General features: G+C 29.6%; 3 protein-coding genes across 12 annotated transcripts; 2 read left to right on the top strand and 1 right to left on the bottom strand.

Annotated features, from left to right (window-relative positions):
• The first annotated feature begins 11,150 nt into the window (after window positions 1–11,150).
• Window positions 11,151–15,051, top strand: LOC103501903 (ethylene-responsive transcription factor RAP2-7). 2 transcript variants are annotated; one of them, XM_008465657.3, is made up of 10 exons: window positions 11,151–12,259; window positions 12,494–12,519; window positions 12,685–12,715; window positions 12,809–12,896; window positions 13,032–13,177; window positions 13,408–13,452; window positions 13,565–13,665; window positions 13,738–13,865; window positions 14,033–14,146; window positions 14,641–15,051. In XM_008465657.3, exons 1-10 carry the CDS (start codon window positions 11,736–11,738, stop codon window positions 14,929–14,931), a joined length of 1,494 nt encoding a protein of 497 aa, XP_008463879.2. In that variant the 5' UTR covers window positions 11,151–11,735; the 3' UTR covers window positions 14,932–15,051. The 2 variants fall into 2 exon arrangements, with proteins under 2 accessions (XP_008463879.2, XP_008463880.2); XM_008465658.3 differs by lacking the exon at window positions 13,408–13,452.
• A 12,051-nt stretch (window positions 15,052–27,102) lies between these two features.
• LOC103501902 (uncharacterized) lies at window positions 27,103–37,429 on the bottom strand. Of its 8 annotated transcripts, none has more exons than XM_008465651.3 (14): window positions 37,262–37,429; window positions 36,223–36,321; window positions 35,332–35,459; window positions 34,174–34,327; window positions 33,960–34,069; window positions 33,573–33,656; window positions 33,418–33,466; window positions 33,212–33,303; window positions 31,392–31,527; window positions 30,869–30,948; window positions 29,108–30,786; window positions 28,527–28,652; window positions 27,691–28,440; window positions 27,103–27,349 (listed from the first exon to the last, which is right to left on the bottom strand). In XM_008465651.3, the coding sequence occupies exons 2-13, from the start codon at window positions 36,313–36,315 to the stop codon at window positions 27,875–27,877; spliced, it is 3,297 nt and encodes a 1,098-aa protein (XP_008463873.2). In that variant the 5' UTR covers window positions 36,316–36,321; window positions 37,262–37,429; the 3' UTR covers window positions 27,103–27,349; window positions 27,691–27,874. The 8 variants fall into 8 exon arrangements, with proteins under 8 accessions (XP_008463873.2, XP_008463877.2, XP_050935087.1 ...); XM_008465655.3 differs by having other exon boundaries at window positions 28,527–28,637; XM_051079130.1 differs by having other exon boundaries at window positions 28,527–28,637; window positions 31,392–31,521.
• A 10,354-nt stretch (window positions 37,430–47,783) lies between these two features.
• LOC103501901 (L-ascorbate peroxidase, cytosolic-like) lies at window positions 47,784–51,467 on the top strand. 2 transcript variants are annotated; one of them, XM_051091560.1, is made up of 10 exons: window positions 47,784–47,875; window positions 47,964–48,084; window positions 48,176–48,350; window positions 48,489–48,554; window positions 49,231–49,279; window positions 49,733–49,815; window positions 49,941–50,020; window positions 50,139–50,241; window positions 50,968–51,026; window positions 51,129–51,467. In XM_051091560.1, the coding sequence occupies exons 2-10, from the start codon at window positions 47,966–47,968 to the stop codon at window positions 51,142–51,144; spliced, it is 750 nt and encodes a 249-aa protein (XP_050947517.1). In that variant the 5' UTR covers window positions 47,784–47,875; window positions 47,964–47,965; the 3' UTR covers window positions 51,145–51,467. The 2 variants fall into 2 exon arrangements, with proteins under 2 accessions (XP_050947517.1, XP_050947516.1); XM_051091559.1 differs by having other exon boundaries at window positions 47,954–48,084.
• The last annotated feature ends 210 nt before the right edge of the window (window positions 51,468–51,677 follow it).

The following is a 51,677-nucleotide window of genomic DNA, read 5'->3' as shown; positions in this document are numbered from 1 at the left end:
TCAAACTATTATTTTAGATGCCAAAATTAAATATATATATATATATATAAAGGAAAACACACATAACCTTTCCCTTGATGATAATGATATATTTTTTATTTGAAAAAGAGAATTGAGCACTTGCAAAATAAAGAAAAATAGTTCGTAGATGTCAAAATTAAATATGAAGAATTGTAGAAATGAAAAAAATTAAACTAAAATTTCCAAGTTCAAGATCTCAAAATCTCAAATTAAGCGGCTTAATATAGAATTATAATAGTGTATTTATATAGAAAACGAGACAAAGTTTACCATTTTTGTTCTTAGAGAGGTTGTTTGAATCTCAAATTTTGTTGTATGGACATGGATAATAAATGTTTGGTATTCAAATAATTGAGATAATTAATATTTGTGTTTGTAAGTTAAATGAACTTGTTTGATTTACCAATTTGTCTATATAAACTACAACTAAATAATTATTTAATAAAATGAAAGAAAATAAGTAATGTAGAAATTATTTAATCGAATAGTTGATTGAAATTTAAATAAATGAATGTTTATAATTAAATATTGTTTAAATTATTTTATTTAACAACAAATAAAAATTAATTAAAATATTAATAATTATTATTAAAATCTTATTTAAAACAGTTAAGATAAAATATCAAAATGAAATTTATTAAGACTTAATAGTACATTTATATTTAATAAATAATTAAAATTAATAATAATAATTAATTGATATTAATCTATTAATTAATTAGGTTTCATTTTATTTTTAAGGTATAAAAATCTTATTATTTGGAGAGGGTAATAAAAAACTCAAGTCATCTGAATTTTGATATTCTATAGATATCGATATATCCTAAATTTCAAAATGTGAAAGTCTATAAAACAAATGAGGTTATTTAATATCTATATGAAATTATAGAGCAATATTTGTGAAAGAAACGAGCTCTTAGAGTTAGAGTAAAGATGAGATGAATATTTTCGTAACATAATAAGTTAGGATTATAATTGATTCGACCAATGACTAGTTGACACTTTGACTTATTTGAGCCAGGTCTACTTTATCTTATTTTATCTTTTAAGTAGGTTTTCCTAATTTTGACTTATTTTGTCAAGTCTAAATTTATCCATAACAATTTTAAATATAAAAAAATGATTAAGATATCACAATTTCAAACGATCAAGAAATATATTAAATGGTAACCTCCCAATTTTAACAAATGCATCCTTTTTCCTATAGAAAAAAAAAATGGTATTATTTGAAGCTTGAAATTTAATGGACGGTTACAAATATAACAATCATATTTGAAGTATTATAAATTAGCTTTTAGATATGACAAAAATTAGATTCAACTCTTGAGATCTGCCTTGACAGACTATATCAATAATAAGATAATATACCATCGATTGTCGTTAATAAGAGTATATGAGGGGATGAAGTTTATCATTGATAGATTTTATTATATTTGCAATTTTTAAGAATATAATGCAGTGATCATATACTTAATTATTAGTTCTAAAAGTGTTAACCCAACGTTTAAAGCATGGTCAAACTTCTTAATTAACTACAAAAATATATCTTAACTCCAAAGTTAAAAGGAAATTATGAGTTAAAAATATAATTAAAATTTGACAACCTTTGTTGCGGGACAATCCATAGACACACCCAAATCCAAAAGGAGGCTCATCTACTAACCCTATACCCCAAACAAGATCCACTCGCTAATGCAACATTAGCTGCTTTTACCTCATTTAAATAGTTTGTAGTTAAATCATCCTCATAAGTTGCAAACTGACCAAACATGCATATATATATTCAACAATTTTAGTTGATGGTCTCTTTTCAAATCTTTCGTTTCGGAATTTGAACATTTAACCTTTTCATTTATATATATTTATTTTGATCCTTTAAATACATATATGTTAATTTTTTATTCTTCCTATTAGATAGTATGAGATTTCATTTCAAAATCAATTGACAACGAGAGTAATTGTCCTTCTATTTTGTAAAAGGTATCAGTTCTTTTGGTTTTTTTCAATGTAATATTCTCAACATGTCCCCTCAAGTGGTACTTCTTTGTGTTCATCAATTTTAAACCGAATACCCGTTTAAATTTATAGGTTATGATACCATATGAGATAGTACAAAGTTTCATCTTGGTTACCATTGGCAATGATAGAAGTAACTCGTATATTTTATAAGGGAAGTACGTCTTTTCCAACGTGAGATTTTCAACATCTCAACACCTTCCATTCAAAGTTTTACAAAAAGAAAACCTTTATTTTTTTTCTCGATAAACTAACCATGGATCTAACATATAATATCATTTCTTAAATTGACATGTGCAGTTGAAAAAGAAAAAGTAGATTTAAGGAATCACATGGAACATAGCAAAAGGAAAAACAAGGGAAGGACAAGGAGGGAAGTAAGTAGATCAAAGTGTGAATATTTTAGAGAAATTTGATATTTCCTAAAGATTTTGATGTTTCCTATGATAACTTATTTTAATAAACTGGAACATATATATATATATATATATATATATATATATATATATATATATATATATATATATAATAAAGAAATAAGGGTAAAATTAAGGATGGATGTGGTAACAGCTCATTGAGTTGGTCAACAATTGCGGCAACTCAAAAACTTTGTACCCAAAAAATGGTGACTTACTTGTCGTCCGAGGAAACTAGGGAGCTGAGGAGGCTACACACCGGCCATCAAAATCATCATCATGCCATCCCTTTCTTCTAGTTTCTTCCCTCCCACTGCCCTTTTGCTTCTCCTTAATTGGAAATTCCAATCATCATACTCTTCTTCCTCCTCCTACACTTGATTTTCTATCCATTTTTTCTTCTTTCCTTGATTTGGTCTCACTCTTTCAACTTAGCTTAATTTGTGTGGTAAAAGATCTAGTGTAATGTACAAGACTATTACATTCTGATGCTTAAGTTAGCATGGTTTGATTAGTTCTTCTTTTGAAATTACTTCTTCTTCCTTCCTCTCTTTTGGAGTTATCGATTGAGTTCATTTATGATTATTTATTTGATACTTGTTTGCAGTTATGTGTAATTTTACTGATGTCAAAAAGGTTTACGGGATATATATGAGGCAATCAAACGTTGGATTGAGTGCAACTCTCATTTGTGGGATGAAGATTTTGACCTTTTTTTTCCAATGGTATATGGTTTTGTTTGTACAGTCTAATTTCATTTTATACTAAAAAAACCAATTCCATTTTATTAATTTTAATTCTTTTAAAGAAAAGTAAAAGACAGTTTGTATTCTAGTTTCATATATAATTCACTATATCATCCTTGTCCTTTCCTTTTTTGTCCACTAGACTAGGATAGAAAATGTCAAATCAGTAACTTTTTTATAATGATAGTTGATCAATTTAATTACCTACTAAGTTATGTTCATATTGACTTATAATAATTAATCTCTAACTTAAACTTCAAAACATATTACATAATACATAATTTTTTTCAACATGAACACAACCACTGACCTGAATGACTACTAAATATTGTAAAAAGATAACGTAAAGTTTTTAAAAAGCAAAGTTAAATCTAGTGCATGGGCGTTGCTAAAATAATGTTTGAAACTTGACAGTCTTAAAAGTTTTTTTACTTTGTTCTTTTAACTATTATAGATTTTAATAATATTAAAAGTTTCTAACAAAATTGACAGTCTATATACGTTAAAGTTTAAGGATAAATTATGTTTAAAATAATCCCAACCTAACTTTATTGACATTGTTAGAAAATTAATTGTCTAACTAGTCTTCGCTTTCAACATATTTGCTCAAATCACACCATAATAATTAACAATTAAATTATAAATTTGATCCATACAATTTAATTATAAATTAATCTTGAGGATTAAAATTTAGTTCTTATAATTTGATAAAAATTCTCACAAATGGTTCCTACGACAAGGACTAAACTATTAAAAAAATTCTTTACTATAACTAATATTCATGACGACATCTCTAGGTCTCGTTGCACTATTCTCTTTATGTCCTTTTTGAGGTGACGTTTCTTTAATGAAATTACATTTCTTAAAAAGATTAAAAAAAAGAAACTTTTATGGAATTATAAAAACTAAATTCTAACTTTTGCCTAACCATACAATCATATTTGTTATTTGATCTAAATAATATTTATTTTAAAAAATTATTAAAAAAATAGAACATTGACAAAATATTTACCATTTATAGAAAAATCAAGCATAATAAATTTTGTTTTTTAGTGATTTTATTCCACAAAATGTAAATATTTATCGATTTTTTCTAAATCCTAATATTCATATATACTTTTTTAATATTATCCGAGTACTATCTAAATAAATTATTTGATTTAAAGAAAAATGAAGGGTTTTAATAAAAATAGAAAAATCTAATGAGATGCTTAGACTATTAGACAAAATTACTAAAAGAATTTCTTTTACGCTTAGTAAAATGTAAATATTTTATCAATGGTTCTATTTTTTAGGATTTTTTAAAATTGAATACTTTGCCTTTAATTTAATTTGTTTAAATATAATGTAATGTAATAATAATCAATCCTTAAAATGTGGTTGGTTGAAGCGAAACAAAAGTATATATATATATATATAAAAAGAATTGATTAGTAGACTTTTTTTCGTTGGACAAAGGATTAGATTGGTTGAAACTTTCCGAAATTAGAACCCCCAGAATATTTGGTCTAAGACTTTTAAAGTACAAACTTTTCACTCTTTTTACTTTATCAAAATCACCCATAAATTTCTCCAACTCCTACATTAATAATTAATAAAATATCAAACATATTTTCCTATTCTTTCTTATTTTACAACTGCTCCATTAAGTTATACATCGTGAGGGCACCTAATTTTACGGAACATCTCGTTTGATCTTACAACAGTTAGATATCAAAAGACTCATAAACTATAAAATTCTAGATAGTAAAATTGTGACCTATAAATTGATCAATTCATTTATGACATGTGTTATTTATCAAAGTACATCATTATCTTTTTTGACCACCAGGTCAACTCACGTCGTTATTATTCTATAAAACTTTTCTATTATTCAACTTTAAGAATAACTCGATTCATTTCCTCCTTTAAATGTTTTTAAGATAAAAAAAAGCTAACATTGCACTGCTAAATTTAATTTGATTGGTGAGAATATAAAAAGTTTGTTAAAATGAATATTATTTAAGGGTATTTTTCAAAATATTTACGGAGTACAATTTCAAAAATAGTCCACAAGCCTACAATGGAAAATACTAAAAATGTTTCGTCAACAAGTAATATATTTTTTATACGATCATTTAGATTTAGTTATTGTTTAGTACACGATGACAAATCTAAACGATTTTTTTCTGGATTCTTTTGTTACACAATCATTTACATTTGATTACACAATTTTTATTTTTCTTTTTTAAGATTTGACTACCTAAATCTAAACTGTTTAGGCATCATTTTTTTCAATATCTTTTATATTTAGTACACGATTGAACAACTAAATAACAATTTGAAAAAAAATAGATATTTTATATTTGATACATTATCTTAAACCAAATAACAATTTAAAAAAAAAAAAAGAAGAAAGACGATAAAAATGAAGGGCAGACTTGCAATATTTTAAAAAAATAGTCACTTTCATTGGCTTTTTCATTTGTTACACGAGTCGTAAATATTTTGACAGTTTGATATGTTTATGAAAATTTTCTTATTATTTAATTATAGACATAAAATTTATATAGTATCAATCTTCAAATCAAATATTCGATTTTACCGTATCAAATATTAAAACAAAAAAATGAAGTGTTTTTTACACTATTTTCTCAAACCTAACATATAAAGAAAGAATAGAATTTGATAAGATTTAGTTTTAACTTATTTATCAATTAGAACTATTCCAATGAGTTGGATTGAGAGTATAAAGTTTATAATCTTAAAGCAACTTTATATTAAAAATCACTTCTAAATTTCAAATTTTTAAATAATGAATAAATATACAATTTGGTTGGTGAGTTTACAAATTTGTATTTATTTGGTTCTTACCTTTTTTTTAAATTGCTGAACTATATGGTATTTTAATCCCTTTCCAGATGAATCCAAACTGTCTATTTAATCATTCAAAAGTAATTTAATTTTTAACTTTATATTTGTTAATGTAATTTTTATATCATCAAAATTAGTTTTGAGTGCGATTAAAATATAAAAAATATATATTATGTTTTCATCGACGTATTGATATTTTCTTCAACTTTTTTATGTTACCGTAGTTTTGATATCAACATTAGAGGTGGATCGGTGTAGAAAAATCCCTGAAATACAAAAAAAAAAAAAAAAAAAATCATCAGAATATCACTAATATGAATAATATATATGTTTATTTATTTGAAAATAATAAAATCGCCATTTAGAAGAACAAACAAAGTATGTTGAAGATTAACCATTAAACACTCAAAATCTATGAAAAAGTTTGAACTCACCTTAGTGGTCGTTATTAAGACCTTCCGTCAAAGAAGTACTCAAAATTCATTTTATTAAAATTTGGTTTTTATTATTTATCTTAAACCCACGCATTGTATGATGTAAATAATTTTCAAAATCTATTTTTATTGTTGCCAAACATAATTTTTTTTTCAAAATAGCTTATGTTTTAATTTAATAATTTAGATTGGTATTTCAAACATGCCGTTAAACTATTTTAACATCACTCTCAAACACTTTTTGATAAATGTTTAAATTTTAAATTTGTATTTATCCAGGTTGTATTTTAATACATTTTCAAGTGATTAATTTAAAAAATAAGTTATTTTAATAAAAATTTAAATGTTTGACAATCAATCAAAATAAAATTTGAAATAATAAGTTTATAAAATAAATTAACGTTGGATAAATGCCTAAAACCAATTTAAATGCTTAAAATTTTATGTTTAATTTCTCCCTTCAATTTGAGAAACTTTGGCCACAACCTCCTAGCACACACACCTTTGGGGACTGCCAATGGTGAATCTCTGCGCACCACCTCCTCCATCTCGAGTTATTACTTTTGACAATTTTTTACGTTCGTTGCCTCTAATCTCTGACCGCCACCTCCGATGACCACCATGGCCATCTGAAAATTCATTTCTAGTAATTTGACATTAGTAATAATAAAAAGAAGACTTTTATCAACTTTCCATTTTATTTTTCTAATTCACAGACTATTATATAAAGAGTTAAAATATTAGATAGACAAAAAAAAAAAAAAAAAAACTTATATTTAATTTAAAAACTAATTTTAAATTTTTCAGAAATTTATTAAACATAAAATTAAAATATCCATACTTAAAAATTAACAAATTTGACAAAATATTTAAAATATACAATAAAATTTCATATTATATCAATAATAGACATTGATATTTTTCTAAATTACAAATATTTGTGAATTAGAAAATAATAGAAGAAGTCCATCTGTCTATATTAATAGAAACCAAAATTTTACTATATGTTGCAAAATATTTTAGTTTATTTTACTATATTTAAAAACGTTCTTGAAAATTTGTTGTTTAGCTTCTACATTAACCATAAAAAAATAGTAAAATTATAAAAAATAGAATATTTAACAAAATATTTAGACTTTATAGAAAAATCAAGTATAATAAATTTTATTTTTTTAGTGGGTTTGCTCTCGTCAATTTTTCTTTTATTTTTGAGAAAAAAAAAAAAAAGAGATGTTAAAAGAAAGTGCATGTAAAAGTTAAAAACAGGACCCTACGTTTAGATTATTTTTTAGGGAAAAAAATGTCTAAAGAGAAAAGCAGAAAGAAGGAATAGGAATAAATAAAAAGAAATTGATAAGAAGTGTGTTATATGTATCTCTTTGAAATATTCAAACTTCAAATGTATCTGTTTAAAGAAAGTACTCATTAATTACTTTTAAAAAAGTAATGGAATACCACAAACTATTTACAAAACCACATAAATATATATAACAAAATTTACGCTTTTATCCGAGTATATATAGTAATAGACACTCACATGATGAAATACAACCATCATGATAAATATTGACAAAATAAAATATAACATTGATAAAATCTAAAATTTATAGTTTATTTTACTATATTATAACATGTTCGTGTATTTATATTGTGATTTAAAGTATTTAATACATTGAGTTAACTTTTCTAAAAATATAATATGGCTATAGATGTTATATACAAAATCCCAAGGATGAACATGAATATATTAAAGTAATAGGAGGAGGTTTGTTTGATAATATTCACATTTTTTATTTGATAATTCGTTTATCTCATTTGTTGTTTTTAATATCTTAAAAATTTGTTCTAAATTTTAGAAATTATTTGAAGTAATTTTTGTCCATCTAGTTTTTCATTTTATATGTTATCATTTTCACTAATAGATTAGTAAAAAGCTTCAAACTTCACTATTTAGGCTTTGAGTTCCAGCGACATGAGAATTTTACTTTTTCACTCTTATTTCGTAATTTTGCATTATTGTAAATTCATAAATTTATAATTTTATAAATTATTTTAAATTTCAATTTTCAAAATTTTAATATATAATTAAATATTCTTTATTTTTATTTCAAATATTGTATGGTACATGTTTTTATAATCGGACTTTTTATATATAATAAAATAAACTAAAATATTTACAACATATAATAAAATTTTAGATTCTATTCATGATAGACGTCAATAGATTTTTATTATTGAAGCATATCGGTGTCTATTAATGTCTGTTGTTGATAAAATTTAAAATTTTGCTATATTTTGTAAATTTTGTCATTTTTCATGGTTCCCTTTTTAGTTCTAAATTTTGAATTGTTTTTCAAAAAATTTGAAATCGGATAGAATTTGACGGTATGTAAATTTTTTTCACTGAAAACGTTCAATCAGTTTTATTTTATTATTTTACATCCTTAAATTAAGTTGAGTTGACATCATTTGAACGAATATCTTAAGAATTAAAATGATATTATTATTGTTGTTAATTTTGCATCAGGATTTATTTGTATTTGATAATGTAATTTTTTTAGTGATTGCCTTTATTCTTTTATTAATATATATATATATATATATATATATATATATATATATATTAATGCATGTTATGCTTTTTGTATTTTATATAACTAAGTTACGTTCAAACTAGAAAGTAAGGAAAAATACAATAAAGGCAACGAATAGATATGAAATAAATTTGTGTTTCTAGTTCCTAAGAAATAAGAAACAAAAAAGAACAATCAGCATAAATGTTATCAAAGGAGATATACATTTCTAAATTTTATATTATAGGCTATTTATCATATGGGTGATTACTGATTGGTGTATTTGGACTCGACAACGTATATGCTAAATTTGAAACTAAAATATCAGATTCCATATTTAGATGGCTCTTAGGCCATGTAAGCCATAAGTTGAGGCTCCAGTATAAGGTGGAAGCCGAGGGTGTTCAATTTGATTTAAGGAGGTGCAAATGTAGACTCACACAACTCAATACCAAAAATTGAGGAAAGATCGAATATTTGAGAGCTCAAATTTCGAGTAAGCCAGCTAACATATTATCATAATGACTCCCTTATAAAGTAAGTTTGTTATCATTCCTAAAACGCTTGCTATGGCCAAAAAGATTTTTACCAACTCAAGCACTGTTGTTTTTCTGTCAAATGTTTAGATTTTTTTTCCTTCCACAGAACACATCTTTTTTAATTACAAATTCACCGAACGTGTGAAAGGTACTTCCTTATATTTCAAAAGGATCGTAAATGACAAAATGCTTGAAATATTTATAAATTACACCAAAATTTTAGATTTAGTTAATAATGAATCCTAATAGTTATGAATTGCAAAATTTTTGAAATCTATTAATATATATCAATAATAAAATATAAAATTTTGGTACGTGTCGTAAATATTTTTATTTATTTTATAATTTTTTAAAGTGCATGTGATAATTAGTAAGGTCAATTTCATACATTTAATGTCTCCTTTTTAAAAAAAAAATTAAAAAAATAACATTTAATGTTGGTTTTATATTTTAAAAAACAAAATACAACTTTCATAACTAATAGTCCTTTTTCAGTTCAATTGTGTGAACTAAAAATTTAAATACCTGCCCTTCCAAATTAAATAGATAAATACCTAACTTCTGCTTCATGCATAATATGTCACCATATTGAGATAATATTATCTTTTTTAAGAAGAATTATTAAAAATAGCAAAAAGTTAAAATTATTTACAAAATAAAAAAAAATCAGATAAACTATAGAGAATTAGATGATTTTGTTTATCAATAGTTTATTTTATTACATGAAATATATTTTACCCTAACTTTAAAAATTGATTAACTAATTTGTTGTTATTGTTATTATTAAACTACATTTTGGGTTTATATGTTTTTTTTTTAAACTAACTATTAAAAGACTTAAAATCTTAAAACAAATATTTATCTAGAAGTTATTTATATATATAGAGAGAGTAATAATTAATTAGAATTTGATCAAGATACTTTTATACCCTTATTATTAAAATAGTTTGTTATACATATTCTAACGTTAATAATCTAGAAGAATTTTTAAGAAAAACAAAGAAGGATATGAAATTAAAAAAAAAAAAAAAACTAAAAATTAAATGGTAAAAATATAAAGATTTATTCAAAATTTAGAATAGAAATTGATCCGGAAATGTCATCCAAACATGATCAAATGCTATGACTTTGACTTTCATATTTGTATGATGCAATATTATTATTATAGTTTGGCTTCGTTAATACATAATATAATTTTTAAAAAAATATTTATTTATATTAATCCATAATTTTTGCAAATTTTTAAAAAATAAAAAAATTAATGAAAAATGTGTTTTTGGTAAAAATGAGGGAAAAGATGAACGGTGTAAGATGATGTTAAATATTAAGGATCGAGCGGCCGTCCGCAAACACACGACGGCTACGTGTTGATTGGCTGGTTAGTTATACAGACGGCTGTTCCCGTCTATGAAACACCACGGAGAAGTGCATTGCAAAATAGAGGATTATTACCTTGGCAATATCAAGCGTTCACCGGTGACCGAATGAAGCGGTAATTTGTCTTCACAAAAAGAGATTAAAAAAAAATGTTTATATATATTATTATTCCCTTGTTCTTAGAATGGGTCTGAAATGTTCCTTCACACGTCCCATCCTCTTCTTTCATCTTTCTCCGCCGTGGAATCACATATTTCCCAATAATTTCACATTTTTCCGGTGCCGATTACCTTCGCCGGCGTAATGCCAAATGCTACCGTCTCTCGAGCTTTTCCCGCTCGATTCTCACTTTGACTGAGCTTCTTTTCTGTTTTACTATTCTGTTACTCCGGTCACCGGCGAACGGTGGTGTTTCCTACAGAAATCTGAATAGGAGAAGCTCGAAGTTCACTTTTGACTTTGTGTTTTTTTTCTTTAGCTTAATCTTTTTTCCTTGAGTTTCTTCATATGAAGATCTTTTTAGTAGTTTTCTTCGTTTGATTGAGTTTTAGGATTTTCTTTTTTACTTTATCCATTCAAATTGTTAGTGCGATCGGCTGTTTTGGTCTTTTGGTGGTTTCTGATAACGATTGATTTGTACTGTTTGATCAAACGCGGTGATTGATGCTTAAATGTTGAATTGGATCGACTGTGAAGGTGCGTGGTAGGAAAATCTGAATAGAATTCAGGATTGGAAGCTTCCGGGAGAGATTAAGAGAAGATGTTTGATCTTAATCTCAATGTTGACTCGCCTGATGCGGCTCAGAATGAGGACTCTGTTGTGTTCTTTGAGAAGCTTCCTCAAGGTTCGGGGAACCAAATGGATGAATCAGGAACTTCCAATTCTTCGATTGTCAATGCGGATACCTCCAGCAATGGTGGCGATGATGACTCGTGCTCCACACGCGCCGGTGGTGAGCTCTTCACGTTTAACTTCGAGATATTGAAGGCTGGAAGCGCGAACGACGTTGTCACGAAAGAGCTTTTTCCAATAGGTGGAACGGTGAATGCTGACTTCGGGATTCTTCAAGGGCATAACTCCGCCTCTTCGTCGTCAACTTCATCGAGGAAGAACTGGATCAACCTTGCGTTTGATCGAAGCGGGTCGGCAGGGGAGGGGAGAACGGTTCAGCCGGTTCAGCCTCAGCCGGTGAAGAAAAGCAGGAGGGGACCGAGGTCCCGGAGCTCACAGTATAGGGGCGTTACATTCTACCGGAGGACTGGGCGGTGGGAATCTCATATCTGGTGAGTGATTTAATTGTGTACTTTCTAAATAATAATTGTTGAATCGTGTATTGGTTTGCTTTTGCCACTTTCGTCAAATTCCATTGGTTCTTCTCATTCAATTAACTTATCCTTTTGTTGAATTAATAAGAATTTATTTTCCTGGTTTAGTCGGATTTCTAATTCACTCCGATGTATGCTTCATTAGCATATCAAATTATCTTAACTTCTTGTTTTTCAACTGTTCATGTGCAGGGACTGCGGGAAGCAAGTCTATCTCGGTATGACTTTGACTCGACAATATTTCATTGTCTTTGATTTATGTTATTTATGGAAATATTTGTTATCTACAGCAATTTCAGATTTTTGTTATTTAAGGAAACCTTCTTGAACATGTTCTGTTGGGGTAAAATTCTAAAGAAGTTATAATTCTTCGGTTCCTGTAGGTGGATTCGACACTGCACATTCTGCAGCAAGGTAATTTTGATATGAGTGGGGGAGAAATCCCACACGTACTTCTATTATGCACAAAGAATTCGTGTTTGACTTTTTGAAGTTTTGTTAACTTAGAGCGTATGATCGAGCTGCTATCAAGTTCAGAGGGGTTGATGCTGATATTAATTTCAATCTTAGTGATTATGAGGATGATCTGAAACAGGTTAACTAGAACCCAATTTCTTTTTTCTTTCTTTCAGCAAATTCATATGATCGTCATCAATTGAGTGGCATGGTTTAAAAATAACTTTTTTCCTAATAATTTTCTGTATCTATCTTTGATAACATTCTTGAACAGATGAAGAATTTAAGCAAGGAAGAGTTTGTTCACATACTTCGTCGCCAGAGTACTGGTTTCTCAAGAGGGAGCTCCAAATATAGAGGGGTGACACTGCACAAATGTGGCCGATGGGAAGCTAGAATGGGGCAACTCCTTGGGAAAAAGTGAGCAATCATTTTTGTGAAATTGAAACGCATGTTTTATTTTTATCTTTTGGTTTAATAGGCTTGTGACTAAGGTTATGTAGCAAACTGAGACTTGGTTAAACCAAAGTCTTTTCTCTATGGGTATTACTTTTTATTTCCTCCCTTGGGAAAATAGAAAATCTAAGATTCCTATTTCAAGAAGAAATGGGATGGTGTTTTCATCACGGAGATTACAATCCTTGCTGCAGGTATATATATCTTGGGCTATTCGACAGCGAGGTAGAAGCTGCAAGGTCTTAAAGCACAAATTTCACTCTACCTGAACTGATATTATTATCCTGAAATTTTCAACCTCAATAGGCATCCAACCAACCCGTCTCCCTTTTGTATTTTTCTGGAAATTAGGGCTTACGACAAGGCAGCAATCAAATGTAATGGGCGGGAGGCAGTAACGAATTTTGAGCCTAGCACATACGGAGAGAGAATTTCTGAGGGCAGCAGTGAAGGTATATTGATATAATCATAAAAGCATATGTATGGATGATCTGTTATTTGATTGTGTTCAAATTCGAATATAGGTGGCTGGAACATGCTCGATTTGAATTTAGGGATTTCGCCTCCCTCACTTGACAACTCTCCAAAGGATTCTGAGGGGCATCTTCGGTTTCAATCTGGTTCTTGTTATGCTAATGACAGGAGCACAATGGTAACCATTGAATTAAGAATTTCTTGAAACATTCTAGTTTTCATAGACTAATGAAAGTTATTAAACTTGCGTTCTTTAATGTACTTTTTCACACGACATAATGAACGACTGATTCGATGTTTTTATAGCCCTGCTCTAAATTACATTTTGAATTGCCTGTGTTGAAGATGGAAAGCAATGCTGATGCAGCAGTTGGCGATCCACCTATGAAAGGACCGGTAATCACATCCGAGCATGCTCCCTTATGGAATGGTTTACAAACTAGCTTCTTTCCCAGTGAGGTGAGTTTCACTGATGTGATTTTATTGTAGAGCTTAGCTTGAATTTCACTGCTACTAATTTACAATTTCAATCAATTTTGATAACCCAAACAAATATGGTACAACCAATTGTATTGGATTTCATTTTCGGTTACTGAATTTATTGCAAGAATAGTCGACTCCTCTTAAGTATCTGCTGTACATCATATAACATTGTGATTGAAAAGCACTTGACGTGTTTTGCCACTCATAGTGTCGAGCTCAGAGGATGAAGTATTCGACCTTAGCAATCATTGAACAGCTTAGTGGATAACATAGTACAATATACACACACTTTATTCTTGTACACCCACTAGAGGAATGAATAGTCATACACTATAGTACTAGTGGAGGCTAAGATTTTTGACCTGTTAGAAACCATTAACACTTCATCACATGTCAGAGCAAACAGGAGCTGAATTACACATGGAGTTACTTGAATTTAAAGAGTGATTAATCTAAATTTTTGGTTACAGGAAATCGTGACAGAGAAGAGACTTGCATTAGGTTCATCCCAAGGAATTCCCCCCAACTGGGGATGGCAAATTCATAGCCAGGTTAATGCCACCCAAGTGCCACTGTTCTCTGCTGCAGCATCATCAGGATTCTCATTTTCAGCTACCCATTTCCCGGCTGCCATCCATCCACTGTGCCGTCCGGGCTCGACCGCCCATAACCTCCATTTCACTACACCCAAAGCTTCTTCCCTCAACTCCCCTCAGTATCATCATCACCACCAGTTGAACCCACAACAGGCACCGCCATAAATCCTTATTCTTCTATATTAGAGGGTAACCAGTAGTAAAAGAAAAAAAAAATGCTTCACTTGGTTATCTTCTTTTTCATTTGTATGCTTTTATAAGTAATGATAATTGATTTGCATTGAACTCCAGCTTGATTCCTAACTAAATACCTCATTACAAGAAAAATACTATGTTTCATATTTCTGTACCTGAAAAAGTATATAATATATATATATATATATATATATATAATACCTGTTTGTATGGATAGGAAGTTTTTGCTTTTATCTACAAGAACTGAAAGCAAGATTCTTGAGTTTACCAAAGCCCCCACAAAACCCATCCATTTGGGCACATTGTTTATTTTATTTTGTTCGCTTTTTACTCTCTTTTTTACCTTTTGAACATAAGAATTGTCAGTTGAACTAAGACTGTGATTCATGGTTGTTCATTGTTACAGCTGCAGTTTCATTTATTTGCTTTTTTGTGTCTGACTGACTGCTTGTGCTTACAAACAGTGAAATGCGGCCAAAAATGAGGAAACGTGGTGCTTTCATATTCCCCCCCTTTTCCTTTAATTTATATAATTTTAATGCATACAGGTGGAGATTTTCACTTCAATTCAATACATAATAGTTTTTATGGATAATGTTTTTTATTTCTTATGGTTCATCTTCATTTGCTCTTTACTCTCTCTTATCCTTTCTATTACAGGATTATTTCAATTTATCCGCTTCAGTTGTATCCTATTTCAAAATAGTTTGTAGTTTTTTGTTCGGTTCTTAAGTTTTATTGTATCGTAGGATATTTGAGTGAGGGAATGATCTATTATAGCCTGTTTTAGGTTCAAAATATAATACATATATTTACCATTTTTTATAACCTACTTATTAGTAGTAAGGTTAACTTACATAAATATAACGAAATCTTTAATTATTTAGGGTTCGTATAATAAAATAAGAAGAGTTCATGAATTTCAATTATTTTTTCATAAATTTTATATATCCTTTTGTTGGTTTTAAATATTGTGAAATAAGTTGTGTATTTCTTCACTTCTTCTTTGTGATTGTTTATGTCTGAAAATTTTCTTGTCATCTTTTAAATTTTCAATATTTTTCTCCATCATTTAAATTGAATTATACGGTTGTGTATCATAATCTAAACAATCGTTTAAACTGTTCGTTTAGAGTGTGGTACATGATCGTTTAAAAGACGATTACTCGTGTGTAGTTGATTTAATCTTGTATTGACGGGAGTATTTTTGGTATTTCACATTGTTGGTTGTGGGCTTTTTTCAAAAGTGTTTCATACAGTATAAATATCTTATCGTTTTGTAATATTCATTAAAAAAATCCTAATATTATTAGGAAAGTTGTAAAAAATGAAAAATTTAACAAAATACTATAAAATGTAACAAAATTTTAAATTATATCAATGATAGACATTGATATGTTTCTATTAGTGACCTTGACAGATAGTAAGGGAAGTTTATTGGTGTCTATCGTTGATAAAATTTAAAATTTTACTTTATTTTATAAATATTTTAGTTTATTTTATTATATTAGAAAATATTTCTAAATATCATTTCATTTTTGTGTTATTATATTTATTATTTTCACTCATTTTTTTATCTCAATCTTTTGAGTGGAGTGTTTATCATATGGGTCCATATTAAACTATTATGCACTCTATTATGTAAACTTACCATGGTATGCATTTTAAACACAAATCGTTATAGAATTCAAAGACTACAATAACAAACCCGAAGCTTCAAATGTCGTTTTTATTCTTAAGTTTTGATTTTCTTTTCAATTTGGTACGTATACTAACTTCTTCTTCTGTTTAGTGTTAATATCTATTAACTGATTTTAGAAAGTAAAAGAATTATAATCAAGTAAAGTTTGCTAGTTTTGATCACTTTGAAAATTAAATTTAAAATTTGATATGATAGTTATTTTGAATTGAGTAATAGACATTATTGTTAAGGAAAGTAAGCATTTAAGATTAAAACTATAACTCATGAAACCTAGGGATCAAATCTAGAGATTATATGGAAACCCGACTCAAAACATGAAAACTAAATGTAACTAAATAGTTTACATCTCTAGAATTTATATTATATGTTTGTAGGTAGAGAGATATTTATATAATATTTAAAACGGTGATTTAGCTAATTTTGAAGTACTTAGAAAATCAATTTTAAAAGTTGGATTTATTTAATGTTTACTTTTATTCAAGTTGTTAAAGTCGTGTAATTAAAAGAAATATCTGTTCATGCACTTAATTTGTCTCTATTTTTCCCCTCTTAAAAGCAAGCATTGTTTCAAAGAAGCCATCTTTTCTTTCCACATCTTAAAAGCACTTTTTAGCTTAATTAATATAATAATAATAATTATAATTATTATTATTATTATTATTATTATGATTAATAATTGAAATTTCAAATTATAATTTTGAAAAATGGTAACCAAAGTAGTGAATGGACAGCAACACTTGTTCGTGGCTTCATCTCCTCTTATAGACATAAATATAAAACCAATTCTTATTTTTATCTTATCCTTTTGGAGCACTTCCTCTCTTTAATAATATTTGTTGCATTATTTTTCCTTATATAGCTGTTTATGTCACTGTGTCTCCTCTTTTTCATTACACTAAATCATTAATAATATATATATATATATATATATATATATGCATGCTCTATATTTAATGTTTGGAAAAATATAATTAATAAAAGTAAGGAATTTTTTAATTTTAAAAGAAATTGTCGTCGTAAAAAATTAGCCTCATTTTTTAAAACTCATATGAAAAAGAATTTCTCAACACCATCCTAACTTATTCGTTCTTACAAGACAAAGTTCCCAAAATTTGGAGTAGTAAAAAAACCAAAAGAGGTAATAAATAAGGTGAAAGGATTAGAAAATAAAAATTAGTGAGAATGAAATTAGTATATCGTATAAATTTAAAAAAAAAAAAAAAAAAAAGTGGAGCCAAAAGCGTGAGAATGACACCTAAAACGTATAAATAAAATTAGATATTTATTATTATTATGAAATGAAGATTATACTGTTATTTATTAAAAAAATACAAACTAGAATGTAACAAGGTTATTAAAATGCATAGTAAATTGAGGGCAAAACAAAAATAAAAATCATAAAGTATGAAACAATGAATATATATATATATATATATGAATGATGTTAGTATTAAATATAGTGATGGAGCTTTTATGTCTCTTTCAACCTTTTTCTTAATCTATTGTACTGTCAAATCAATCAAATTTAACTCTATTTTTGCTGCCATTTCCCAATCTCCCATCTTCTTGATTATGACCTAACTCTAATCCTTTCCCAATTTTACTTCAATTAACCTAACCATTCATCTTTCTTTCATCCCCCCCCCCCCCCCCCCTTTATAATTGTTATTTATATAAACACACATTTAACATCGTTTACAACTATACTTGTTACCATTCATTTCAACTCAAAAAGAATATCATTGGCACCATTTATAAAGTTGAGTTTTTATACATTAATTGTCATGTTCATTTTTGTTAAATGTTGTAGATGATAACATATACATCTTCCAATATTTATACATAATTTTCAAAATTCAAGACTTAAAAATAATACTCTCAAAGTTCACAACATAATTGTAATTTACATTAAAGTTTAGTGATAAAATTGTATAATTTAATTGATAATATTAAAATTAATTTTATTGTTAGTTTCTAAGTTAATTCGTATAGCAACCGATTAAAGGTTAAGTGATATTTTTAAAAAAATATCCCTAAACTTTACACTTTGTGTGAAAAATATCCATGAAGTTTCAAAAGTTTACAAATTGCATGCCTTAATTTTTCGAAATGAGTTAAAAATACTTTTGTCGTTAATTTGAATGAAAACCGTTTCATTATTATTTAAAATTGAAATAATAATAAAATACAATTAGTGTTATGGGGACATAAACCGCTAATATCCTGCATCTATTTTCTATCTTTTTCTTCACCTCCCTTCTCCAATACCCTATTTGCTACCTTTTTCTTTTTTTTAACTATTTGTCATTTATTATTAAAATAAATAAATAAAGTTGCATACGTTAATTAAGGTATATTGAACATGTAATAGTGAAAACATAATAAATAGAACACCAAAATGATTTTAAGATTTAAACATGTTAATGCAATTGTATACCTCTCTATTTTGAGAGTTTTTTTTTATTATTATTATTTTAAAGCTTCATAAACATTGCTTTAGTTGGATCTCAACCCATGAAAGTGATCGGATTTATTCTTAAACTCGAAAAAGGAAAGTTAGTTCGACTCTAATTCGTAAAAAGAATCAAAAGGAGATTTTCAATAAGATCCCGAGAGTCGTTGTTTGAGAAAGTGGACAAGTCATAGTCTCTTTTCTCTAACTTTGTCCTAATTATCTTTGCATTTAATTTTAACGACATGTTCTTACGGTTTGGAATTGATTGAATATTTTATTATTATTATTTTTTGTCAATATTATTATTTAGCACACCCAATTAATATTTTTTTATTAATTTAATTTAAAAATTGTCTACTTAATTTAAATAGATCATATTTCATTAAAAGATTTACCCTATTCACCACTTATAGGATTGTCATGATGATCTACTTGCCCAGGAAAATTTTTTATAATTGAGTGTTGATCAAATAATAAATATAATTTCAATGGAAGAAAAACACAATTTAAATATGATAACAAATTTATAAAGATTTACTAAAAGGGCAAAAATTAACTTTGTACATCGTAAAAGCTAAGGAGAGTTTTGAATGTATGGGCAACCTTTTGTCAAAGTATTTGGTTTGACATTTTCACGTTTATTAAAAACGACCTATTTGACTATAGCTCGGTAAATAAAATATTAACTGTTCTTTTACCATTGTTATGACTAGCCGGATTCATACAATACTGAATTAGAAATACTTCAATCAATGGTTGTGATATATTTGATACGAAAACTATAGCAAATTAGAATTGAAAAATTTTCTTCACTTAAGAAAAAAAACATTTATCAAAAAGTTTGTTTTTATTTAAACTTATTTTTCTGAAAATTGTTTAAAATATATTTAAAAGGCTATGTTGTGTGGCTTCTGAACACTATTTTTTTTCTTCAAAATAACTTACTTTTTAAATTAAATACTTGAAAAATGTAATCCAAACTCACTATTAATCACTAAAACCTTTAAATAAACTCAATTTCAACATTAAGAAATGGGTTAGACACACCGATCGTCTAAATAACAAAGACCTTTAGAAAGAAAAAAAAAATCATCGACTCAAGATTCGTTGATTGATCCCACTTGAATATCGTTGATATGCAATTCAAAATACGAATAGAAAAATTGAAGAAGCTTTGAAGAGAAAAAAAACACTCACTTAGTATATTCACTTCATTGTAATCAAAAGGCAAGACTTTAAGTAGTGTCTTAGAGAAAACCCTAATGTCACATCATCGTTAATAATTAAAAAAAATATTGAAATAACACCAAAATTATTAAATAAGAAGTTTGAATAGAATTTTTTTTTCATTTTCTTAGAAATAAATAAACATGAATTAAATTTTTTTTTGGGAGAATTCATTCACATGAGGAGAATGAAATGGGGGAATATAATTAGGAGATATTGGAGAAGTCATCCACGTCCCCTGTTATTATTTATTAACCAAATACTATACCCAATAATGTTCCTTTTAACGTGAAAGTATTAATAAATATTGTTAGATTAATTTAGATCTAATTTTGAGAGTATATCAACCGATGGTACAAATTTATAGCTTTAAAGTTTGTCACTACACTACTAAGGTCTCATCCATAGATTTTCCTATATTGTCAATTTTTTAAAATTGTTGTTATGCACTTAAGGAACGTTTAGAGCAAAGACTATTATGACTACCTCTTGCTACAATAATACTTTTTGAAAGCTTTTTCAATACACTATTTGTCACTATTTTCCACCGTCTTTACTATTTTACATTCATCATTTTTTTATTTATTGCATCATTTTTTTTTTATTTACAAGAATGTGTTTGTTATTTTCTTATCAAACTAAAATAATGTAACTTTAATAACATATATCTATAACAATTCGCTCCTTATTCTAATGCCCCCTTTAATTATCTCTAAAAGTAATACACAATACAATTATCCTAAATATGATATCATTCCCATTTTTGCAGAGTACAAGTAATTGAGTATGAAAGTTTGAATCTAACCTAAAAAAGGGTATTGAATTATGTTGACTATCACTATGTTTATCATTTTGAAGTCTTGACGTTGTTCCAGGTGTTCGGTTATATCATGCATTTAGAATCCATTGATACTGACGGTAAATCTTTTAGAGTTTTGATATTCTCAATTAATTGACAAACCTAACTTTGATGAAAGCTTTAAAGCTTTTGCAAAAGTGGGATGAAAAGAAACAAATAAAAAGAAAAAGAGTTATATTACATACTTTCCATCTTAATCAAAAGATACAAAATCCGAATTTGTAGATAAGAAAAGGGTGCGACAAAAATATCTTCCAAGTCTATATTATATATGACATCTTTTTCAATCAATGTTATCTAATTTTGATGGTGAACATTATACAAATTATTGGAAGAAAAAGAAAAGTGGTAAAACTTATTTGTTTTCATTCTATATATCAAAACAAAATGAGGCATATAGAGATATTTTGTCAATCTTGTAAGAAGGAATAAGGATATCCCTTTCCAACCCCATTCTTTGCTTTAGATAGATTTGGAATCCAATGAAAGCTTAAGGTATCCCCATTTATGAATATTTATAGATTCAAATGATCATAGGTGTTGGGATATCCATTTTTCTTTTAACTTTTTTTTTCTTAAATGTTAGGCAGAATAATATTCACTGCTTACATATTATGACATTAGAAAATTTCGTCAATTTTATTTAAAATAGGAGAAGTAAAAAATAGGGTTTAGTAAACTAGTCTTGTAAGGAAGATTAATCTAAATGGTTTATGATAAGTGAGAGTTAATTGATTGAGTGTGGAGATCGATCCATGTTTATCAACTATAACACATCTATTCTCTCAAAATAAGTAAAAAAAAAAAAAAAAAAAAATTCAACAAGGATCTTTGAAAGTTGTCCTATGAGATCTGTAATTGCTAGAGAGTACATAAAGGTTGACCCAAGTCGAAAATGTGGCTTGTAAGGGCCAAATCTTTGGAGGCATGCACACACGGTAAATAAAATATGCTTACATGTTTAGACATAACTTTGTAGCTTAGGTTTGTTGACATCATAATAGTTAAGTTAAATTAATTACTCGAAAGACTAATGATTATCAAGTAAATGTTATAGAATCATGTTTCAAGAAGCTTAAGATATTTTGAAGTATACAGAAAATGGAGCCCTCATTACTCTCTAAATCGTTGTTGATAAGATATGTTTTGGAATGTTGATAGGTAAGCAACACCGTAATACTAGATTTTAGATTTTATTGTTTGAAGAATATATTTGATTTTTTTGAATCATTACAAATTTACCATTATTGTTATTAAAATTATTAGGCAATGTATAAATTTAGTATATATGTAAACCTAGACTTCTAATAAGAGCTCCCTCTCCAAGTCTCAAGTTTTTGGTCAAACTAATTAAAAACTAGTTATTGCATTAACTTATGTTCTTATATTAGAGAGGAAAAAAAAAAACTCTATATGACACATTTGCTTCTAACAAGTAAAAATGGAAATTCAAATCTCTTAGATCAACGGTTGAGCTAAAAGCTTAAGTTGATTGATAAAAGACAAATTTGATACAATGTTTAATAAAATCTTTAATATAATTAATATATAGATTTAAATCCTACGTTAGTACCTAAATTTTTTATCTTATTATATTTTAATCTCTAAACTTTAAAAAGTATCTGTTTTAGTCCCACGAAGTTTTAGAAAGAACATATTTTGGTTCAAAAGAATGATGAGATGACTTCTATATTTGGATAATTAGGATGCAAAATAAGATAATCACTTTTAATAATCTAAAATTTTAGTTTTTAGTTAAAGACTAAATGGTAAATTAAAATCGTCACCATTTTAGAGCATTGTCATTCTACTTCGCCTTTTCAAATCATATTCTTGATACCTCAAGTTTGAGAAGTTTGTGATTCATTAAGGTGTTGTTTCTTCTTAAGCCTCCAAATTATTTCTTCTTCCTTTCTTGGGGTTTTATAATTCATGGGGTGAATATTTGTTTACAATTTCTACTTATTTTATTTTTCTAGTTTATTTTACATTGCTATAGATGCATGTTAAGCATCAATTTGTTAGTTATATTTTATTTATTTTACTCAACATCGTTCTTTTGATTTACTTTAAAATTATTTTATTTTGAAAAATAAATAAATGACGAGAAGTCGGAGGACAAATTTAAATTTTGGATAAAAGAAGAACAAAATTAGTTTTTAATTTAGATTTAGTTAATTCAAGTGTGTTAATTATATTTCTATGTTATCATAAAATATTCATATAATAAATTAACAACATTTATATAAATATAAAAAATCACGTTATCGAGGTCAAAGCGAAAAAAGAATCATAACGATATGCAAAGTTGAGGACCAAAGGTTTTAATCCAACATATAATATCTTTCATTTAACGGTGTCCGTGTTCAAAAAAATGCATCCCAAGAAGTGTACTCCTTCCAAAATAGAAGTGATTGAAATAAAAGCATATGTATATATATATATATATATAACAATTAGTTCATGCAATTAGATTTAAATCTATTGCACTTACGATAATATAATTTTAAAAATTAATGAAATTTTCTTTTTGTTTCTTTCTTCTTCTTTTTAAATTTTATTTTGTTATTATTCTTTAGTACTCTTTTGGAAGGAAGAATGCCTAAGGTAGGAAAGTTCAATTACTAATGTTACTGACATTTATTCAATGTTGTATTGTAAACCATTAAAGTGTTGTTCTGAGTAGGACTCATTAGATAAGAATATATTCTATGCATTTGTTATTAAACATATATGAGCTATGTTAGAATTCCTTTAGGGTAAAAGGAGAAGGACATGGTCGTAAAATTTGACAACGAGCATAAAAATTTTAAACATGACAAAATAAAAATCAAGTATGATAAGCTTTTGTCCTTTCAATGGAAAAATTTGTATTACTTCATTGTTCTTGAAAATTTCCCTTTAAATAAATAATCAAGATAGATAAATATTTTTAATTAAACCAGTTTGATATTTTTAATTAATTGTTTGATATATATTTAAAATAAACAAATAAACTGAGAAACAATCATTTTCATAATGTAGTATAGTTTTTGGAAAAGTAAATATACCAAATAATATGATTTGCTAAATTTATGGACATAAATGCTATTAAAAATAACTTCAACTATAAGAGAATTTCTTTTCATATAACATATTTTTACTTAAAATAATATTTTTATTTTTTTCAAAATATTTGTTTTGTGGCGGTTTATTATATATAAATGATAAGAAAAACAATGCAACATTTTCTTTAATCTTTTGTCTGATCATTTGAGAATAAAATAATCAAAACTTTTGCAAGTAGTGGTAAGAGAATTAAAATCGTCCACAAGTGGACTAATTTAAATGCTCTTTTATAGTACTCTTTATTTCGTTAAGTCATAATCCAACAAATAGAACGGACATTAAAATATAAAGACTAAAATAATAATTTAATTCTCTACCATAATCTAACGAAGAAACTTAGACTAAAATAGGAGGTGGTTGTGCAAATAAAATAATTGAGAGGACCAACTGGAAAAATGGAAAGAAAAGAAAAGTTTGTAGGGTCCACAATGAGACCATATAGTTTAGGCTTTGCATTATTATGATTACCCATTTTCCCCATAAATGTAATTTCAAATTGAGCAAAAAACATATTGCTATCGTGGAAGAAGCATCCATCATTTTTTTAATGATATCTTTTTCTACTATTAAGGTTTCAGTGCTTTTTGTTTTTCCTTTTTCTTTTTTCTTTTCTTTTTTCTTTCTCTATTAAGGCATTAAGGTTTTGAATCCTCAAACTTTACTCCTTTTAACAATAAGTTGAATTGAGAATTCTCACCTTTCCTTTTCCTCTCTCACATGATGATTTTTTTTTTTTTTTTTTTTGAAGGCCAGCTATACCACAATAGATACTATAAGTGGGCCTTGAAGCACATGGTGGGCCCAAGCCCATTTGGATTTGTTCGGCCCTTTGTTTCCTTTAGCCCATCAATGGGTCCCACTAGAACTTCGTTTGTTTGGTTTTGCTATTGGACTGGTTAGGTTTTTTAGCACTAAGTGGGGTCTCCATTGCAAATATTTTTCTAAAATAATAATAATTGTAATTATACTTTTAAACTTTTTTTAACCAAATGTTAAATTTGAAAACTCAAACTTATATTTTGGTAGAAATGGTATGTTTTGAGAATTCAACTTTTTTTCATATTGAAATCCAATTGTGATGTGGGTTTTTTTTTTTTTTTTTTTCCTTTCTTTGGTGATTTGAACTTTTCCAGTTGAAATAACTTTTTGGTTCCCTTTTTTTAATGGAGGAAATATATTTTAATCATTGGATTTGGGTTACCTTTGAAATAAACTCTACATTTTACCCATGAAATAGTTGGAAAAATTAGTCCAATGAGCTACAAAAATGCGAAACTCAGAGGAAAAAGTCTGTTGAGTTTCAGGACCCCCGAAGACTTAAATGTGAATTAAACGAAACTTTAAAGATTTTTCTACACATGAATATCAAAAAAAGTAAAGACGTACCGTACTTTAGACTTTTGTGAGTCGAGAATACTTGGAGTATACTGTTGTGAAACTCGACAACATTTGAGTTTATTTCCTTTCCAAGTCCAAGGAGGCTGCTCCTCTAGTTTCTCCCAAATGTCATAAATGGCCTAGTATGGTTACCACTTTTCCAAAGCCCACATACCTAATCTCCAATATTTGATAGTATGATATTCATCCAACGGTAGTTTCTTTAAAATGAGATAACACAACCATAACACAGTTTAAGTGTAATTGAATGACTAGTTCAAAAACTTAACCGAGTATCTATTGAAATGAAAATAAATCTAAATATTGGTAACTACTTCATTTTTTCTTTTCCCGGTTCTCATTTCATTTTTTTAAAAGTACATCTTACTTAAATACATGATTGAGTTCTCAGTTAAATTTCAAAAACAATAACTATTTTAAAAGCTATTTTTCTTTTAGTCCTCCACATTTAACTTAAGTTTTTTAAACCAAAGAAAAGTGGCAATTTACAGGCTTTAATTAATGAATAAATAAAATTTAACCTAAATAAACTAAGGGCAATGTTTTCAATTTAAATTACTGGACTAAAAACAGGGATACTATTTGCTTCCCTATACATTCGTCTCCTTCATGGCTTCAAATGAATGATTGAAGTGTTTGGCCACTAAATTTCTAAAATTATGCTTGATATTTTATTTCCCTTTTGAGACAATTTTGCTCGATATCTGACACCTCTGTTGTTTTAAAAGGACTCTAATTGCATTATTCAAATGCCTTGCACAATGGCATCGCCCAATCCATCCAATCTTATTTGATTTCTACCACGGATCAAAAGAGCAATCCTTCCAACCAACACGAAAAGACCTAAACGAACTGTGCAATTCAAGCTCCCACTGAATCAAAATTCCAACTTAGTGGGAAATTTGTTCAGTTTCTAAAGAAAAAGGCAAAGATAGAAATCCTGAAACAATACAAATTCATAGTATCGACCAGCATACTGTGAAACCAGTAAATTCATCTGATGTCAAGCTTTCAACAGTCACTAGAACTGTACCGGCAATTTTGGTACTCTTGGCTTGAGTGTTCGAATTACTTGGGGGAGGGAGCTAGGAAGAGAATGGATTTGATCCATCCAATTAAATGGGCAATTCTTAATGAAGGCAAGAACCAATATGTGCTTTTTCCACAGATTACGCTGCCACGGGACGTGGCGAGAATTACTTAACTGCAATGAACCAGATCTCAACCTCCTTGTAATCAAAATAGTAATAAGTCGAAGGAAGAATGGGTTATTACCTCGTGAGGGCAGGAACTCCATCAAATCTCTGTTCTCAAACAGCTGGATCTTTGAACTATTTATCTATAATTCTAAGAGACTAAGTAAAACAGTTGTAAGAAAGAAAAAAATCAAAGTACGCATCAAATTGTTGATTCACATATAGCCTTTGTGAAGTCTCGGAACTCCAATCTCAACTTTTAAGGTTTTGAGAGCCAAAAAGGTAGATTCTTTTACTCTTCGCTGTTAGCAAGGAACAAAATATTCAACACCTGGAGGGAGGGTCACCCTACCAGATAGACAGACATTTACAACTTCCTGTCAAACAATCGTGTTGCCAATATACAACTTGCCGCGACACAATCACGTGAGCTTATATCACACCTACATAGACACAAATGGGGCAAGTAGAACAACAGAAGTCAGCAGGAAGCCAATCACAAGAAACAGAGGAAAGGTTGCAAGGTTAGCTTCAATCAATACATTATCAAGGCTATGAGGCATTGAAGGCATAAAGTAAACGGTAAAGAAAGAAAAACTGGTTCTAGAACCCAATTTCTTCAGACCCAAAAGAAAGAAAAAAGCAGCCCCCTACCATCGTAGGGCTCTCCCTTCATGTTTTTTTATCTTTTTTTTTTTTTTTTTGGGGGGGGGAGGGGGGGGGGGGGGGGGGGGGTTAAGAAAATTATGAAAGAAAAAAATGAAAATATACTTGCGGCTCTTACCTGGTGGTAACATGATCCGATTCCATCAGGGGCACAAATCTTCATCAGGCTGCCATCAAGGCCGGGTTATGAATCACTCACGACATCATGGCTACACGTCCATAGACCTCACAAGGTAAATCCTATTTCTTTGCTCCAACGCTGCCACCAATCTAGGCGCTCACATCATTTCATTCACTAAATATCACATTCCAAAGGTTCTGTTATATAGATCACTTGAGCTGGGCATGCGAAACTTCGAGTCTTCATACCCAGCATAATATTTGTTATATCCAAGCCTATCATTTCTCAATATATCTGCCACACCAATATTGTTTCCACCTTGAACCTCATTCCAACCATCCCAGTGGCCATGTGACATAAGCCCATTTCTAGAATGTTGGAGAGACATCTGTGCAAAATTAGATAGATTGTTAACCTGTGATTGGTCCACAAGCCTTGAAGAAATGCCATAGGAATCCCCAAGATGGGAGAACCCGTCACCGACATCAGTGTATCTCTGCTGGGGGTTCAGAGATCTTTGCATCAGTAACTGAAGACTTGCTTCATTATCAAAAGTACCTAATGAAGGAGAAAATGGAGTCCTAATGTCTAGACCAGTATTGTTAAGACCTATCTGACGCCTCCCTTTACCGACTGCCAAAATAGCAGGATCCATAAACTCAATATCGCCATTGCTAATATTATTTCCAGTTTGATTTGCCTGATATGAATTCCTCAACAAGGAAGAAGCTTCTAGCAGATGATTTCCTGAATAAAGAGGTAAGTGTTTAAAACAGGGAACAAAGGTACAAAATTTCTTAAGATAACTTTGCTAAGCAAAGAAAAACACGAACCAGAGAGGGAATCAGAAACATGATCTACTCTGTCATGAGAAGAGAAACCGGGAGGTGGCACCCGGCTTGGAACAGAAAAACCAGGTGGAGCCGAGATTTGAGCTCTCGAAACTGCTGTAAAAAAGTCTGTGAGAAGGTTTATATTCAAAACAACTGATTTCAAAAGGGAACTTCAGAGTAAACATCAAGAATAAATTCAGCAACACTACTTCAACTCCCACAGATAATGAATGAATTAAAAGAAACAAGTTAGACCCTAATTTACTGTAGAATCTGCTCGAAGAAAAACCATTGAAAACAGGAGAAATTGGATTCTGCTGTTCTGAATCCCAAGAAAAGGCACTAAAAGATTATTTCCACCAACACTACCCATCACGTGCAAGAAAAATTACATGAAGGAAAAGATATATAAAGGTGATAGGAAATTAAAACCATTTGAAAACAATCTAACAAATATACAATGATTAAATAAGAAAATCTCAAACTCAAAACAGATGCAAGAATAACTTATGACAACAATAATAACAAATAAACTAAAATATCGATTTTGTTATTTATAAAAATAAAGAAATACTACTCACCAGAGAGCTTATTTGAGGAATTAAGGGATTGATTGTTTGAATGACTTACTGATCCATCATAATTATTAGAATAGAAGCCACCACTATTATGAAACTTGTCCAAATGCACATTTCCATTTTCTGAAAAATCACGCCTTAAGGACTGATTTCTCTGCATTTGTCCAATGATATCAAGAGAAGGTTGTATCCTAAAATCTTGTCCTTTAGAATCTTCCTGCCTTGCAAAGGAAAACCTGGACTGATTGTTGCTTTGCACCTTCCTGGAACTTGGTGATTGTTTGTCAGTTTCACCCAAAAGCATAGCCAAATTCTGGGATGTTAATGTGTTGTCCCACATATTGAAGTCCATTGACAATATATTTGAGATTATGCTATTTTCACCATTATCTACAAAACCATTGCTATTGGCATTCAGTATGTCACTAGATGACCTGCCCACGTGCCTTCCTCTTCCTTCGTTGTGAAGTAAAAATGAATTTCCATGGGGCATATCAGTAGCAGCAGAAGAGCTAATCACATTCTCCATGTTGCTATTGATAGCAGTTGAAATGTTAGATGCGCGGAAATGTGAGCTGTCATTGAATTGCTTATCAACAAAAATTGAATCTGCATTTATATTAGAAGGTTCGTTGCCCACCATATGTCTTAAAGTATGCAAAGCCTGCCCAGAAGTATCGACTCCATTCTCAAGCTGACTGCTAAATACAGGTGGGATGCTAGGTGAGTTTAGAGATGAATTATCATTAAATTGTTTATCAACAAATGACAAATCAGTAGCCAAACTGGTTGCCACCCCATTGGCAGCATCTGGCCACAATGGATGAGAGGTAGAGCCATTCAGAGCATGAAATGTAGATCCCCAGCCAGGCAGCCGAGTTGAAGGGCTTGTGATCTCTGGATCTTTTAGCCTCTGACTATTAAAAGATATCACATCCTCTTCCAATTCAGTAGCATTTACTACCTCTCTCTGGAAGTCCGATCTCCAATCGTGTTCTTCTCCTGAAAAAGACATGCAATTAACCACGTCATCGCCTTTCCAAGCAGCATCTGTAGAAGCTAAAGGAGCAGCTACAGACTGCCCAGAAAATTGCTCTTGTAAGTTGTGATCACTGGAAGCTTTAATCAAATTGTGATCCTTGAGTAAAGTATTTGGCCTTAGATCAGATTGATCGTCTATATCATCTCTATCGATGCTAGCTGTCGACATATCAGAGCTCGTATTTTGTATTAGCCCATCACAAGTAGCTCCTGCTTCAGGACAAGAACTGCAAGAATCCTCGATGTGGAGAGTAGAAGCAGAAATGCTCGGTGATAAAGCCATTATTTTCTGACTGTCCTTTGTTGCTGGAGTACCAACCACTGAACAACTCAAAGATATCGAAGTGGGCATCTCCTCTGGTGAATCATGTCTGTCTGTTGAAAAAGATTGGCAATCCATACTAACAGGAGGTTTCAAAGATTTAAAGGATTCTTGATGACCTTTGGTATTATTAGAAATGTAACTCTCATTAAGTGCAAGTCTCTTTCCTGCTTCACTATGTACTGTAGAAGCAGAAGAAATACCTGCAACTGCAGGGGGAAATGATAATATGCTATTAGCAGCATCGGGCTTTTTGGGAGGCCCATTTGGACTCGGTAAACTTGTAACTGGAGCTTGAAAATTCGAGCCTCGAGTTCCCCTGCCATAAAATAAACAATAATAAATAAAAAATGTTCGATGACCCCCTTAAACAACGTGTGCAAACATAAACATCCATGTACCATGAGGCAGCTGCAGGGAGAGCAATTGTCTTATCTGAGCTTCCATTTGGCGGAGAACCTCTAACAGTAATACTAGGATTCTGCTTAACAAAATTAGTCAAGCGTATAAGCATAGAAACCTTCAACTCTAAAGGATAGAATAGAACTTCCAATAGATATCACCAGCAAATCACTTTTGATTGATAAGAGAAGTGTACGAAAAAAACATAATAGGCGTTAATTAAAAACATTAACTCTGAAGAATAATCAAGATCACTTATATTCCTTGCCACAATTATATGCCGTATAGATTATCACCAAAGAATGCTCCCTAGATTGAAGAGATCTAACAAGTTAGACTATTAGCCTCCCATGTGCTTAAGAGGTGGTATGATAGTTAACATAAAACAAAAAATTTCAAACATTTAGATGTTTTGGTTCACATAAACTGCTATCTAACTATCAAAACAAGTTATTTCTACATATCACACATGAAAGAAACACCACCCATTTCATTTAGCCATAGGAGTCCGGGAAGTCTTACACTTGGAGTGTTCTTAACAATGGGTTTTCCATTTGAAGAATTGATATTGCTGTAATCATCCATTGGTGGCGGTAACACACTCCCTGAACGCCGTTGCAGATTGTTGGAAGCACCGGTAATTTGTTGCACTCTACTCCTTTAATACAACTATGTAAGTTAATTAATCATCCAACCAAAAACACGAAGTCTCCATCCAGGAAGTAGCAAGAAAGTCATCAAACAAAACAATAAGCACTGGTAACAGTATCAACAAAAACATTCATAGTAATACTAACTTGTTTAATCGTGCAATGGTTTTTGTCCCCCTTTTTAAGTGTGTTTTATTAGAATCGAGTGCTCTTTAGATTTTGAATAAGGAAAGATTGATCATTTATCCAATTAGTGCGTCCATACACTGAAACTGAGGCGTATCATGTATCATTCCTCTCATTCGCAACTTGCAAAAAGCTGTGGGTTAAAATACTTTTAGGCTTTGATGCTTGTTGGACTTCCCCCAAGGATGCCATCTCCTTCACAGGTTCGAATGTTATTTTGTAGAAGACAACACAGAAGAACCGATTTCTTTTTTGAAAACAAAGTATCATCTAGTTGTTGGCTGACTTGGATTATGTGATTATTAGTACAAGAATGTAACGTCTCTAAATTATGGGCTTCCTTCCAAGGTCATGCATCTTGATTCCTTCTTCACAGTCTTTCATACTATAAAAATATTACAGTAATAGTAGCTGATAAATCTTGGAAAAGAAAGAAGATGACTGAGGAACTGATATGATAATGTTAGTTTATTTGGTCTTTTAAAACGTATTACTCCACTTAGTCATGCATACAAACATAAAACAAGTTAGTGAAGTTACCAAGTCATAGAACTACTGAAATGAAGTTATTCAACAGGTTAATTTCTCGTTGTTAGATAAATTACCATTGCAACCACACTCATCACTTGAGTCAGTTATGCATAATGAGACAGTCATGGGAAATAACTATAGGTGAGTATAAGGATTATCTACATTCATAGTCCAAACTAGATTGTGGTAGGGCAGAGGCAGATACAGGAAAATGCATTGCATCCATAGTCTGTATCTTTGGGCTTGATTGACGACTTCATTTGCTTCCAAAATCTAAGTAGAAATATTGTACTCTACAACTGAATTAGTGTACTCTACATGTAGAAAGAAGTACAAACGTATGAAACAAATTTAGAACAAACCATTGTTATGTCATTTTCCACACAACAATGTAGTCAAATATCATCTCTTTTCACAGCCTCCAGGATATCTCATAGGGTCCAGCTTTTTAATTGCAAGATATATAAATAATCTAAGAAGCAAGGGCACAAATACAAGACACGAATACGATACGACACGGACACGGCGACGCCATATTTTAAAAATCTAGGACACGACACGGCAAGGACACTTTTATTAAAATACTCATTTTTGAAATATATATATATATATATATATATATATATCATTTTTATAGTAAAAGAAAATTCATAGTTAATAAATTGTTGCATTTATATGCTTAAAAGACTCAATTTGATGTATTCCATGCTCAAAAGTTATATGTCTTTTTAGTCTACTTAACGAGTGTTCTATGCACGTCTAATACATTTGTTGCATTAGCAAGCGTCCAATAAGTGTCCACCAAGTGTTAGAGTGTTCTATGCTTCTTAGAATAATCAAGCAATAAATCTCAAATTCAAACTCAAAAACAAAAACAAAACAAAACAAAATCAAAACCAAACAAACTAACAAACTTTTGAGAAATCCAGCACCAAAAGCACAACAGCATTTCTAAATATAAAATGATTATCACACCTTGTGTATGCAGAAATGATTTCATCTTTTGTGAAACTATCTTCTTGAGAACCAACCTCGTGTAAATACAAACAATCAGGGTTGGTGCAAGGCTGAAACATTAGTTGATAACGTTATGATCCAAAGCAGATGTAAAAGTTATGAAATTTTCAATTAGTAAAACTACAAAAGTCAAAAACAAGGGAAACAGATTAAAAAAAGCATACCACATTCCTCAACCAAGCATGACAATATTTCGTTGTTCCAAAGCATGCCCTAATATTAACGCGCACAGAGAGAGCAACTTACAAAATTTTCACGAATCCATTACTTAGAATATTCAAAATTTACTCTAGAATTTACAACCCATATACGCACTAACCTTAATGGTTTTCCCTCCAAGACAAACTGATGTACATTTTGGATACATCGAACTGCTTCCTCCTCTTTTGAGTATGTAATATATCTAACCCAAAAAAAGTTACAACCAAATAAATTTCATTTCCATTTAAATAAAGATATAACACATAAATAAATATTTTTTAATGCATATGTGAAACGCCTATCTAAGTAGAGTACAGAATAAGAATTATGTCAGTGCCCCAATTCAAACTAAACTATCCAGCCTTCGGGTAGATATGAAGAAAATGTTCCAAAGAGGTAAATTACCACATAAGAAACTTAAATACCTTACGTAAATAATAAAACAGCTTGTTTTAAGGGGAAAAATTAGGTTTAGAGGCATTGCCATAGGAACATTTGGACTTACACACTACAAGTGTTATTTGGAAATTGTTGAATGACTCCAGTTGCTGTACGGGACATAGACACTTTTAGAACTTTCCCATATTGACCAAAATATTCTCTACGCTGAAGAAGCTGCAAAAGGGATGATAAGAGGGCATCCATTACTTCCATCAGAACCAAAAAAAAGAAATCTATTAAAGAAACAATAGTTCCGGGAACAAAGAAGCAGAATATACATCTTCATCTGCCAGATTAAGAGGCAGCCCAACAATATATACAAGATTCCGTTGAATCACGCGAACACTGCTAAGCTGCTTTCGTCCTTCAGATGATTTGGCTTTCGCTTTTTGTGACTTCACCTTCTTTTCCACGCTGATTTCAGCAACCAGTCTGCAAGGAATAATTATCAGTGACAAATCTATCTAACTATTGCAAATGGAAGAATTGTGACTGAGTTAGCAACGACAATGTAATGAAAAATATTTGTCTTTAGTCTAAACACATCCAACAACCACATCACTTATGGACTTGACATTCTCTTGTATATATGTGTGGGTGTGGGTGTGGGTGTGGGTACACACGTGGGTGTGTACATAAAGAGAGTGTGCATGTGCATAACATGTGTGCACGTGTGCGTGCATAACGAGCGTGTGCGTGCATAACATGTGTGCACGTGTGCGTGCATAACATGTGTGCACGTGTGCGTGCATAACATGTGTGCACGTGTGCGTGCATAACATGTGTGCACGTGTGCGTGCATAACATGTGTGTGTGCATAACGAGTGTGTGCGTGTGCGTATACATAATGAGTGTGTGTGCACATTTGTGCATACATAACGAGTGTGGGTATAAATATACATAATGAGTTCTCGGACAGCTTATGTACACCTCCACTAATCTCACAGAATAACCCACCTAACACGACAACTTTTAGGTGCCAAGGGAATGTGTAGGACATTTAATCCTAGGTAGGTGGCCACCATAGATTGAATTTATGAACTCTCAGCCCTTTATCAAGGTCATGCCCCTTATAAATCACTGGGTCAATCCAATGTTGTTGGGACTTAACATTCTAACACTCATCTTTGAAAGAGACAAAAAAAGGTTACAAACACAAAATATTAAGCAAAACATAAAACTAATCCCAAAAAATAATATGTCAGACCTGACCGGGACATAAAATCCATTGTGTTAATAACAAGAGAACAATTACAAGACTACCAAACACTTCTGAGACACTTTTACAATTCTAGATTTTACTGATAGAAATGGAGAACTTCATCGATAATCAGGGACTAAACGAGCTAAGAAATCTCCCAAAGCATAGGCCTTTGTAAGAAGCCTCAAGTTAATAAAAGAATATAGATAGAAAAATAAACTACAGAAAAACTGACCTCCCACAGCTTGATGCCATGCCTACAATTTTTTCCTTGTCATATATAGCACGACATGCAGGACATCGACCCTCAGTGTCATCCTTCGCAGCCATTTCCATAATATGATGCCAGCACCAAACACATATCTGCCAATGCCAGTCGTGTAGCAACAATTTCAGATTCAATTCTACTCTTAAATTGAAAGGATTGCAGTATATCCACAGTTAGCTACATAATTAACAAGTGAAAGCTTCCGTAAGATACAGGAAACTTGCAGAGAATTAATATATTCTTTTATTTCTTTGATTGGTTAGAGAAAGATGTTGTATTTATTAATATATTCTTGAACAATGAAAGATCTCACTCAATGTCTAATGTAGGAAACACAAGTTTTCAATTAACAAAAAGATTCAGAAAAGATGCCCACGCTTTCCCATAAGGTTGGTATGCTGATAGCAGTTCTACATAAATGTGAAAGCCCTTTTAAAACATCAAGAAACATTGACAAGAGTCAGATTAAAACTAAATCAACTCATAAAATCCAGAAGCCACAAAAAAAGTAGGAATATGGTCCCCAAACAAATAACTAAATCATCATTTTCCAAAATCTATCATAGTTTTCTTTCTTTTTCCTTTTCATTTTCATGAGAAAGCTACCAGTAACAGCAACCCATGAAGTTAAAGTTAAGGAAACAAAATTTCACACCTAACTTCAGACAAGAAAGAAAAAAAGAAGACAAAAAGGAAAATATAGGTGCTAGTCAAATACTAATAGCTCATAAACTAATTCACAATAATTGGCTTCATAATACTTTTAAGTCTTGATCAAATCCCAAATATGGCTATTTCCTTTAGAGCATATAAATATAAGAACAAATTATTGGTTTATATTAATGATATTTATTAGACCTCGTATCCACATTTGCAAGGCTTCAATTGCTGATCAGTTGGATCCATCTCTTCCGCGCAGAGTGGGCATGTTTTTTCTCCTCCGTCACTCATGGTTGTCTAAGAACGAAAAACAAAGCAAATATAATTATAACTATTCAGGCCATATAGAAACGAGGGAGAAAGCAGTCATCTAAATATTTCTGATTTCAAATTGATCACAATGCCAAAATACGTAACTTCCAACTATTTTCCAATCTAATAGTCGGTTATTAAAGTGAAAAGGTGCTCTTTATTCCTCATTTTGTTATTTGTAAGAGTAGGTTCAGTTTGCAATAATTACCATGTAACAGGAACAAGAAAATCATAACACAGACATCCAACTCCCCCTTCTCTTCAGTATCCCCTTCTCCTAAACCATCAGAACAAGTAACCAAAAAATAACAAGACGAAACCAATACCTGAGCTCGCTGGTTCATTAAATTAGACATGCAAGCATGTTCCTACAAAATACTCATGGCCGCACCGCATATCTAATGCCAATACTTTCATCAATAAACCCGATGAATAACTACAAACAGATAAAATAAACCCTCAAACCCATCCATTGACCGCACCAGAACAATACATGGATGAAACCTGATGGAAATCGACTATCCTGCAGCTAAAACGCCATTTTCAACGAAGAATACATTCAAACCATACACACCAGAATTCTAGATCGAAATACTATCAAAATAAGAAACTAAACAAAAAATATCCAGAACCCAGCAGGTAATCGCGAAGAGCACATAAAATAAACGAATCGAAGACCTAATAAAATTCATTAACATGCAACAAATCGAGAATCAAAGCGTGTATAGATATTGAAGAGAATCAAAGAAGAAAAATCGCGGAAAATCAGATGAAAAACGGAACAAAAAAGGTGTTGAAAATTTAGAGGATGAAACGATGAAGAAAATTAGGGATCTCGAAGATTGAAACAGAAAAGTAAGGATTAAACAGAAGAGAAAGATCAGATTGCAGAATTATGGCTTCAGATTAGAGATGGCGGTCATACAGTTGAGAGAAATCGACAATAGGCAAGGCAATGAATCTGTGAGGTTGAGATTGTCCGAAAAGCGCACGATAACGAAGACGCGAACAAAGAGAGAAGAACAATAAGAGGACCCTTTAAGGAGAGAGAAGCCTCTTGGGTTTGGATGGCTTTTTTGGCCGCTGTCTTCACTCTGCGTCGCTGTCAAATTAATATTATTTATTTTCTAATAATGCCCTCCAACCTTCTTCTAATTACAAAAATACCTCTCCTCCACCGGCACCGCCGCTTGGTTTAATTTCTCCGGTCATTCAGCAATTGTTTTGTCCTTTCTTTTCTTTTGGAAATTCTGTTTTTTCAAATTTGAATTAAAACTGAGCATGACTTAGAGGAGAAAATGTTTTCCAAAAAAATTACTTTCATTTTCTAAAAAATTGCTTTAAATTTTATTTAATAGAAAATCATTTTAAAAGTCTAACGTCCGAAAATATTTATAAATATAGCACAGTATCACCTTAAAATAGGCTAAACTTTGTTATCTTTACAGTACAATTTAAATATTTTGATTTATTTGATTGTATTTAAAAATAATCTTATTTTTAAATAGTTATTAAATGTTTAAACTTTGTCTAAAATGGCTTATTTTAAAATGTATTTCAAACATATTCATAAACTTTGTAAATTCTTTAAGGATTAGTTTTCAAATATGGAAGCGTTATTTTCAAATATAGTAACACGATAAATTTTTGCAATATTTTTAACAATTTTATGGTCTTTGTTTCTCAATTATATGGAAACATAAAGCGAGTCTATTTATATGGAAGCAAAGAGCGAGAAAGTAAAATTCTCCATGGAGCTGGCCTTTTAGGCCCAATCATATTGATTTTGGTCTTATTTAAGGATTTGGGTTTTAATTGGACTTTAACACTATAATAATATAATAATATTTGATTGAACCAAAATAATTAATTTTTAATTTTTAATTAGTTTCAAATTTAATATTTAAAAAAATCATTAATTTGAAAAATGATATCAAAATTTGTCTTTCAAAACAAGTTAAAACGCTCAAATATTTCTTAACCATGTACATTCAAGATCAAATTGGAACGATCCATGTTTGTTATAATCAATAAACATAAGTTATTCGTATAAATAAATAAATAAATAATTGGACCCTAAATCAATAAATTAGATTACAATTTTAGAGATGTGAATTACAAACCGTATTAAGAAACAAAAAAAATAATAATGTTGATATTAGTTTAGCTAAGCTCTTGTTTAATTTTTTATTGTTAATGAATGAATTAAATGATTATTTTATCCTCTAAATCTATGATGTAGGATTTTTCTTATTTTTCTCTATCTCCTCGTTCATTTCTCTCTTCCTTCCTATCTTCTTATTATTAAGAATAGTATTTCGTATTGACAGTATGATTTTTGTTTATCTATAGTATAACGAGAAGACAGATAACGATGGAACTACCCAGAAACATTAGGGTTTTGATATTTGGACAATTCTTATGTTAATAATTGAGTATGCGTAGATACATTGTTTTTGTTTAATACAAAAAGAAAAAAAATATGCACTAAGAATAAGAGACACGTTACGAAGACTTTGTTGATTTGATATTTTTTGCAATTCAATGAATTAGCATCAGTTAAAAAGATTCATTGTGAATCGCGATAAGATATGACATTCTTTGTATGTAGCCATTAATGTATTATTTTGAAGAGTTTAAAAATAGATTTGTATTATGATATTTTGGTGGATTTTTTTGCAGTAAAATTGATGAATAATTAAAGGAGACAAGTAATGTTGATAGAATTGTTTTTTATATATTAAGACTATTTTTGAAACTTATAAAAATTCACAAATGTATTTAGAATCTAAATATAATTTATTTTCTACAAAAATTACAAAGGTGATTGTGATTTTCCATGATTTAATCTTTAATTTTGTTAGCATGTTTTTAAGGATAGTCAAATATTCTAAGATGATGTTTATTAAAAAATCCTCTTATTTACAGTTTTATTCAAATATGATCCAACGATCAATGATGTTATAATTGAATTCATGCTTCAAGGTGAAGTAACAAGATAAAGATCCCTCCCTATAAAACAAACTCGAGAGCATGCGAATAAAATATGATTAGTACATTCAACTTCATAACCATAAACAAAGCATTAGAGAGGTATATCTATGATATCAAATTTGTACGATAATATCACGAAGACTCACCATATAAAATGCTTAATTTTAGATGACACTTCTAGTTTTCAAACCACCTCAATCGAGTTAGAATTATAAAAATGAGTACAAGTTCTAGATTGATGAAACCATTTATATCCGCTTTAACGTGGTATAAACCAAAATTTTTAAAGTGTCAAATCAATTTATCCGAAAGAGAAGAGTTGGAAAACGTTACATGTTTTAATCAAATCTGAATATCTCTGTTTTACTCTCTTTAAATTAGAAGTACAACATTCATCCAAATTTTTAAGAACTCAATTACTTGTAATAACGGAGGAAGAAATTCTTTCCCTTTTTCTTGTTTTGTAGGAAAGAATTTTCATATATAATTTTAAAGTAAAAGTGTCGTACATAATCTTGACTTATCAATATGATATTATAACCAGAATATTATAATAAACTATAAATATTATTGGGTTTTTTAAAAATATAAGAAAACGACAAAATATTATAATTTTAAAATCAGAAAAACCAATAGGTCTAAGATAGAAAATACCAAAAAAGTTTTGTCAACAACTTGTAATATAATTGGTAGACAATCGTCTTAATTGTTTTAATTTAACTATTGTTTGGTATACGATCCTTTAGATTTTGTCGTTTTTATTTGGATAGTCAAATCTAAACGATTTATTTTTTTCAATTTTTTAGTTAATTTGATATTTAGTCAAATCTAAACGATATTTAGCTAAACGAATGTTTTCAAGAATCTTTGTACAAGATCGTTTAGATTTAGGTTAAACGATTTTTTAAAATTATTTTAGTACACGATCATTTAGATTATTGTTTATTTTTTTTACACGATTATTTAGATTTAGGTCTAAATCTAAACGACATTTTAGACGATCTTGAACAACCGAATAGCAGTTTAAAAAAAAAAACGACGGAAATAAATCGAGATAAGAAAGACGAGAAGACAACCCAGAAATATTTAAAAAATGACAAAAGATTTTGTTTTAAGTGATTTGTTATATTTATGAAAAAATTTAATATTAAATGTTATAATGCGATGAAAATGCTAAATGTTTGAATATTTATCACATATATGTTTTTTTTTTTTTTTTCTCAATTAAAAGAATTATAAATCTAACCGAATTTTAAATAACTGTATATAAAAGTCGATTTGTCAACAAGAGTTTATGTTAATTTGATGTTATTGTACGCTAAGATCTAAAGTTTCATGGTTCAACTCCTTAACCTTCATTTCTACTAAAATAAATAAATATTATGTTATTGAAAATTGTACTTTTATCTTTTTTACAATTGTTTCCATAACGATCTTCATGTGTTCTTTATGTAACATTTGATTTTTTTAGTTTAATTTAAAATGAAAAACATTTTGCAATGTTCAAAACTTGGAATGAATTTTTTAAATACCATAGTTAATCATAAGTATAAAAAAATGAAGGTAATCCTTTTGTATTCTTCTACTCTACTCCTTAGTTATTTTATATTATTTATTTGAAAAAATATTATATTGTTTTTTTCGTGAATGGTAAATATTTTGTTGATTTTTCTATTTTTTGATAATTTTTTTCTATTATACGCATTATTAATCGACCATTTAAGATCAAGTTGCCATATATAATTAGAGAGGGTCTAAGTTTAGCAAGTCGTTGTATATTTAGAAGTATGCAAAATAGGGATTATCTATGAAAAATACATTTACCTTTAATATATATTGTATTTTTAGTCCTTGCGTTCATAGTTGACATATTAAAAATTATAAGTGAACGGTTTGGGACAAAGAATTTTATTATAGTTAGATTATAATATTTTATGTTTTATGTGTAAAATTATTTTAGTTTGGACTGTAACAACATGTGTTTGAGGTATGAACTATTTTAGTTTGAAAATTTAATAAATATTATAGAAAACAATAAAAAAATGATGAATGTGAAACAAAAATTTAATAAATACTCTAGCAAATGAAAGGTTTTGAAGTATTATTTACGGTATTTGTTTGGTAGTACAAAATAATATTTACTGTAACAATACGAGATTATTATAGTTTTAGATAGTCATTATCCCCATCGTTCCCTCATTTCCTCGTATATGTACTACTACTTTATCTGTATATATATGTTGTAATATTGCCCCCATTATTTGTATGATATTCTACCACTTCAACTTTATTTGTTTTTTCCTAAATATGACCATGGTTCAATAACAATCAACATATACTCATTTTCTTAAGATTGAAGGTTCAGATCATTATATTACTATTTCATATTTATTATATAAGAAAATACTCTTATTCATTTAAAAATTTTAGTTTTATTTTCAATTTCAATTTTAAATCATAGATAGAGATTAATGATGTGACGAAAATATTGAAATACCTATAATATAGAGATATGCAAAGAAACGTTCATGAGGGGAGAAAATCGACAATGTAATGGGAAGAAGATTAGATATAATGCATAAATATAACTCGATATGAGATTAGTAAATGGATTGAAAACAACAATTTGAAGCCTACTTTTATAATTTCACATATTTTAATTATAATCTTAAGTAAGTGTTGGAATTTTAAGAATCTAAAAAAGTTACCATTCAAGTATTTAATGAATTATTTGAATCTATATAAGGCATGAAACTTGTGTTTTTGTCAAGGGAAAAACAATCGTTAAAGTTTTTTATAGTTGAAATTTAAAATGATTAATTTTTACGTCTGTCATGAACTTATTCTTCAACAAAAATTTATCGTAGTATGATTAATGAATATTATTAAGTTTAACATTTTGTTTGGTTAAATTTAGTAGGTAATTTAATTGTAATTGAAGGGATATGTTGACCTAATTCACCTAGTAATGTAACTAAAAATACATACACACCAACATATATAACAATTTCTCATGATGGTTAAAGGTGTAGTGAATGTATAATTTTTTATTTGAAGTAATATCGAAATATAAAATTTTGAATTGGTAACTAATTCAATTTTATTTGTTCTCAATAGAGCGATACATCTTAGTACCGATTATGATAGTCGATGACATTGAGAGGGGCTATTTGCGAAAAAGAACAATGTTGATGAGGGGTAATTACGTAAAAGACTACGAATGTATGGGCCCAATAATGAGCCCAAATAAAATATTTGGACCGAGCTGTCTTAGTTGTTTGATTAAGCCCACTGGACCCAGAGAAGTACTCGCCATTCAGGTTGCGCCCGCCCTGGGTCGTATTGCCAGCCGTTGCGGGATGTCACCGCTCGACGCCCAACCACGTCACTTTTGATTTCAAACGGCTTTCCCCCGACTTTAACGGTAAATTCCAATTTCCTAAGTCTATGAGATGAGATGAGATGAGATGGGTTGAGTATTTTACGAACCAACATCAAAATTTGAGTTATAACTCATTTCTTTATCTTTTATTTTAAATATTTAACTTCATCAAAGACGCCATTGATAACTAAAATTTCGTTAAATTCAAATATAAAATACTAAATTTATATGATATTTAAACAAACCTCACACAAAAACACGATTTTATATATATATATATATATAACCCCACTCAACAAAAAAAAAATTGTCTTAAATGATTAATTGAACCAAAAACTTAAAAATCGATAGGTGAAAGCAAATTTAATTATATATCATCTAACAACCAACACGACCTTTCAAGTGTTTAAATAAATATTTCCAACAAAACCGAGTATTTATTTATAAATACTTACGATTGGGTTCGGTAGTTGCAACCTTCCACTTGTCATGTCAATTATCATTTAACTAATTGCGAAAACTCCCTTTGACCAAGCATGATCGTTTGAGGCAATAACTATCTAAGGACGCGTTTGAGACAATTAGTTGGTTATTATAGTCATATGTTATTATATAGTTGGGTTAACTTACAATATAATAATTTGTGTTTAAAATGTACATTATCACATTATGTGTTATAATAGTATGTCTTTAAGGTGTGAAACATATATTTTAGTTTGAGAAGGAAATACTAAACATAATAGAAAAAAGTACAAAAACGACGGATGTAGGATGCTAAAAAATTTAGCAAACAACAGTAAGTAAAGTAGAAAATGAAGGGTTTTGAAATATTTGACTCTAGATTATCTAGAGAATACGAAATAGTATTTAATGTAGCAACATGATTTTATTACACGTACTCTAAAACCAGAACAAAAAACCACCTCTTTACAATAAAGGTTCTTTAAAAGTTTCCAACCAAATGTAGTAAATACACTATTTGCTACATTTTTTTTGACATTTTACATTGATTGTTTATTTTTTAATAAAATATTTACTAATTTCTTATAAAAATAAATTAATTTATTCACCAACCACATATTATTATAATTCTCCGAACATAGATTAGTATAATAAAATTACAATAATCTAAAATGATAAGAGCAATGGATGTAGTTAGGAATTGAATGGAAATGGAAGATTGAGAAAAGAAAGAGAAATAGAAGCATGAGGAGAGGGAGAGGATTGAGAGTGAGATTATAATGAGAAGGTAGTAGAGATAAAGGATGGTGAAATTGAGAGGACGCACATTAATTACAAACTGGGGAGAGAGGGTACAGAAACGGACGCGTTTATTTGGCTTTTTGAGTGTAATAATGGGGGGGGGGGGGGGGGGGGGGAGGGGGGAAGGGAAGGGTGGTGGCCGCTTCACTTCCTTCTTTATTAATTGTTATTATTATTTAATATTTTTATTTTGGTAGCAAAGCAACGTCCGTCCTATCGGGGCCCTCTATTGCAACTTGGCGCACTGTAATTGGATGTTATCCAATTCCAAATTTCACAATCAATCCAGGCGTTGGTGAGAGAGTTAAATCGTACCCTTGTTTGTTGTTGGCAATATTATTTATTATTATTATTATTATTATTATTTGATTATCGAATCTTCTTCCATAACAGATGGCATTCACACTTCCTCAAACCTACATTAATTATTTTTATTTTCTTTTTGCTACTGCTTACATAATACATTTTAAAAATGAACAACACTCAGGGTGCACTTGTCTACGTGTCTTTTAAATTTCTCTACTACCAAAAAAAAAAAAAAACAGAATAGGGTTTAGAATTTATTATATAAAATTAAAAATATGAAAAAATTTAGAAAAAAGAAAAAAAAAAAAACTCTTTAGTCCTTAACTCTAAAATTCATTAAAATAGAAGATATATACCAAGTGATACAAATTTGAAAATTACGTTAAAAAAAAAAAATTAATGAAAGATACCTTTTAATAGGATGTTGCTGAGATTTGAATGTGAAAACATACATGATCAAAAGAAATTGATACTGATTTTCCCTTTTTTAAAGTTTCGTTAAAAAGGCAGCTAAAGATTTTTAGTTAAGAATTATTCTTTATTTATTTTATTGTTATTATTATTTTCTTAGAACCCCTAACTGTTTTTTCAAAAATATAATAAAATGGCAAAATATTTAGACGGTATAAAACAATTTTATTTTTATACGTTCTAAAACAATTCCGAAAATGGAAAATATAAAAAATAGATTATTTGTATACGGTTGTTTATATTTGGCTATTTTTTGTATACTTTTTTCAAGAGGTTTTATATGTAGTACAAACAACCAAATAACAATTTAAAAAAAAAAAAAAGAGAGAATGATTGTCATATGTGGGCATTACTGATGTTATGCAAGTTTCTAGAGCATACGTGTTGGTGGTGAGGTTGCTAGGAATGGCCACCAGGTGATGGTCATATGTGGGCATTACTGATGGTAGTCGAAGATAGTCGATAGTATATGTCGTTAGAGATGGTTGTTGAAAGTTTTGCCACAGTAGATGACCAATAAATAAAGAATGATTGCCATAAACAACATAATAAAAATGAGATAAAAGATAATCGAAAGACGTCTTGATAATTTTAAAAACTATACAAATTATAAAGGACCAACATAGTAAAATGATAAAGAAACCATGCATTTTCTAGAAGTTGGATTGTGTTTCTTAAAACATATTATTTCACGAACTTTCATTTTTTTCAAACACCATTGAAAAATACATCAAGCTTTTTAAAAATGAATTATCTTCAAAATTAAATACTTAAAAAATTAAATAAAGTGCACACCAAAGTATACTATGGGATTTTTTTTCCAACTTTCATTCAATATTGAATTTCTAATTTCCTGTTTAATATAACAAGTGATTAGTTACTCGATAATTTTTTAAAATTTGATAGTTCCATTAAATACCAAAATTAAAGTTTAAATTTTATTAAAAGTAAATTTAATCAAATATCTAACAAATTATTCCATTAAAAAGAAACTATATATATTTAGGACGTATTAAACGTGTAATTGCAAGTCAAGAGACTTTGACATCTCTTTTAAGTTAAATAAATTATAAAATACAAAATTTAAAGTTCATCAAATACCTTTGTAATTCAATTTTTATTGACTCGTTTTAATATTCTTGCAAATATTTAAACTATTCTTTAATATTTATTTTATAGAATCATGAAAGCAAGTTTAGCCCGTAACAATCGTTTTAATATTATTACAAAATTTAGTTCCGTTATATATATATATATTCATAATGATTACGGTGGATACCAAAAGAAAATAGAAGTTGATTGCTCTCATTTGACTCTACGTGTTTAAAAGGCATGCTAAGAGCCTTTAGGTATATATATATATATATATTTTGCAAAAGTCTTTAATTAAATATGAAAAAACTCATTGAAAATTTGTATCTTTCTTCTTTTATATATAAAAAAAATATAAGTGGAGAAGTTTTTTAGTCTCGTTGTACCATTTTATTATAACTTTCTTTTTGCTTAACTTTCTTTTTGCTTATTTTAGTGACAATTTTGTCATCACATAGTTTTAATGTTTATAGTCAAGCTATAAGTTACATTTTTTTTACTTTTCATCTCATTATTATAACTTTTCTCAAATTTTCGAAATTTTCTCTTCAATTAATTATGTTATTTAAATTTATCCAAATCCATTCACATTCTTCATTCCTCTATGCCATTCTCATTCCTCTAAATCTTTCAAATTATTTATTTTCAAATCTTTGGGTATAAATATATATTTTTTTCACGTATGTTCACAAATCACAATAATAATATGACAGGGGTGAAGATGAAAAGCAAATCAAATTATGTTTTTTTTTTTATTATTATTATTATTCTTGCTTGTATATATTTCTTCATTTATAGGTTTATTTTTAATATACAACAAAAGTTGAAAAAACGACTTAACTACCAATTTCGTGGTTGACACATAGATATGTCTATGCTCTTTATGTTTAAATTACGAATATTTTTCAATGTAATCATGAGAATCTTGCTCAAAATTGTTTTTCATTTAATTTTCTTATTAAAACTATTATAAAATTCAAGATAATATATTATGATATTTCTCAATTCATTATTCATTTTTCACTCGTTAGGATATGTGAATATAGAAATGATATAAATATGAAAATATTGAAATGACTTTTATGATTTTATAAAATTAAAGTTAAAATTATAATTTTTCGGGCATTGTTTACGAGTACAATAAAATAAATTAAAAAATAATAAGGGTTATTGTGATGAAAAGAACCTTATTTTGTTTTTACACTTTTTTTTTCAAATATAAACTTATATATTTATTTTGAGGGTGGAAATGGATTTTAATTTTTGAAATTCGTCTAATTTAAGCATTTCATACTCAATATTCCCACTGTAAGTTATTGAAGTCAACAAAATTTATAACTGTAACAAATATGACATTATTATTATTTTTACTAAAAAGTTCAATAAGATAAGAAACAAAACAAATTACGATTGAACATACTTTTCAATTTCTATACCTCATTTTATTACATCATTGTTGAGTTTAGATATTTTTTGATGGATTGACATAATTGTTATTCGTAAATTACATTTGTTAATCCAACCAAGAAAAGGTATTGTAAGACCCAAATGTGTAAAAACTATTGTTATAAAAAAAAAAAAAAAAAAGGAGATGTAATTACCTTTTTTCCAACAGACTCTACAACATACTTTTACCACTAAAAAGGAAAAAAAAAGAAGTAGTGGCTGTTTTTAGAATGTATAAATAAAGAAATTAGTAGCAACCGTACCACACTGTTCTTCATGCGCCTGAAGTGAGTAGATTTACTCCCCATAACTCGCACAACAAGCAGGACATTTTAGTCATTTACCATTTACTTCCCCTATTACATTTATAATTTAATCACAGCCCTTCATTTTTTCAAAAGCTGAACAATAGCCGTAGGATAGAAACGGAAATTCAACTGCCACAATTAAGCTACTAGAAGCTTCTAATTCTTCCATAGTTACGCACGTTGCTCTTAAATCTTCCTGCTCTCTCTTTCACCCTCTCCATTATCCATCTTTCTAAAAATCAATTTCTCTCTCGCTTCATTTCGCGCTAATTTCAAGGTTGCCATTGACGACGATTTTCGATCGTTTTCTGTGTTTCAGATCTGTGATGTGAATTGATTTTTGTTCATTTTGTAGTGAATCTCAGCCATGGGGAAAAGCTATCCGACTGTCAGCCAAGAATACCAGACGGCTATCACAAAGGCGAGGAGGAAGATGAGAGCTCTTGTTGCTGAGAAGCACTGCTCTCCTCTAATGCTTCGTCTCGCGTTGGTTTCTCTGTTCCGATTATGAATCTTTGATTTGATTATATGAATGAACGACGATATTTACTATGGAATAATGGATGTGTAATTTCAGATGGCACTCAGCCGGAACGTTTGACGTTAAGACTAAATCGGGTGGTCCGTTCGGCACAATGAAGAACCCAGCAGAGCTCGCTCACGAGGCTAACAGAGGCCTTGATATCGCCGTTAAGCTTTTGGAACCGATTAAAGAACAGGTGCCGATCCTTTCTTACGCTGACTTCTATCAGGTACGGCACTATGATTCCGATCATTGTTTTCGCGCATTTCGTAAATGACTATTGCGAAAATTTAAAATCGACGGATTAAGAAAATGAATTATGTAATGTTTGTTTGTTATTCTGATTTTTATTTTTGTTGTACGATAGCTCGTCGGAGTTGTTGCCGTTGAAGTTACTGGTGGACCTGAGATTCCGTTCCATCCTGGCAGAGAGGTAGTTTAGACGAAGTCGCTCCTCTCTACATTTGTTTTGTAATTTCTTTTTGCCCTCCGTTTTACGCTGTTTGCTACTCTTTGACGTCCGTATGGACAGTTCATTGCATACCTATAGATTCTCGATTCGTTAACATTGTTTCGATCGTGAATTTGCGTTTGAAACTCTTTTCTGATTATTTGCTCATACGTTTTTGATACCTGTCACTTGCATAAGCATATCACCTATCGATTTTCTGTTTGAGAGATTATCTGAGCGGATATCGCTGAGAGCTCCCACTATTTTTATATTGGCGATTATTCTTCCGAAGAAAAGTGACTAATTAAATTATAAAACTGCCCTCAATTTAGTTTGGACAAAAAGCTCCAAAAAATACTATTAAAGTTTTAAGAAGTTTAAAAATTATTTTGAAAGTACTTAAAAAGGAAATTTTTTTACGCAATGTGTGAATGGACATTTTTTTTAGAATTTAACCTAATAGAAATGTTTTTTTTTTTTTAAAAAAAATTATTTTATGTGAATTTATAACTATCAGGATAGTTTAATCATTAGTTCTATATATGACTTGCTTGTGTTATTTGGTTTTGTCGTGAAGAATTTATTCAAGTAGCATCTTTATTTTGTAATTTTCATATAACAATGCTGACTGTTTATCAATGGCGTTTTCTGACATCAGGACAAGCCTGAGCCACCTCCTGAAGGCCGTCTTCCCAATGCCGCTAAGGGTGAGTACACATCATAGAAATAATTTAAGACAACTTCTCTTACGGTAATAATGAATTTATGTTACAACCATGTACTCAGGTGAGGTTTTTGTAAAATAACCCATGGTGTGATTTGGATTGCATACTTTGTTTTTGAAAAAGTTAAGTGTATTTAGAAACCATTCAGATGTATTTTAAACCATTTAAACATAAATGAGTTAAAACAAAAATAAATTTCTTGAAAAACATTTTAAATCTTTTTTAGTTGAATCAAAACGGGTTCATAGTCCATCAATTGACTGATCATGTATTTAACTTTTTTAATTGTGAGATAAGAGACTTCTAGAGTGCTGGAAATAAATTACACTTGACCATATTTATGCTCAAACTACCAATACCGATGATCTTCGTTTCTAGGACGTTTGACATTCAATCTCCTGCGGGTTAGTTTTAATTTTTGGTTGATCTATGTAGGATGTGACCATTTAAGGGATGTTTTCTACACGATGGGTCTCAGTGACCAGGACATCGTTGCTCTTTCTGGTGCTCATACTCTGGTTTGTTTCATTTTTGCGAATCTTTCCTCTTGCATCTTTCAATTATTCACCTTAATTTTTGTTAATTGACCTTTCCCATATGGGTTTTGACCGATCTTTCTTTTCAATTTTTATTTTATGCTTAGGGAAAAGCCCATAAAGATCGATCTGGATTTGAAGGTCAGTGGACAAAAAATCATCTTGTCTTCGACAACTCTTACTTCAAGTGAGTTTTTTGCTTCGTAATAGACATCAATCTCCGTAAATTAGAGATTCCATTATTCTGTGAATATATATATATGTGTGTGTGTGTGTTTGAGGTAATATTTTTAATTTTTTTTTAGAGAAATCTTATCGGATGACAAGCCAGAGCTTCTTAAGTTGCCATCTGATAAGGCGCTTCTGACTGATCCTGTCTTCCGTCCCATTGTTGAGAAATATGCTGCGGTATGAGTTCCTCACTCTTGTTTTGTTTCTTGCCAGCGAAGTTATCGAAATATCAAATTTCTTTACCCCAAATTGAGGAATATATTACATACACACACAACAGACCCTAAACCCTTCTTCATTTTTACATCTGGAATTTTAACCTTTTCATGAATAAACTTAACATCCAAACTCGAATCCCAGGAAATATAATCCTAAAGATCCCATCTAACTTAATATAGTGAGTTTTCGTCAGGTCATCACCAAACACCAATACAAAAGCTTAGGTTGGATATGTTTAGGATTTAGGGTTTAGGGTTTTAGTATTTATCAATAATCAACCCTAACCCTAAGCTCATGGGTATGTTATATTTAGGATGAAAAATACTTTTGTCTCCTTGACAATTTATTCGTTGAATTATGGTGGATAAAAGTCCATTAATTATATTTTAAAGTTTAACAGTCAGTACATAGAATTTAAGACTTATAATCTACGTGAATAAGAGAATAAGAAAGTACTCACGAAATCCTATTATAGTTTTCAGAGTAAAGAACAGAATGGAAAATATAGGAGATCAAATATACATAAATTCAGAAATTGTTGCTTTTATGCAAGTTACCAAGGACCTAAAGTGTCTTTAACCTAAATTTAATTAAATGAATACTACTTCAACATGAATTTAAAGTTATGATAGTTAGATGCATTATAGTTTGTACTAATAATGGTAATTTTTCCCCCTTTTGTAGGATGAGGATGCATTTTTTGCTGATTATGCGGAAGCACATTTGAAGCTCTCAGAGCTGGGGTAGAGTTCTAAACAATTTTTTCTTCTTTTTAACAGACGAATCAAACTCATTATTGGTGCCATGTTGAATGAAAATTTGGTGTATTTTTGTATTTATTGCAGATTTGCGGATGCTTAAATTTTTCCAGAAGTTTCGAACGCAGATGGCTATCTCAATAGTGTGCTTTTAATTTCTCTGAAATCGTAGGCGGCCGCTGGAGAGTTGCTTTGTTATTGCGCTATAAAGAATGTGTGTGCGTGTGGCTTTCTTGGTCTTGCTCTTTCGGCAGTATGTGAATGCTATATATTACTTACTACTTTACCTCTAGCTTTTCTCTCCTTTTCATTTCCAGCAATGGGGTTAGTTTGAATCTTATGATGCATCTATCTTTTGTGCTCATCATCTCTTTGCTACTATACAAAAAGGTAGCCGACCGAAAAAGGAATTGTTTCTTAAATAAAGATGATGTCTCATGACAGCATTTTATTTTATTGGCTTACACTTTGGATATATGTTCCAAGAAAATAGCATTATTTAAATTTTTTGGAAAGGAACTTGGAAACTTAATCCCATATATGTGTATTTTAGATAGATGCACCGACCAATTTTTCTGTTTCTTTTTCTTTAAAGGATGAAGTTCTGACCAAGTTACTGTTTTTTCTTCTTTTAAA

This window comes from Cucumis melo, chromosome 11, assembly GCF_025177605.1.
Source record: "Cucumis melo cultivar AY chromosome 11, USDA_Cmelo_AY_1.0, whole genome shotgun sequence".
NCBI classification, from domain to species: domain Eukaryota; kingdom Viridiplantae; phylum Streptophyta; class Magnoliopsida; order Cucurbitales; family Cucurbitaceae; genus Cucumis; species Cucumis melo.
This window is presented reverse-complemented; position numbering and strand designations above follow the sequence as displayed.

Bases quoted from the DNA above. Each gene is read 5' to 3' on its own strand.
- LOC103501903 (XM_008465657.3), top strand. From the start codon at position 11,736: ATGTTTGATCTTAATCTCAATGTTGACTCGCCTGATGCGGCTCAGAAT. The intron at 12,897-13,031 runs GTTAACTAGAAC...ATTCTTGAACAG, and splicing joins ATGAGGATGATCTGAAACAG to ATGAAGAATTTAAGCAAGGA. The intron at 13,666-13,737 runs GTATATTGATAT...ATTCGAATATAG, and splicing joins TTCTGAGGGCAGCAGTGAAG to GTGGCTGGAACATGCTCGAT.
- LOC103501902 (XM_051079125.1), bottom strand. From the start codon at position 36,692: ATGTCTAATTTAATGAACCAGCGAGCTCAG. The intron at 36,322-36,662 runs GTATTGGTTTCG...TTTCGTTCTTAG, and splicing joins TAATGAACCAGCGAGCTCAG to ACAACCATGAGTGACGGAGG. The intron at 30,787-30,868 runs GTACATGGATGT...ATTTTATGGCAG, and splicing joins CTCCCTGCAGCTGCCTCATG to GGGAACTCGAGGCTCGAATT.
- LOC103501901 (XM_051091560.1), top strand. From the start codon at position 47,966: ATGGGGAAAAGCTATCCGACTGTCAGCCAAGAATACCAGACGGCTATC. The intron at 48,085-48,175 runs GTTGGTTTCTCT...GTGTAATTTCAG, and splicing joins CCTCTAATGCTTCGTCTCGC to ATGGCACTCAGCCGGAACGT. The intron at 50,242-50,967 runs GTATGAGTTCCT...CCCCTTTTGTAG, and splicing joins TTGTTGAGAAATATGCTGCG to GATGAGGATGCATTTTTTGC.